General features: G+C 52.4%; 1 protein-coding gene and 1 long non-coding RNA gene across 3 annotated transcripts; one reads left to right on the top strand and one right to left on the bottom strand.

Moving 5' to 3' along the window:
* Window positions 1-17,566: 17,566 nt before the first annotated feature.
* Window positions 17,567-23,579, bottom strand: LOC133341641 (uncharacterized). The gene is made up of 3 exons (XR_009755051.1): window positions 23,474-23,579; window positions 22,455-22,794; window positions 17,567-19,093 (listed from the first exon to the last, which is right to left on the bottom strand). It is a non-coding gene; the product is annotated as an uncharacterized LOC133341641 (long non-coding RNA).
* Window positions 23,580-29,946: 6,367 nt separating this feature from the next.
* Window positions 29,947-68,924, top strand: LOC133341734 (netrin-G1-like). Of its 2 annotated transcripts, XM_061550390.1 has the most exons (11): window positions 29,947-30,368; window positions 35,815-36,045; window positions 38,862-39,277; window positions 45,282-45,454; window positions 46,069-46,095; window positions 47,187-47,276; window positions 50,729-50,857; window positions 55,102-55,170; window positions 57,236-57,403; window positions 60,837-60,971; window positions 64,047-68,924. In XM_061550390.1, exons 1-11 carry the CDS (start codon window positions 29,979-29,981, stop codon window positions 64,319-64,321), a joined length of 2,103 nt encoding a protein of 700 aa, XP_061406374.1. In that variant the 5' UTR covers window positions 29,947-29,978; the 3' UTR covers window positions 64,322-68,924. The 2 variants fall into 2 exon arrangements, with proteins under 2 accessions (XP_061406374.1, XP_061406375.1); XM_061550391.1 differs by lacking the exon at window positions 47,187-47,276.
* Window positions 68,925-71,936: the final 3,012 nt, after the last annotated feature.

Raw genomic sequence — 71,936 nt, 5'->3', positions numbered from 1 at the left:
TGCGTAAGAGGATTGTGACAATGGAGAATAACAATAATAACAACAACCGCGGAGCTGCGTGACTGTAAATAGATTGGGGCGTCCGCAAGTGAAGAGATGGGCGATTCAGGAGGGAACCGTTTGAGATTCTGCAGGAATCGAATGACATTTCTCAGAATGGGATCGCGTTCCTGGGATGGGGAACGTGTCAATGGACCCCGCTCTGGGGCGCACGGAGCACGCGACATCCAACAGCACACGGAAGCTGCCCGACGGGGCAGTGAAGAACGAACAAAGATTGATGATTAATTGGACCGGGGAAGAACAACGGCAGTGGGACCGAGGTTAGGGTTGGGGATAGACGAAGTGCCAGTAACCGGTTGGCCAGTTTGTTAGGGGTTTGAGCAGTGGCGTAGCTTATCAGCCCAGGGGGTGTGGCAAATCGGTCAGGTGGGGCCCCAACTTTGATTTGTCCGGCACGGTCGCAGACGGTCTGTTCTGTATCGCGGCTCCCCCCCGCCTGATCGCGTCCTCGTTACGCTCACGGTCTCGAACGTTTACCGCTGCAGGGACGCTCCGTCTTCGTAAAATAAGTGTTGTCGTTCTTTTACGCTGTTGTTGATAACAAATCTCATGGTAGTTGCCAAGGGGGCCCCAACTCGTAGCTTTAGCCACGGGGGTTGGGGGGTGGGGGTCCAGGGCACCTCCTGCCTGTCCCACGCTCGTGACGCTACTGGGTTTAGGGGTCGGGCTAAGATCTGCTTGGCTAATGTGGCTAGAGTAAGGTAGGAAGGGGTTCTCACTCGGGGCGGGATGTCCACTTTGTTCAAGGTCGGAGTAGGCCTAGGTTGTGGGTGGCCAGTGCGCTTCGGGTCAGGGGGTCAGGGGACGGGTCTTGTTCCTGGATTCGAACAGGGGCGTGGAGTCCGAAGCGTGGACGGCAGGGGAGGGGGGAAGCCAGAGAGTTCCAGACTCTGGGGGCCAGTAGAGGAGAACGAGTGACCTCCCCACGATGCCTGTCACCGTAACGTATGGCTTGAGTCACGATGGGCCAATTAATAAATTATTACGCAGCGGCCACACGATCGCGTGTTAGACGTTGCGTAAAAGCACTTTTTTTCGAGGAGTGTGATTGACAGTGGCAGGTTGATGCCTTGTGGCTTCCCCTATTGATGTCCCAGATTGTCCAGTCGATAGCCTTGAACATGATTGAGCACGTGATCGTTGTTAAAGGCAATTTGAAGACGCGCAGGAGTGGCGCTTGACGCGCGGCCGGCTTTGGTGAACGGCGCGCTCCTCCCAGGGCACAGAGCGCGCAGATGACTCTGAAGGGCAGCGCGACACGCAAAATAGATGATCTTGATGATGATGATGCTGATGATGATTTTTGTATTGTTTGCTCTTGTACTTTCTGACCCGCCCACTCTGGACATCTGTGAAAAAGGACTTCAAATCTCATCGGGTTTCCTCCAGTCTAAATTAACATTCTGATTCTGATAATATTACTCGTGTAATGCTGCTGCTGATGGTAATGATGAAAAGGAAGATATTAATGAAGATGGCGATTATGTTGCTGATAGTGAACACAATTATAATGCTGCTCTGATGATGTTGCTGCTGACGCTGCGGCTGCCGATGATGATGAAACCCACGCTGTTAATTATGCCAATGATGATTATGATAATGATGCGTCTGCCGCTGTTGCTGCTGCTAACGCTGATGCCACTACCGGTGATACCACCAATGGCGATGAAGAGTTGCTGACAAGATATCAACAATCGCACCCAATGCTGAATTAATATCATGCCAGCGTCACGCAGCCGCAGCAGCAGTGTCGGCAGTGGTCCCATCTGCTTCCGATAATCGCCCAAATTTATCGGCGCAGCGCAAATAACGACGCCGGTGCCTCCGCCGATGACATTTCAAAGCACGGCCCTGCGAGTTGTGTGTTTACCGCACATAAAAAATGCAGCACTCTATTAGAAGTGAGTGTGACGGGCGTGCGGGAGGGTGGGGGGTGGAGACGAGGACAGGGTGGGTGGTGGTGGTGGGGTGGATCAGGGGAGTGGACGAGCTTGCGGAGCGGATGATTGCTCACGGCCGAGGGGCGGACGCTCCATCGATCGCGAGCACATGAAAGGAGCCGCCGCGGACGACCGCCGCCTTTGATTTCGTTCACTCGCCCACCGAACCCCTCTCATCGTTCTCTGCCACGCCATGGAAGGCAGGTGGAGGGGCTGGAGGAAGGGATTAAGGTGGGTGAAGTTCGTGAGAATCGTGTATAGCCCAAACACACCCTAAACTCTAAACTAAACTACGTTTTATTTGACCAGGTAAAGCCAACTGAGCTATATAGCTCTATTTTTCAGAAGCGACCTGGCCTCAAATGATAGCTCAACGAAGTGGCTGCTTTTCATCACATGGAAATCTGTCGCGTGATGTCGATTCTAAATGTGGAGAGAAGCCCCGGAGGACCCGGAGAAAAACCCACGCGACCACGGTGAGAGAGACACGGAAACTCCAAATATACAGCAGCAGCAGCAGGCGTCAGGGTCGGGTTCGAACCCACAACCTCCTGCATACCAGGCGAGGGAGTTAACATCTCCTGGCTACCGTGGCACCTCCCCCATCCCCAGAGCGTGAGAGGTCTGGGCACCCGTACAAAGAAACATTTATCCGGCAATTCCATCTGTGCGTAAACGTCGTTCTGATAAAAATACAAAAAACTAAGTGGGCTGTTCCACGAAATCCCGCGTAGCGTACCAGGCGCTTTGGCAAACGAGCGCGATCGTTCAGTGCAATTGCGAAGTGGCTGCCTCATGTTTTAGTGGCCTAATTGGCCGTCGTACGTCGTACAATTAGGCCACTAATTCGAATGAAAGAGAGGGAATGAAAACGTGTCAACCATCCGCCGTCTCTATCCGGTGTCGGACGCACTCGGACGAAACTCGACTTCTTCCTCCGCGGCTGGGATGGCGATGGTGAATTCGATTTCGTCTAAGTGTCTAACCGCCGACTAATGTCATAAATAAGCCATTTGTTTCTCACAACTAAAGATAATCACCCACGTAACTATCCGTGATTAGGTTGACCGTGAATTTTTGACCACGCAATTCCCTAATTTGCGAAACTGGTCGTAGCTATCGAAGTCAGCTCAAGCCGCCTCTCATAGACCATGTGACTCCTGTGTGGCCACCCCCACTCCGAACCTCTCTCCCCGCCCCCAATGAAAACAGACGCCGCTCCGTCGTGCCGTATCAGCGTCGAGGCTCCGACGTAGCCTCTTCCTCCCTCTCCTCACCGCTCCTGAACCCTTTGGCTCCCATTACTCCATTCCTCTCCAATCTTTTTTTGCCTCTCATTCCCCATTCATTCTCTTCTCTCTCCCGTCCCTTCGCCTTGTTTTCCATTTCCGTGGTGTGCCACTGGGTAAAAGGAAAAAAAAGTTGCTCGTGGTTACCCAATCCCAAAATCCCCCAAGGTCCAACTTGACCGGGCTACAGGGCCACCAGATATTTCCCCAGTCAGCCGGTGCTGGTTTTTGATTCACCACTCAACCAAATCATCACCGGCTGATTGGAGTGGAATTTCAAGTTGGGCTGAGTGAGGGTGGATGACCCAACAACAGATTTAGCCCCCGAGGGGACAACCACCTCGCCACTCATTCCAAGCGTGCCTCCACAATTACTGGGCATTCCAGTTCAATTTTTATCCATTTACAAATAAGTGCCGTCAACTCAATTATAAACTGTTTGGAAACATCGATACGATAGATCAACAAGTTAAACGTCCTTCCAATGAAACAAAATGTGCATTCTAGGAAAGAAATTAACATCGTCATCAGCAGCAGCCAGGTTCGATCCACCGCTGCATGACGGCCTCAACCAGCCACCGCCCTCTCGTGAGCTTGGGATGTTAATAATCCGCGACATCGAAGACCACGGCCCTTCACGCGTTAACAGATTAATAAATGCGTTCGGGAAGCAGGGAATGCGTTAAACGTCCCCAGAAAGGAAGTGACGCGTGACCGTCACAATCAAGAGGCTGCTGTGGAAGACACGCGGTGGGCCATCGCTTCGCACGGTGCGAGCAGTCGCCCCGTGGAAGGGGAAGCAACTCCGATTTCGAAAATGCCAAAAAAAAAAAATTACTCTGCTCACGGGTGAAGGCGCTAGCCCTGCGATTGCCTGCTCGCGCCTCTGCTGCGGGATGATACCGGCACTAGCGGGAGCTCTAGAGAGCCCCCCCCCTCCATACAGGGTATGTTGGCCTACTCTTCCATGCTTAAACGCAATGGTAATGAATTACAGCAGCGCCTTTGCCCATACACTGGAGGAGGTGGGGAGTCCCCACACTTAATCCCAACACACACGCGCCCGGTCGAGCGACTGCCGTGTACTCATTTGTACCGATAGGTGAATAGAGGCGGTGGTGGTGGTTGTGGTGGTTGTGGTGTTGGTGGTGGTGGTTGTGGTGGGGATGGTGAAGCGGCGACCCTCTGCATGACAAGCCCAGCGTGCTCACCGCTCCAAGCCGCGGCGCGGCAGTGCGTCCTGTCACCATCGCAGAGACAAATCGCTCTCGATAGGGAGATTTATCCTCCCACCCGCATCTCCGATTAGCACGGTTGTCTATACCTACGGTGCGAAAGAAGTGCAATAGAACATGACATTAGGATAGGGCCGAGCCGAGTGATTCAATCAGCTCGTGAAGAGAACCACCGTGCGTGGCGCGCCACCTGTGCTGTGTTGTGATCTGTAAATGAGAGGCAATGGCAGATCCCTACACCCACCCGCTCCGATGCGACTGTCAACCCCGCCGCGGCCAGGAAGGAGGAAATGAAACAGTCGAGCGCCGTGTGAATTCTCACCTCCAGCCAGCTCCCCCCACAACCTCTCATTTCTCTCCCGCCTCTCACCAATACTCTCAAGCCAATGAATCCCTTGTGGGTGCGCGCGTGCGTGTCTGTGTGTGTGTAAACGTCGCCATTAGGGAGACAAAGGCGGCCGGGCGTTGTGTTGGCCACCCACCCCCTCGTGTGCCGTGCCGGCCTTCATTGGTGCTCGCTAACAGCACTTGCCCCGACAATCTGTTAAGTTTATACGGGGGATCTTTGTCTTTGTGTGTGTGCGCGCGTGAAGGGGTGGGGAGCGGTCGTGTAGTGGTTTTATCGCGCTGCGCTACGAACCCAGCGACACGAAGTCGATTGCCGCTCACGGCTAAAACCAGTGACGATTATCTGAACCGGTGCTGAGCTTTCCCCTGGGTCGACTCAGACTCAAATGAGCACCTGATGCGGTGTGTAAACATCAGAACTGGAAAGACCAAGGTGGTCGGGCGTGTTGGTGACCACCCATCTCCTCGTACGTTGTGCTACTCGCTAGCAGCACTTGCCCCAACAGTCTGCTACGCCTACACGGGGGATCTTTGTCTTTGCGTGGTGGTCCAGTGATTCGCGGACTATGCAACGAGGCTGACAACTCAATGTCGACAACCACCTGTGGCTAACATCGGTGGCGCTTGGTATGATGACCCAATCCTGGCCCTTCTCTCGGTGTCCTCAGCATTACTTGCGATGAACGAACGTAAATCGTGCGAAGCCAATGGCAAGGCCACGTGACCAATGGCAAGGCCACGTGACCAATGGCAAGGCCACGTTGGACTTGTTTCTCCAATTACAAAACGGCCCCATGCCATCATTAACCCAGACACAAATGAGCATTGTATGGTAGGTTCCGCAGAAGGGCCATCGCCCGAAACGTTGCCTGTTATGAATGTATTTTATGTTGACGTGGCAGTATTATTAACAGGGCACGTGTTGAGTTGTTATTGTAAGTTGTGATTGTTCATCAGTGCCAGCGTAGCAGAGGAAGCAGCATCGTCAAAGAAGCGTGCACGGTGTGAGCCATCACTACCACGAACACCACCAACACCACCACCAACTCCACCACTAACACCACCACCAACACCACCACTAACACCACCACCAACAACACCACCACCACCAACACCACCACCACTACCACCACCAACACCACCACTAACACCAACACCACATCTAACACCACCACCACATCTAACACCACCACCACCACCACTAACACCACCACCAACACCACCACCAACACCACCAGCACGGGTTGTGGAATTTTATGAATCGTTCAAGGCGGTGCATTCATGTTTATTACAGCCGACAGTTCCAAATGAGATACACAAAAAAAAGTTTCTATTATTGGGGCGGGGGATGATTAACGTTAATCGCCGTTTACCGCAGGCCACATTCATCATTTCCAATTCGCCCAACCGCTGCTCTCATTTCGGAGCCCTCGAGCAGAGCAGAGGAGAGAGAGAGAACACGCCACGTGGCTAAACGACGCCGTTGTTCAAACGATCGCGCGATCATCGTCGCGTAATGAACGACACGTGTCGATGGTGGTCACGTGTTTGTGTCAATTGCGGTGGCGCTTTGTGACGTAATAACGATGCAAGGAGCCCCCCCCCTCCCCCCCCCTATTGACGCAATAACGAGGTGCGGATCAACTCCCAATGCTCGGCGTGCCATACCGAAGGGAAACTACGACAAATACAAAGATCCCCCGTATAGCCTTAACAGGCTGCTGGGACAAGTGCTGTTAGCGTGCGCATGTTATTAACGCGGGTACAGCACACAGGGGGGGGGGGGGTGGCAAGCACGATGCCTTGCCGCCTTACACACCGTGCCAGGTACTCATTTGAGGCTTAGTCGACCTAGGGGAGGCCCAGCACCGGTTCAGATAATCGTCGACGGTGTTGACTGGAATCAAACTCGGGCCGCCGGGTCTGCGGTGCGCACACAACTCACCCACAACTTGATAAGCCACTTCGTTAAGCTACCACCTGTTGCCAGGTCGCTTCTGACAAAGAAGCTAATAGCTCAGTGGGCATTACCTGGTAAATAAAGTAATGTGTAGATACAGGGTGCTTCAATAAGATGTTCACACTCCCGAGAATTTGCAACAACAGCACAAGAAGTGCCTCTCCGGGCTCTGCACACCACCTGGAGACGATTCCAGGCAACGCGTTGTGGCAACGATGGCGAACGAGTGGAGACTCTTTGACATTTTGAAGCTATTACCATGCATTTGTTATCATGTCCATTACAAATGATAGTCCCATATAAGTGCTAAAACAATGTTGAAGCATCCTGTATTTAATAGCTTCGTTTACCTTTCTTATACTATGCACTGCTATCGTGTTTTTGTATTATTATTACTACGTGTTGAAACATTATGACCTGCTCCAACTGGACATATGTGGAAAAAAAGGGCTTTACAACTCGCCGGATTTGTCCAAGTTTAATTAAACATTTTGATGATTCTGACATTCCCACTTGGGCCGACGACGACGAGGGCAGTGGCCGTGGTTGGCATGAGCCGAGCGCGCGCGCGTGCAGCCCACAGCCCTCGCCGATTGTCGCCAGCGCTCATTAAGCCTCGCGTGGCGCTGTGCAAGGCGAGGTCACGGGCCAGACCCCGGGGCCAAAGGAATCAGGAACCGCACGGCGAAACAATTACTAATCCCACGGGCGGATGGGTCGGGCGGGGGAGGGAGGGGAGGGAGGGGAGGGAGGAGAGGGAGGGAGGGAGGGAAGGGAGGGGAGGGAGGGAGGGGAGAGAGGGATGGAGTGAGGGAGGGAAGGGGAGGGAGGGGAGGGGTGGGAGGGGGAGGGTTTGAATGCAAAAAGATTCAGAGCCAAGAGCGGCCCATTTAAGGTGGTAACGCCTCGATTCTGCCCCGTGCAAGAAGACCACACAGATTCTAACCACGTGCGTGTGTGTGTCCTTGCACGTACGCGCACGAGTGCAATAGTCACCCTCGGTAATGTTTATCGTTTCTGTAACTTCTTTGTGTAATTGTGGCTATGCTCGGTGCTATGATTAAAGCTGCGCCAGACGATTTGCGATTACTGGGGCACGCGGTCACGCACATGACCTGTGTGTGTGTGTGATATTTGCGTGTCTGTGTGTTTGTGTGTAAGTTTACACGCGCGGTGGGGAACGGTGGCGCAACGGTTAACGCACTGCGCTTAGAGCTGGTCGAATTTGAATCCCGCTTACGACCAATCACAATATTTGAGCCGGTCTTGGGCCTCCCCTAGGTCGACGCAGCCTCAAAAAGTTGTACCTGGTACGATGTGGTAAATATCGCCACTGGGGAGACAAAGGCGGCTGGGCATGGTGTTGGCCACCCACCCCGAAATTGTGCCGTGCCGACGTTCATGGGTGCTCGCTAACAGCACTAGCCCCGACAGTCTGTTGAGGCTTTACGGGGGATCTTTGTCTTTGTTTACACGTGCGTTACGTCGCGATTGTGTAGATGGCAGGAGAGAGAGAGAGTTTATCAGCGCTGCACGTGGGCTCGAAGGAGGATGCCGCTGAATGCTACCGTTTAGCAGCACGGGGTGTGACGGTGGAAGCAATAAGGGCAGAGTGACAGAGCGACGCAAGGAGAGGCAGGAGAGACATGGCAGTGCTGGATCACCAGTGCGATGAAACTTTCCATCGGCTTCCACAGAGCAGTTCCAGTGCCGTCTTAGACAGCACAACTGTCCTGCACCCGCCGCTCGCTGTTTGACTATGTAACTATCAACACCTGCGTCTTCGCCATACCGCTATTAACAAATCAAATGTTTCAACAAAAATACTCAACAGCATGTATTTGACCATACGTTACCACGCGCTGACCGGGCGTTTTGAAAGAGTTGGCAGTGCCCACACTTTACCTCCACCACGCACTCGACCTGCCGATCGGGTGGGAAGGAAGCTGGGAGATTTGAGGAACTCTCAAACTATTTCGATTAGCTGCCCCACCAGGAGATTGAACAGCACCAGCGAGCCGTGGATTGCAGTCCAGGGCGCCAACAAACCCTTCCATCACGGCCCAATTCCAAGCAGACGACAAGAGACGCATAAAACGAAAGAAACACTCTTGAACCTTTTTTTCCCCACCCATATTTTTCTAAATATGATTAACAATTCCCAGAACGGCTATTTCTCTTTCTCTCTCTCTCCCACTCTCTCTCCCTCTCTCTACGATCTTCGCCGGAAGTTCGTCCTTTCTGTGCGGCTGTCACTCAATTTCTCCCGCGTCTCATAAAACCCAAATCTCCAAAGACTCAAAACAAAAAGAAACACCCCACTATAACTGGCTGCGGCCGTTCCACTCCGAATGAGATTTCACGGACTCGCGTTGACAGTGGCATTTCATATGAAGCGCAAAGGGGCCTGAGAAAACGCCGCCTCTGCGAGTTGCAACCAAAGGCAGGGCCAGAAATACCCCGGCAAGGAGCGAGAGCGGATTCATTGTTTCCGTCCCAACGTCTTGCACCTTGCCAGGGGGATAGCGACGACGGGTTTAATGTGCACGCCTCCCTCCGCGCACGGGACCCCACGGATCCTTGCAAAGCCACGGGGCAATACAATACGCCCCACAAACCGCGAAAACTCATGCTGTGGTGTTTCCGTAGTAGCGATGATAAGAATACTAATAATACAATGAGGGATTATACGGCGGTAGAGAAGACATTTTTCGTAAAATTAAATAAATAAATATCTTTAATCACACGCCGTCTGCTTTCACAGTGGACGTTAAAAATAGTTGTTTTATTATCAGCGTGGTAACAACTTGGGGTTTTCGTGGTCGATGCCACCGTCCGTTGTTAGTTTTTGTTTCGTAACGAAGGGCGGTGACGCACGGGCATGCCATTGCGTGCCCGCGATACAGCTCCCAAATCTGACAATTGCCTGCAAGATAACTCAGTCATCACGCCTAACTGGCACACCCTGATTGCAGGCCCGGTGTTGAGTCAATCGCCGTGCGACACACAGGGACAGCTGCCACTGGTGGGGAGGGGTGCCCCTTACATGATGTAGGTTGCTTACCGCGAGCAAAGCACTCGAAGGACCCTACCGGCGTAAACATACATATGATTAGAAATGCGATAGAATGTTAAGATGCCATAGATAGAGCCAGTCAGTCATCCATTGGTCTCCATGTGAGTCTATGGGGTTCTATATCAGCCTATAAGATCCCTTTGTGGGTGTATGGCTTTAGACAAGTCTATGGGGTACAGGCGTCTCTGTGAGTCTCAGTCTATGTGCGAGTCGATAGTTGTCTGTGCGAGTCTACACGATAGAATGTTAATTTAAATGGCATCTAAATTTGGCCACATTTCAATACGCCATACAGATACAGTGGGAATATGGATTTGACACAGCACTCATAGGTCTCCATGCAAGTCGATGGGTCTCAATCCAATATACGGGTTTCTACATGAGTCTTTTGGTCCCAATATGTAAACAGACAAGGACGTATGATGTCAAATGCATATATTCATGTCCGTTTTCACTCACTCAGATGCCTGGCAGAGGCACCACCGGTGCTCCCAAGTCTACCACCCTCGCTGTGTTTTAGCCGCCCCGGTGCTCCGCTGGTTGTTGTGAGCGTCGCTCCTCCACCCATCCTCCACTCATCCTCTCGCAAAAAAAGCCTTCAAGACAAACGCTGTCGAAACGCGAAAGTAAATCGTCAAAGAGCCGACTCTAGAGGAATACATTAAATAAATATAAACACACAACGCCTTCGTAACTTCAGGGACACACCAGACAGGGTGCGGAATGGGATTCATTTTTCGCCTCTTTCCCCGCCCCAGATAAAAACCTAAAAATCTGGCGACAAAAAAAAATAGTGCCGCTGAACACGGACGCGGTGGGGTGCCGGGCGACTCGGGCTACGGCGGCAAACTAGCGAGGGTGAACGTGGAGTGATCTTAACATCGCCCCCCCCCGACCCCTACCACCCAACCACACACGATCCCACACGACCCCTCCCCTTGCCCCCTCCCCCCTTCCCCCCAATGCCATCGGCCCTGGTTGCTTGCACGGGAGACCTATGATCAACTCTGGTTCGCGAAAGGCAGAGCGGCACCTCGGCTACTCTCCGATATATTTTCATATTTTAGATATCTGTTTCGTGTTGTACAAATGTGATGTTCGGCACGAAGTACCGACGTTTCGCTTCATGTGCCGAGAGCTCTTACTTCGCCGGCACAGAGTCGACATTGCGCTCGGCAAGTTTGTGGAGCAAAAGAAAAAAAAATCGAGACGCGTGTGTGCACATATTATTATTATTATGTATTATAAATGGACTCGAGTGGCGTTAATATTAAACGGCTCATTTATTTCCAGATTTTTCAGATCTGTCAATCCAAACATTTGTCCTGGCGGTTTCACTGCAAGATTGAGTATGCTTGGCGACCGTGCATGTGGGGGGGGGGGGGGAAGCCGACGCCGCGGTGATGGTTAAACGTGCTTAAAACGTCGTTAGGCACACACGAAGCGCGGACAGAATTTCCGCTTAATCATGAAAAAACACCTCCGCCGTGAAATACTCATCTTGATGAGAACAGATCCCTCTATGTGTCGATCTCGCGTAATATTTATATCACTCACACACACACTCTCGTGCTCTATCTCTCTGGCTCTCTCTCTCTCTCGCTCTCTGTAGTCTTCGTGATTTAAAGAGGCTGTCGAGGTGTAAATGGTTCTCTCGATCGACTTGGAGATCCAGAGGTCGCCGCTTCCACGTCCCCAGACGGACTGTTGAAAGCTATCGGCAAGTTTCAAAAATCGCCACCGCCTCCGTCCATCCGGAGGCACCGATGGCCCAGGTCACGCGCGTGGGCCGGGTGGGGTAGAGTGTGGGTGAGTTCTACAGTAATTGATGAGCAGGTTTGAGGTCATCAATTTGCTTGGCTCGAGAACCCGGGTTGAAGCAACAACGGTATGGCCATAGTCTGGAGTCGAACCCAGGGTGTCTGCGGTGCGGCCCAATGCTTCTGACACAATATTAGAACCGCCCCAACCACCCGCTCCCCACCGAGCCACCGGGACACTTCAAAACACGAGTTATTTTATAGGTCAGATGTTGCCGCTACATCTCCTTACATTAACCGGTAGGAATGAATTGCAATGTCTACCTCTTAGCCTCTCGAGACACGCCATGTCAACATATTTCATTTACGACTTGTGTGACATTTAAAAGCCGATTTTTCATTTACAACTCACGCTGTGGCATTCTTGTCGCGTGGAACAGCATGCGAATGGACATGACGCATCTCGACCCCATGATTACACCGTTACATTCGTTCACAACCGTTTGTCAATTGACTGCTGGATAAAAGCCCCCTCCACAGTGTGGAATTGGTTACAGTTCGAGCTCTTTTCCCACTGGCACATCCGAGCTACGGCGGTGCCGTGCCGAGCCAGCACATCGTGGCTCACAAAGGCGCCAGGTTGATTGTTTCCACTGCAGAAGCAGAGCCGTGCCGCTCACGTTACACGCAAACGAACCAGCCGAGACGCGTGCAGATGATGTAGTAACGCCGCATCCTCACGACGTACTGACTGACATCGCATGCAATTGACGCATCATCAGCTCCACCTTTACGTCTGCTTGCCACCCTCCCCTGCCTCCACATGGCCAGATTCAAATGTATTTAGGATAGTGTATGACGGTTCGGTTCTGGCTCGTCACGGCAAAATAAAAAAACACCACGCAAACCGTGACAACCCCGTGCTGGCTCGGAAGTGCCAGTGGAAACGGGTTACGAGAGGACACGCGGACACACACAGACGAGGGCACAGCGTAGCCGGCACCATGCCGCCGTCCTGTCGCCTGACCGCGCGCTGCGGGTCCTCTTGAGAGGCGGCACCAGCACCGAGCGCACAAGACGACGAATTAAACGGCGCCTCGAGCGCGCATCCATCAGGGTCGAACGATGATTAAGAATTGAATGCGCCGGGATGGTCCGCCGCTGGCAGCCGCAGCGCTGCCGAATTTTAATCTGCACATTGAACGCCGTGGCCGCTGCATTCTAAATAACCCCCCCCCCCACCTCCAAATTCCCCCCCCCCCCACCCCAGCAAATTCGGCCCAAGGGAAAACTTATCGGTAAGTGATTAAGTCATTATTACCGCACGTCACGGGTGCTGCTGGTGGCAATCTATTACGGTGCGCGGCGAAGGGCGGGGCCGGGGGAGGTGGTGGAGGGTGACGGGAGGGGGTGGGGGGTTAAGAGGCACGCTCGGGAGAGGTGAGATCGACCCCTTACGAGCACCCCCGCGTGGAGGGTCAAGCGCGACGCGGGCGAGCGGGAGGGGAGGTGTTAGCGGCACGGTGCCTCTCGCGCTCCGGGCAACCCTGGCGGGCACGGCCGCTTCGCTCGGTGATGGAGCAACGAGCGTCACTAAAGTGGCCGAATCGGAGGGAGTGGAGGCAGGGGGGAGATATATTTCAGCTGCCCGACATTGGCAATCCAAAGAGCGAGAGGGGGGTGGGGGGGGGCGTGAGCAGATTCATTAATTCAGCACCGAATGATGTCGTGTCTCTGCTCAGACTCGGGCAGCTGCCGCTTGACCACTTAGTAGCCACACCGAACATAGCGAGGGGTATCCTGGATGTGGTGGGCCGGGTGCCGATATGAAACAGCTGCTGCGAGGTTGCGATTGGGCGTGCTGAACGACTCGCCTGCTGTCACCCCCCTCGCCCCATCCTCCCGTAAGATGGGGAACCACCCCACTGGTTCAAATTAAACAGAGTACAGCCAACGCATATCCGACCGTCACATATCCGCCCTGACCAATCGAATTCATCCACATCCCAGTGCGGCATTTGTACTCGGTGTTAACAGTTCTAACTACCTCGGCTTGGGGAAGCCTTCATCCAGCAGTGGATAGTTCATGGCTGCCGATGATAATGGTGGTGGTGAAACATGCCGGGATTCATATTGTCCAAGCAGCGTGTAGTTCAGTAGCTCACGAAATTCAAACCGCCGGACATGCAAGAAATTCCTTCCGAAATAAACATTTATGTTGAACTTCTTTCGCACCGTACGTAGCCAACCGTGCTAAAATACAAAGCAGATGCAGCTCACAAGGCATGGCAGCACAGCAGAGCGCCATCGCCATCCTCATTCAAATCACCACCACTATCATCATCACCGCCACCATCATCACCATAAATAACACTGGTCAACAAACAAACAAATTTCTGGTCTGGACTTTTGCAGCTGTTTCAGACTCATTTCAGGGTGCTGATTCAAAATCTGATCTCAGATTTGCTCTATCACATCTCATTTTTATGCTATCGGCATACCCCATTTTCATTGATTCTACCCGAAATTAACTCTGTCACTTATGATTGCAAGGTTTTTCGAGTCAGTGACTGCTTTAGTGTTAAAATATGGTTCTGTATTTTTAGGATAGTGTGTTTATAATATCATTTTATGTAGATATCCACATTTATTTAATATTTTTCTTTTATTGAAAATGCAATATTTGAGATCTCAAAAACCTGATGGGATAGACAAAAACTGATGCCAGATTTGGAATCCGCACCCCAAAATTACCTTAAAATTGTTGGAATACCTTGTGCCAGAAAAAGGTGTGTTGACCAGTGAATCATTTCAGCGATGGTCAATCCACCGCCGGATTGAGGCCACCTCCGTAAGTCGCCGATGCCTCACCCCCCTCCCGTCGCGAATTAAACCCGTGCCACAAAAATGCTGATGAACACAGCCGGGAGTCGTAATAAAAAAATAGGGAGGGGGGGGTCGATATGTACTTCACCCCCCCCCCCCCAGTCCGCCCGGCACCTCCCTGCACCCCCCCCCCCTCCACTAATTGGCAAGCTCAGAAAGTGATTGACCCGAACCTGCGCTGGCACAGCGAGCAGTCACCGGCTCGCCTGCACAGAAGAGGCCCCAGCGGTACCGGGAAATACAGGCAGGCCATCCGTGTGCACGTGTGTGTGTACTTGCGCATGTGTGCGTGTGTGTCTGTGTGTGCGTGTGTGTGCGTGGGGAGCCGTAGTGTAGCGGTTAGCGCGCTGCACTACGGACTTGGCGACCCGGGTTCGATTCCTGCTCACGGCAAACACCAGTGACGATTATCTGAACCGGTCCTGGGCCTTCCCTGGGTCAACTCAGCCTCAAATGAGTACCTGGTGCGGTGTGTAAACATCACCACTGGGAAGACAAAGGCGGCTGGACGTGGTGCTGGTCACCCACATCTGCCGGCCTTGATAGGTGGTGCTGGAAATATTGTGGTTTTGGTAGTGGTGGTGCGAGTGGTAATGATGATAGTGGTGGTGGCGTTGGTGGTAATGATGATAGTTCTGGTGGTGGCAGTGGAACTGTATGTATCTTTCCCAAAGCAGTTTTGGAATCGGCATCTCACCTTGGTAGGGTTTGCAGGTTTTGTTCGGCTGAATTGTGCAAATTCCCAGCACCGGCAGCTTGACAAGGCATTACACGTAAAGGTTTCTATGCAAGTGAATATTATAATCGGGTATTTTGACAAGGGTGTGACATCAGAAAACTAAGCTCATGATCCACGCAGTCGTCTTCAGCTGGCATTGAAAGAAAACATAACAAATATGTCAGTGACTTTAATATTTCAATGTGAATTCTCATTTACATACAGCGGAGAACAAGATAAATCCACATAGGATTGTCAACCTACTAAGTCATTACGATGTGAACTATATATTCACGACGCAAATCCCCAATGCAGTTCCCAAGTGCTGGAAATGAACATTCGTAATTGAAGAAGCACAGGGTATCAACACGCATTGAAACCAACCGTAAATGGTAGTAAATAAACAGACTTGATTGAAACTTGTCTTGAACGTGTACGATACTGACGGGTGTATGTGCACGTGCGTTGACGCTGCTGTTCTTGAGACGTGGATTAGCGATGGCGGAGAGGAGAGAGACGGTGATGAGAGAGTGGTGAGAGGAGAAGAAATGTCCGACGTTTCGCTCCACGTTCAGGAACTCAGGCGACATCCACCAATCACCAGACACTCTCACTAGATACTCAAAATCACCAGACACTCAACTCACCATTCGGTCACCGCTTCGCAAACACTGACACTCACCACTCAGCAGGCATTCACAGCACCACTCACCAGACACTGGGACACACAAGACACAACTCACCACACTTTTCAGTTTTTTTTCAGTTTTCATTTATTTGGTATGTGAGCCATTCGGCTCTTGAATCGGGTGCAACCGCAACAAACAAAAAACAAAAACATGAACAAGAAAACATCTTAAAGTGACTATGCGCAAACAAAAACACAGTTCCTACAGTGAGTCCATGGGTCTCTATGTGACCCTGTGTGTTTATATGCAAACCTACGAATCTCTATGTTACCCTGTGTGTTTCTATGCAAACCTATGGGTCTCTATGTGACTCTGTGTGTTTCTATGCAAACCTATGGGTCTCTATGTGACTCTGTGTGTTTCTATGCAAACCCTATGGGTCTCTATGTGACCCCCTGTGTGTTTCTATGCAAACCTATGGGTCTCTATGTGACCCTGTGTGTTTATATGCAAACCTATGGGTCTCTATGTGACCCTGTGTGTTTCTATGCAAACTCTATGGGTCTCTGTGTGACTCTGTGTGTTTCTATGCAAACCTATGGGTCTCTATGTGACCCTGTGTGTTTATATGCACGCCTATGGGTCTCTATGTGACTCTGTGTGTGTCTATGCAAACCTATGGGTCTCTATGTGACCCTGTGTGTTTATATGCACGCCTATGGGTCTCTATATGACCCTGTGTGTTGCTATGCACGCCTATGGGTCTCTATGTGACTCTGTGTGTGTCTATGCATGTCTATGGGTCTCTATGTGACTCTGTGTGTGTCTATGCAAACCTATGAGTCTCTATGTGACCCCTTGTGTGTTTCTATGCAAACCTATGGGTCTCTATGTGACCCCTTGTGTGTTTCTATGCAAACCTATTGGTCTCCGTGTGACTCTGTATGTTTCTATGCACGTCTATGGTGTCTATGTGACCTGTGTGTGTCTATGCAAAGCTACGGGTCTCTATGTGACTCTGTCTGTTTCTATGCAAACCTATGGGTCTCGGTGTGAGCCCGTGGCTCTCTCTTTCTGTTTGTCGCTGGTAACCAGGTTGCGACCATCAACTCTGCCTGTCACATGGTCCACCCAATTTTAATATTCACATTCAAGGAATGTATGTATATTAAAACTCTTTCGCACCGTACGTAGCCAACCGTGCTAATAAGAATTCATTTCCTGAAGAAGCTCCTCACCCAGCACGTGCAGCAAAACGTCGAACATCGTGCCGCACAACACACGGGTAACAACCCGAGCTCACACACACACACCACACACAGGGGAGACGTTATTATTAATAATATTACTATTTCTGTCCCGTGTTTTATCATCTCCGGCGCCGTGGTCGTTTGCTGCTCACAGGGGCCAAACCGGCGCAGAAGGCTTGTGCCATTTAAAACTTAAGTTATGGACGAGGCACTTCACATTGATCTCGATGGGAGTTACGCACCCGCTGTAATACATATTGTAAATTACCCCCAAGTCATTTCCAGGCCATAAAAAGTATTTTTCCTGTAGCCACTCAGCCCCCCTGTATCGCCCCCCCCCGCTTCCCCCCCCCCACCACTCCCCCACCTCCCCGCCCATCGCCACTCCTGTAAAGTGAGATATGTATTCCAATATGCGACCGTAATTAATTTAGTTACTGGCCAGAAGAGAGAAAAAAGGCAAAGAATTTCATTTGGTCCGCGTGAGTTATGGGTCGGAACAGAGCCGCGCGTGAGGCCTGTGCGTGTGTGCGTGTGTATGTGTGTATGTATGTGTGCCGGGGGGATAGCACTTGCCCTGGCAGCCTGTTCAATGGCTATGTGGGGCATCTTTGTCTTTGTGGACATTATTGTGCTTTTGGGCAGCGGTATTGTAGTGGTTAGCGGAAATGCGCTATGAACCTGGCCACCCGAGTTCGATTCACGCTCACGACCAATAAACAGTGGCGAATATCTGAACCGGTTCTGGGCCTCCGATAGGTTGACTTATCACCACCACTTCTACCGTCACCACCATCACCCATCAGAGTGCAGACCTTCATGTTCAACAATAGCCCACGGAAGCGGATGTCAGAGAACCACATCAGAGATAATGTTACCTGACTTCTAATCCACGAACTAGGGGACAACGCTTTCTCGAAATAATGTTCATCGCATGACGGTCAAATCAAATTTATTTTTTTATTCTCACAGCTGAAATGTTGCCAAATTTAGGTGCAGAACCAAATTTCATATGATGGGGGTGGTTATCCAGCCAGCTAGTCATTGGTGACATGGCGGAGACCATCAAGCCGCTATGCATCTTGAGGGTCCCGTGAACTCACGGTGGGCTGAAACCTGGATTCGAACTCGGGTTCTCAGCACGCGCCAGCTCAGCGCTCCAACTCTGCGGCGATGCCGAGTTCGGGCTGTTGCTGTCGCGCCAACAATTTTGCATCGCATTAAACACCTGCTGGGTTAAGATTTCAAATCAGTCGTGGGATGCAAACGACTGTGGCACGAATGTGACTCAGGTCCTGTGGGACCAGCCGAGTACACATTTCCCTGGCAGTCAATCACAAAAAAATAATAAATATATTTTTTACTCCAATTCAAATGTTAATAACGCAGCGCATATTTTACAAACAAAGTGATGTACGCACGGATAGACGGAATGGGATTGCGGGGATGCGTGTGTTTATCTATATGTATAGTGCGTATCGCCCGCTGTGACATGTGGTTCGACAAACACGGTGGGACATTGACAGCAAACATTGGAACAGAAAAGCTGAAAAGTGCGTAAAAGAAGCGCGGAGCGAGGGTGCAGGCACGGAGCAGTGCAGCGAGAGACTTGAAAGAGAGAGAGAGAGGCCGTCGGGTAGAAGACGTCCAGAGGCTGGTGGGAAGAGCGAGCGAGCTTGGCAAATGACGCCTCGTTGGAGAGACGAACGAGGCGTAGCTGTTGACGTTCAGCACCGTGGAGACGGAGCGATACGATCAGTGCGGGGAGCGGCGTGAATTGCCATCCGTCTACGGAATCTTCTCTTTTAATCTAAATTCCTTTTCAAATTGTATTATCGACCTCTTGATTGCAACGGGACAAAGAAATTATTCGCGAGTCTCGCAGTGAGCAGCGAGAACCCGGATTGGAACCCAGGCGCTCTCTCACCGGTAATCAAATCTGTGAATGACATCACACCAGAGCAATTGTGCGGGCCGGAAGACATAAAAAAATAATAACAACAACCCTCATAGGTTTAACACAAGAGACACGGACACGTCGTGTACAAAAATCACTCGGCCTTTTGCAGAGTATGCGACAACAACAAAAAACATTGGCAGTTCCCGAAGAATTGCGTTGTGGTCATCTTTTCTTATAGGTGGTCACCATCACACTAGATATTCTTGGGTCTTTCGGTAAAGTCACGTAGATAGGTTAAAAGAAAATAAAAAATATGAAAAAAACGACAACGTTTCGATCGCAACACAAGCGGTCGTCTTCAGGAAAAGGGGGGTGAGCTGCCAAGGCAAACTGTTTGTAAAGGAGTTTGAAATCGGCGTAGCCCAAATGTCAGCAGCCAATGACAATGCGAGTGGTGGGCAATCAAAGGGCTGCCAGGTGAAAATTAGCATGTTAATAGGAAATTAGCATGTTAATGGGGGGGTTAGCATGTTAATGGGGGGTTAGCATATTAATGGGGGGTTAGCATGTTAATGGGGGTTAGCATGTTAATGGGGGGTTAGCATGTTAATGGGGTTAGCATGTTAATGGGGGTTAGCATGTTAATGGGGGGTTAGCATGTTAATGTGGAGTTAGCATGTTAATGGAGGGTTAGCATGTTAATGGGTGGTTACCATGTTAATGGGGGGTTAGCATGTTAATGGGGGTTAGCATGTTAATGGGGGGTTAGCATGTTAATGGGGTTAGCATGTTAATGGGGGGTTAGCATGTTAATGGGGGGTTAGCATGTTAATGTGGAGTTAGCATGTTAATGGAGGGTTAGCATGTTAATGGGGGGTTACCATGTTAATGGGGGGTTAGCATGTTAATGGGGGGTTACCATGTTAATGGGGGGTTAGCATGTTAATGGGGGTTAGCATGTTAATGGGGGTTAGCATGTTAATGTGGAGTTAGCATGTTAATGGAGGGTTAGCATGTTAATGGGGGGTTACCATGTTAATGGGGGGTTAGCATGTTAATGGGGGTTAGCATGTTAATGGGGGGTTAGCATGTTAATGGGGTTAGCATGTTAATGGGGGGTTAGCATGTTAATGTGGAGTTAGCATGTTAATGGAGGGTTAGCATGTTAATGGGGGGTTAGCATGTTAATGGGGGGTTAGCATGTTAATGGGGGGTTAGCATGTTAATGGGGGGTTAGCATGTTAATGAGGGTTAGCATGTTAATGGGGGTTTAGCATGTTAATGGGGGGTTAGCATGTTAATGGGGGGTTAGCATGTTAATGGGGGTTAGCATGTTAATGGGGGGTTAGCATGTTAATGGGGGGTTAGCATGTTAATGGGGGGTTACCATGTTAATGGGGGGTTACCATGTTAATGGTGGGTTAGCATGTTAATGGGGGGTTAGCATATTAATGGGGGGTTAGCATGTTAATGTGGGGTTAGCATGTTAATGGGGGGTTACCATGTTAATGGGGGGTTAGCATGTTAATGGGGGGTTATCATGTTAATGGGGGGTTAGCATGTTAATGAGGGTTAGCATGTTAATGGGGGTTTAGCATGTTAATGGGGGGTTAGCATGTTAATGGGGGGTTAGCATGTTAATGGGGGTTAGCATGTTAATGGGGGTTAGCATGTTAATGGGGGTTAGCATGTTAATGGGGGGTTAGCATGTTAATGGGGGGTTAGCATGTTAATGGGGGTTACCATGTTAATGGGGGGTTAGCATGTTAATGGTGGGTTAGCATGTTAATGGGGGGTTAGCATATTAATGGGGGGTTAGCATGTTAATGTGGGGTTAGCATGTTAATGGTGGGTTAGCATGTTAATGGGGGGTTAGCATGTTAATGGGGGGTTAGCATGTTAATGGAAGGTCGCAGAGCCGCAACGCACGAAGTGGCTGTGTGAGCGTGAACCCTGTGGAAGTGCAAGTTTGAAATGGACGCAAAGCACAACTCACATCCGAAGGTTGTAGGATGGGAACATCACAGCCAGTTATGACTTCAGACTGGTTGATAATATCCTTCCAATGACTGCTCAGTTTGTACCCATCTTCTCGGTTCAAATTGTGTCTGCGTCTATATATGTGTGTGGCTTCATGAACGAATCTTTGTTGATAGCCAGTGGGCTTGCAAAGTACCTTCGTCTTAAAGAAATCAATTTCAATAGATTTGAGACAATGTCACCAATCTACAGGCAGCAGTGACGGAGAGACAGGCAACTGCGGACAGGTTTGATCTTTAACTAGGAATCATCAACACGGCGTAGTCACCTGATACTCGCTGCTGCCGAGTCTGCATCTGAGAATCACAGATACATGGTGGAGTTCCCACCATGTATCTGCGGGGGACCGCATTTGCTTGGCTGACACCAGCACTGATCACATCTGTAAACATCCGTAACGTCTCTCAGCGCTGCTGTGGACCTCTGAGTCATTCGGCCACCTCCGTCTTTGAGTCCCGTGACAAGCGGTCAAGGAGGTCTTGACGCGAGCGGCCAAGCAAGGCGAATGAACGAGACGCCTCAGCTGATGAAACACGAAACGCGAGATCGATTTAGTTTTTTTGTTAAAGCTGATTTAATGGCAATTAGCCGGGCGTGACGACGACACACGCCTGTGATCCAGCGTTTCCGAGACAAGGAAGGGTTGGTGGCTCACGTAGAGATCTGAGTATTGATCCTCCTCTTGGTAAATGTGCATTGGGGCGCCACGGTGGCGAGATGTTAATTACCTCGCCTGGTATGCAGGAGGTCGTGGGTTCGATTCCGACCCTGACACCTGCGTATTTGGATTTTGCGTGTCTCTCTTTTTCCAGAAACACGCGTTCGGAGTTATTTGGCTGTTTTCCTTTTCCACACGATAAGCCACTCCGTTGAGCTATCATTTGTGGCCAGGTGGCTTCTGAAAAAGTGGGGCCTTACCTGGTCAAATAAAACGAAATATATTAAATAGTTTAAGCAACAGGGACATTCCGCCTCCACCTGCCCCCCCTCCCCGCCTCGTGCGTTCCCACGGCACCCGTGCGTCTCGCCATCACCGTCTTTACCGGATTCTAAGGGCGCGTGTTTTCCTTCCGCTGCATTTCCAAAGCAAAACCTTTGGAGGTGCGCCCGGTACGCATGGTAGTCGCGTGTCAGTGAACGTGTGACCAAATTTGCGTAACTTTATTGACGCACGTGCACGTGCGCGTGTGCTTTGGGTGATCAGATTTGTATAACTTTATTAGGTGTGCGTCTTATCATCCGAGACGCGTGCTTGTGCCTCTGCTCTGGGTGTGTGACATCAGCTTTGTAGAACTTTACTCACACCAAGTCACACGTTGCGTGGGTGCGACGCGGGGGGGGGGGGGGGGGTGCGTCTTACTTTCCGGAGCGCGTTATTAATCCAGAAACTGCGGTGGTCGCTTCAAAACCCGGGGCGGCGGGCGGGCTGGTGTGCGGTTGATGTGAATCGATCCGCGGGATGGGATGGAGGTGTATTGATCATCCGTCAAAGCGCGCCGCTATGATCGCCTCGCTCGATAGTTGCCCCCCCCCCCCAACCCATCCTCCCACTCTCCTCCCCCTCCCTCCTCCTCCTCTTATCTCGCCCGTCCTCATGTCGCGTGTCTTCGCCAACGGAAGAGACAACTTCGCAGACGCGTCCCAGCCCGCAGGGTCCCCCACGTGTGTCCTCGCTTCGCCGCCTCGGATTGAAGTCACTCCTGCCGTGCGCATTGATTCGGCATCAACAGCAGCAGCAGCAGTAGCGACGGCAGTGGCAGCAGCGGTAGTATAATCAGTAGTAGGAGTAGAAGCAGCAGTAGTATCAACCTGCAGTTGCAGGAGCCGTAGTAGCAACAGGAACATTAGTAGTTGTAGCAGCAACAGCAGTGGCAACAGCAGCAGTAGCAACAGTAGTAGCAGCAGCAACAGCAGTAGTGGTAGCAGTAGAAACAAAAGCATCAGTTTCAGCAGCAGGAGAAGCAGCAGTTGTAGCAGCAGGCGCATGTTGTGTTTATGAGGATGCATAAACAACACAACTCCATACGAGACGGACAAAACACGAAACAATAGAAACGAGACGGACAAAACACGAAACAATAGAAACGAGACGAACAAAACAAGAAACAATAGAAACGAGACGGACAACTCAAGAAACAATAGAAACGAGACGAACAAAACAAGAAACAATAGAAACGAGACGGACAAAACACGAAACAATAGAAACGAGACGAACAAAACAAGAAACAATAGAAACGAGACGAACAAAACAAGAAACAATAGAAACGAGACGAACAAAACAAGAAACAATAGAAACGAGACGAACAAAACAAGAAACAATAGAAACGAGACGGACGATTAAAGCAACAATAGAAACGAGACGAGTAACGCGGAGCTCACATTTTAGTTTTCGTGACAGTTATTCCAACAATCGCCACCGCGGTAACATTTCGCTCCACGCCTGCCGCGTGCTGTCTGTTGAACCTCGCTGCTCAACGAGGTAACGTGCAAACCGCCTGCCGCGTGCTGTCTGTTGAACCTCGCTGCTCAGCAGCAACGAGGTAACGTGCAAACCGCCTGCCAAAGGCGTCGGTCATATTGCTGAGTGAGACCAGGCAGGAGGTGGTGGAGTGGTGTTACGCTAATTAATCAGCCTTGGTGGGTATAAGGGCGACTCGCCACACCACCCATTCGGGCCTTTTGACAGGTGCACTCAGACAACAATAACCGCAATTCGCCTCTAAGTGGCGGTGACGTCCCCACGACGCTTGTGCCAGGCCATGTGCACCTTGAGGCCACGTGAAGTGTCGAACGTCCACTGGCAGGAGGTTACGGGGCAGACCCAGATGCCACGGGTCGACTGACTGAGACGACTGGCTGATGCACCACCTGTTACATGGCCCAGCCAACACAGCCTTGCCTGCCGGAGGAGCTCACCGATGATATTTTGTTAGATCTTTGCACCCAGACACACACACACACCCGTACACGCACTAAGACAAAGATCCCCGTACAGCCTTACACAGGCTGTTGGGGCAAGTGCTTGTGAGAGCACTTACGAAGGCCGGCACGGCACACGCGCGGGTGGGTGGGTTGCCAGCGCCACGCCCGACCGCCGTTGACTCCCGAGTAGCGATGTTTACGCATCGCACCAGGTACCCATTGAAGGCTGAGTCAACCTAGGGGAGACTCAGGATAATCGTCACTGGTGTTGGTCGTGAGCGGGAATCGAACTCGGGAAAGGCGGGTTCGTAGCGCACTGCGATATACACTACACTACCGCTTCGCACACACACGCACGCGAACACACAAATACGAAGATCCCTGATGTGATCTTTAACAGACTGCCGCACCTATGAAAGCCGGCACGGCACACTGTGGGGTAGGTGGCCAGCATCGGGCTCGGCCGCCTTTGTCTCCCCAATGCTTATCTTTACACGCACATAACACAACGCCATTCACGGTGACGTCACCACGGCGCCTGTGCCAGGTTAGGTGCACGTTGAGGCCACGTTAACACACACACATATCCACAGAGACACACACGCACGCGCGCGCGCCCCAGGGAGTATCGTCTGTGTGGACGAATGCGGAGAGGCGAACACTCTTTGGGCAATGACTCCCATGACGGGTTAAAGATTTCTGCTCAGCGCACCTGCGCGCAGAGAGAGACCCACAGCGGAGATGGAGGGGATAAAGTGAGGATGTATCCACAAACACACGCACACATATACTCTCTTACACTTACGCATGAAATAAAGGCAACGATCCCCTGCAGTAGCCTCAACACGCTTTTGGAGCAAGTGCTGTTCGTGAGTAGAAGCTTTGAAGGGCGATACAGGCACGCGGCAGCGTCACGTCCGGCTGCCTTTGTCTCCTCAGCGGTGATGTTTCCACACTGCACCAGGTACTAATTTAAGGTTAAGTCGACCGGTTGAGTCGACCGCTTCACATATTCTCCACCGTCATTGGTTCGTAGCGCAGCGCGCTAGCCACTCAACTACTGCTCCCCAACGAACACAAAGACAAAGACCCCCCCCCCCCGTGTAGCCTTAACAGACTGTTGGGGCAAGTGCTGTTAGCGAGCACCTCTAAAGGCCGGCACGGCACACGAGGGGGTGGTGTGGCCAGCACCACGCCCGGCCGCCTTTGTCTCCCTAGTGGCGAAGTTTACACACCGCACTAGACACACGCACACGCACACACACCAACAAACACACACCACGCACACATTTGTAATATCCGTACACATAACGTAAAAACACCGTCGACTCTCCCCTATCACCCCGCGTAATTCACACTCACACCACACCACACACTGCATTATTCTCCTCCTCGCTGCTGCCCCCCCCCCCCCCGCTACGGCTCCCTCGCGCGGGGAGTAATCACAGAGGAGGAGCGAGCGAGCGGCTGCGCGCTCGGATTTGTATTAGCGGAGTCGAGGGATTATCCTGAGCGGCGGGGGAGGGCAGGGGAGCTTATCCCGCCGCGAGGGGAGCATGGGAGGGTTAGGGGTAGGGGCTGAGAGGTAGGCACGGCCAGGCGATGGCGCTCCAGGGAACGCGCGCGGCCGCTCCACCACCATCGCTTACGATCCGTCACGACACCGTGAGTAACCGACACGCGCATCATCATCATCATCACCACCACCACCATATCATCATCATCATCATCATCATCTACTACAAAAGCAACGCAACAGCGTAGCGATAGCGAGACGGAGAGCACGCAAAAAGTCGAGATCGTCACTCGCTTGTGGTTTAATGAACACGGTGCATAGCCTGGAGCAGCATCATCATCAGCATCATCATCGTCAGCATCATCATTGTCATCGTCGTCTATCAAGCAGAGCGATCATGAGAGAGACGGCGCACGGGAAAAGTCGAGCTTCGAACATCGCTCGCTCGTGACTTCAGGACGAGTGTGTGCCGAGTGAGAGGCGCTGCGCGATTTGTGCATCGGCCTCCGCTCGCAGTCCCCGCTGCTCGCGTCCTCGAATCCTCCTCTCGAGCTTCGCTCCTTTCCCGTCAGCCCCCCGGGCGGCAACTCGTCCCTCTGACACCCAGAGGCTCGTCGCGCGCGCGCATAGCGGAGGCATCACAGCGATGCTCCGCTACTGCTCCCTGGCTCGACGCCTGAATGTGAGATTGTGGTCGTAGCTCTGCGTCTACGTCAGCCGTACGAAATAAGAAAGACGTTCTTTTTCGATTTAAAGCTTTCGTGACTGCAGGGATTCATCTTCTTGGTTCTTTCGGTAAAGTCACGTAGAATGGAAATAATAAAATTATAAAAATTAAACATAATAAATAATTCTCACGACGTTTCGGCCAAAACGCAAGCAGCCGTCCTCAGGTGAAGAAAAGGTCTGTCGAGAAGACAGACCTGTGAGAATTATTTTATTATGTTTTATTTTTATTATTTTATTATTTCAATTCTACGTGACTTTGCCGAAAGAACCAAGAAGAAAGACGTTCTTCACAGAAGAAGCTCACGAGGAAGATCGACCACAGGAGAGTTGCCGAGCTGAACCTCGCACACTCATCGCGGTGCCGAGGGCGGCTCGGCACTGTTGAGCTCTGCGCGAGCGTCTCCCTCTCTCCTACTCAGTCCGGTCACTTGGCCTTTCTAGGCCCTGGAGGGCATGACCGCTCTGTCGACGCCTCCACGTCCGTCGCTGTGACTCTTCAACCGAGAGGGGCCGCAGTGGCTACATGCCCGTATCGTGTCGACTGTCCTGCTATGCGCTTCGTCGCCTGCTCAGTCGGACGATAACTCGAGCGTCAAGCTCGCCAGCCGCGCAGTCCGCGCACGCTGCGACCATCGAAAGTAGCGCCCCCCGCCTTGCTGAGCAAACATCGCAGCGATCTGCGTGTCCCCGTGGTGTTCCAACACAACGCGCGCGCTAAACAAAACAACGAATCGCAAGATAAAGACAAAGATCCCCCGTCTAGTCACGCAGGCTGGTGAGACAAGGGCTGTTCGAGGGGGAAATTCATCCAGGGGGTTGGTGTCGCCAGAAACGAGGCTCACACGCGGCACCAGGTCGTCTAGTCACTTAGCCGGAGGAACCATGATCGGTTCACGTCTTCGTAACTGACGGATGGTTCGCCGTGAGCGTGAATCGAACCCGGTTGTTGGGTGGGTCCGCAGCACTGCGCTATGGCGCTCCACGATTCAGGCACACTCCACAACACCGCGCGGGCACGCCCCTCGTCTCAGCCTCTGTGGGTTCCCTTTCGCTTTACGTTACAAGATCTCGGAACCACGAGGTTCGCGTGCACGGGTGGTGGTGGTGTCGCGGGACGTTAAAGACTCGCACAGCATCCGAGTGCGGCATCGGCGCAATAATCTGTCACGTGAATGCGTAAAGAGCGCGACGGGGAGTGAACGCTCGTTCGTGGATCCAACACGGTCCCACCCGGGACAGACGACAGTCCGACAGACAGACAGGCAGAACAACAGCCCGCTAGACCGTCAGGCAGACAGACCTCCAGACCGACAGACAGACCCACAGCCCGCTAGACCGTCAGGCAGACAGACCGATAGACAGACCACCAGACCGACAGACAGACCCACAGACTGACAGACAGACCCACAGCCCGCTAGACCGTCAGGCAGACAGACCGACAGACCGATAGACAGACCACCAGACCGACAGACAGACCCACAGACCGACAAACAGAGAGAAAGAACGACCGACCGAGTCGCCTGGGTTAATGTTGGAGGTGTGAAGACGTTTGAACGAGTTGCGAAACTGCGTGCCTCTTATTCACGCATGGAGCATTCTAATTAAACCGAATTCATTACGAGCCGGCCGTGTGGGGGCCACATTTGAATGCAGACACGAAACTCAATTGGTGGAAGGGGGAGGGGGGTGAGTTTTAACCGTGAATACTAAAGGACTTCGCGAGATGACTCGATTCGTGGTGTCGAGGTGTTGCCAACCCTAGGGATTCATTTCTCACGCGGAATTTTCTGGAATGCTGCAACATTTGGTGGCTGGCAGCATCATCATCATCATCGACACGGACACGATCAGCACCATCATCGCCATCATCGAGAAGGACAGCACCATCATAACCGCATCATTGTGACCACCTCATCATCTTCATCGTCACAACAACCTCATCATCCATCATTTACTACAACAGCGTATCGATAGCGGTGAAGAGAGCACGCAAAATTCATCGTGGGGCGTTTAAAAAACCCAGCAACAACGGCTGTGGGGTTAATGCTGTGGGCCACTCCGTAAGGGTGGTAGCTGAGTGGAGCAGTCCACTCGTTACACCAGAGTGCACGTGGTTGTATTGGGGTAGCTGAGTGGGGTAGTCCGCTAGTTCCACCAGAGTACACGTGGTTGTATTGGGGTAGCTGAGTGGGGTAGTCCGCTAGTTCCACCAGAGTACACGTGGTTGTATTGGGGTAGCTGAGTGGGGTAGTCCGCTAGTTCCACCAGAGTACACGTGGTTGTATTGGGGTAGCTGAGTGGGGTAGTCCACTCGTTACACCAGAGTACAGGTGGTTGTATTGGGGTAGCTGAGTGGAGCAGTCCACTCGTTCCACCAGAGTGCACGTGGTTGTGTTGGGGTAGCTGAGTGGGGTAGTCTACTAGTTCCACCAGAGTGCACGTGGTTGTATTGGGGTAGCTGAGTGGGGTAGTCCGCTAGTTCCACCAGACTGCACGTGGTTGTATTGGGGTAGCTGAGTGGGGTAGTCCACTCGTTACACCAGAGTACAGGTGGTTGTATTGGGGTAGCTGAGTGGAGCAGTCCACTCGTTCCACCAGGGTACGCGTGGTTGTATTGGGGTAGCTGAGTTCGTTCAATCAGAATGAGTGTATTTCAGTATCGGGGAGCGGTAGCGCTGTGGTTAACGCATTACGCATCACGCGCTAAGCACGGCTAACATCAGTGGCGAGTGATATTTAAAAAAATGCGGTCCCGTGTCTCCTCTAGGTCAATTCAACCTTGAGCGCGTACCCCAATTCAACTGCGTGCACCACTCCACCCATGACACGTGCTCACTAACAGCCCCCCAAACTAATGAGTGATGTCCGAACCGGTCCTGGGCACCCACGTGCGTGGTAAAGTATGGTCATGCAGCCCCACCCCCACCCCACGACTCACAGACGAGGGAGCCCTTCTGCACACTTGAGCACGGCGCATTTATAACGGGGGCGTGCATTGTTACAGCATCGTCAACTTTAGCCATGGTCAATCCGCTGCTGGATGAAGGCCTCCCCAAGCCGCCGTCACCTCTCGCGATCCTGCGACGTGATGTCATTAAATGATATCTGTAAAGGCGCAGCGCTGCAATTAGCTCGCTCAAGCCACTGCTGGCGGAAGAGCCCTCACTAGAGACAGAGCGGGGGGGGTGTAAGAAACGTGCTTATTGCTGCTACTCGAATCTAACCGGGTGCCGTCTGGATTGCAAGTCCGATGTGCTAACCACGACACCCACTTGGCCACCTCAATTGTATTCATCATATTGTACAAGCCCTGTATAAAAACAAATTTTAACCACGTTATTCACCACCCCATCACCACCATGTCCCGTCTGCTCTCTACCAGATCGTAGACAAGTCGCACGCGTCCATGGCTGACCTGGCGGAGACTGAAGACGATCAACTCACGACACGGGAGCCACTTGCCACCTGAATCTGTGCCGGCGACTCCAGCGGCCGGGACTAACCCTGGACACTGACGGACAGCTCCCTCCGCCGGGCTGCATCTCCACTCCTCCGTCGACTCGCAGCAGCCGCTGTTTGGTGGTGAGAGGATTTGGGGCAGGGGGAGCGGGGGTGGGGGTGGGGTGGTCGGAAGAGGCGGGGGGGAGGTGGTGGCGGTGGATACAAAAAAAAACTTCCCCCCCCCACCCCCTCCGCTATGGCCGTGATGTCGAGAGGATGCGTCGACACCAGCGGACGCCACCGATGAACGCACGAGTCCGCCGGAGACCCCAAGAATTCCTCCTCCTACCCACGAGGGGGTCGCCGCAAATGACGGCCCGACGTGGGGTGCGAGTCCCTGTGCGGGTCGCTGTGGCTTGGCCCACGCTGCCGCTGCTGCCGCTGCTGCTGCTGCTGCTGGGTCTGTGTCTGTGCGGCCCCCGCCGGGCGTTGGCGCAGTACGACGTCTGCAAGAGCACCGTCAGCTGGGACTCGAAGCTGCTGGCGCCCGCCTGGGAGTACTCGGCGTGCCAGCCGCCCACCGCCGACCTGGGCCGCTTCGTGCGCGTCAGCCTCGAGCCGCCCGACATCACGTGCGGGGACCCTCCCGAGCGCTTCTGCACCCTGGTGAGGGGGGCGGGGGAGAGGGGGGGCTGGGAGAGGCGGGGGGGAGGCTGGAAGATGCGGGGGGGGCTGGGAGAGGCGGGGGGGGGGGATGCTGAGAGAGGCGTGGGGGGGGGGGCTGGGAGAGGCGGGTGGGGGGGGGGCTGGGAGAGCGGGGGGGCTGAGAGAGGCGGGGGGGGCTGGGAGAGGCGTGGGGGGGGGGGGCACTTGAGATAAAGGTAGGGGAGACTTGGGAGAGAGAGAAGTGGGAGGGGGGGACCTTGAAGAGAGGGGGGCGGGGGGCTGCAGGGAAGAACCGCCTGAGCACTTCTCTACCCTAGTGGGAGGGGGGGGGATGGCGGGTGGGGGGGACTGAGAGGGAGGGGGGTAACTGGATGACAGAGAGAGAGGGGGGGGGGGTCCTGGGGGAGAGAGAGGAACCTGGTTGGAAGAGGAGAAGTGGAGACCTGGGAATGAGAGAGATCTTTTTTATTCAATCCACTGCTGGATGAGGGCCTCCCCACGCCGTGCAAGTCGTGGCGACGTTCCTGTGACTTTATAATATCGGAGTGAAGAGCGTTCCAGACGGCCGCAGAAGCGCATAGGAAAGCGCGTTTGCGGTCACCGTTTTTGTTCGATGGCTAGCGAACGATCACGTTTCAGTAACGGGTGGTTTGAGCCAGATAATGACGATGCAGCCTTCGTATTCGCGAATCGGTTATCGGGGCTCGTCCTGATAGTTCCTTGTTTCTGTGCTGGATTGATCACACCATGGGTATGTCGTCTCGGCATGCCTACAGCGCGCTTGCTTCGTGGGTGCGTGGGATTCCTACGATGTCTTCATGTTGACCTCAGCTTAAATAACGCCACCACGTTTCGCTCGGGAGACTGCCCGCGGACACCATATGTGCATTGGATCCATGGGGGAGCAGTCTTGCTGGGTCTACTGAGGCAAGGACCGCGCACTTTCCTCCTCCTCCCCCCCCCCCCCCCATTTGGTAATGAATGGAGCGAGGGCCCTGCCCGCTAACATTTTATTGCGGCACAAATTGACGTCTTCAGTTGCTGTGGTCCCATGGATTGTCCTCGCCCCTGCCATGGGAACGTGGAATTTCCACAACCGCTTGCTCGGGGGCTGTGGATTAGAAATATGAGGAAGTGTAGGTTGTGTTGTTCGTGTACTGTTTGTCTGTATGTTTAACTTATTTTGCACCGTACGTATTCAACCGTGCTAACTGGAGGTGCGGGGGAAGGACAACACACACAAAAAAGCACTTCTAGAAGAAGCGAGTTTTGAATTTTTAAATGTCCGTGTACAGGAGAGAAGCTGCCGGGGCGTTATGGTCATCAAACTGAGCCCTGTAATCCAGAGGTCGCAGGTTCGATTCCACCTCCCTGCTCACGCAGCTGATGCAATGCGGCAAGGTTCTTCAACTCTCCCACCTCTGCAGAGTCAGCTGCGCAGTGAACGTGCGAACGTTGGAACCTCAGCGTTGGGCCATCGTTGTGGTCCAACGTTGGTGACTCAGCGTTGTTTACTGACAGGATAACTTGGGCAATTGCAGGGCTGCGCATTACCTCTTTGCATACGCAAACACATGCGTTTATGGCTGGAGGAATCCGATAAGCTATAGAGCTCTTTATCACAGATGTCCAGTAGGGGCACAGGGTCAGAACGTTACAACAACAAACAGTACACAAACACGATCGGAGTGCAAAGTAAAGGAAATGTAAACAAATCACTTAAAAAAATATACAAATGAAACTAAACTATTGTTTTATCTTGCCAAGTGAAGCTCACTGAGCTCTTAACTTATTTCTGAGCAGCGACCTAGCCACAAACGATAGCTCAACAAAAGTGGCTTATTCACGTGCAAATTAAAATCGGCAAAATAATCTAAACAACAATGTGACCCAGTCACCCGCAATGCACGCGATCTGCTAAGCGAGGCCGTGCATACCAGGTGCTATAGGCTGCGAGTCGCATTCCCGGGTGCGTGATCTCGTCGCGGCAACTTGCAATGCTGCCCTCTTCGCAGATCACGCGAGCGCGAGGCTCGTCCTAAGTTAACCTTGGGGCCGAGACGAGCGTTTACAGGGGATCAGATAGCAGCACCGAGACCCCTAATGAAGCGATACTCAGACTTCGCTCCACTTAAACCACCACACCCCCCCCCAACTAGCCCCCCGCTCCCCCCCCCCCCACCTTAGCCCCCCACCGCCCACACTTTAATCCGCTCCATCTGCAAGTGCCGAGCGCCCTGTTGGGCATCTCTCGCTTCAACCCGAACGCCCTAGCAGGGGAATTCAGTTAAACGGACGGAGCGGAACGGGCAATCAAACGCACCCCCCCTCTCTCCCTACCATCACCCCCCCCCCCCGGTCAACACCGGAGACCGATACCAAACAACCACATAAAGAGACGATTGCGATAATAAATTATAATAGTTTAAACACTTTGTTCTCGCTCCCAAAGACGAGTGGAGAGGGGCCAGCAGCCAGACAGTGAGCCGACGCGACCAATACTCGCCCCAGCTCTGCGGTCCTCTATATATTAAGATATTCCCGGCCAACTAATGAGGGGTGTTTACACGTGGGTATGAAACTCAAGCACCCGGGAGAATGCCCCGCGGGTGCGAGGGGAGAAACACTCAATCCCGTACTGATGGGCTGCACAGTTTGCTGTACCGTCTTCTGGCGAGCCGGGGTACGGCTCCTCCTGGACCCCCCAACGGGAAGGGAGTCTCACGACACCTGTGCGGAGATTCACCAACCCTCGCCTTCACAGTCGCTGGATCGCTGGCCAACGAGCGCGTCCACCGCTCCCCGATCCATCACTCCCTTCGGAGGCAGTGCAAGGGCTGGTGGATCACGTGAAGGGCCGTCCATGAGTGACGTCACGCAACTAGGGGGGGTTGGGGGGGGTCAGACATTTGTAACGATGTGTGACGAGGGGAGGGGGGGTTTGAGAAATGTGACGTCGCATCAAAATGCGCAACTTTAAATAAATATAGGCAACACGTTCTACTTAATTAAATAGACTTTTAATAAATGTTTTCTCCTACATCGGAGTGCAGCGCCACATTAAAGACGCACTACAATGACAATAGGTTAAAGCGATTTGAAGCATGTTTTATATTTTTCGGGGGGATGGGTGGCAGAGCTTTGTGACGTCATATTTGAGGGGGGGGTCTGACTTTTTGTGACGCCATGTGACGAGGGGGGGGGTCAAAAATCGCTTGCGGAGTGGATGGGCCAGGAGACGGCAGTACAGCAAGTGGGGGTGGGGGGGGGTCGTGAGTCTGTGTTGCCGTGACGTAGTGCGAGCGTCATCTCCTCGTGTGCGCAGTGCGCGTGGCGGGCCACGCGGGTGATAACCCAAGGCCCTCCAAATTTCTTCCCAACACGAAAACCAAACGACGCGGTCCACAAGTCGCTACGCAAACATGCCGACGCACGTGTGCATGTACCGCATGTTGAACTGCTTTCGCACCGTACGTAGCCATCCGTGCTATTCGGAGGTGCGTGGATGGCGTAGTGCTGTCCAACATGCGTCTGGCCCTCGTAAGTGTTTAATCGGCAGCCTGGATGAGAACGTGGCAGTGCTGTAGATATGAGCAACAACAAAAACAACAACAAGCGGTAGCCGCTGGGTGGGGGGACACGTGATCAGGGTGGGGGAGGGTGGTGCCCGTGACTGTGACGGGCAGTGGAGTGGTGTCCACGTGCCCGGCGACCAATGGGAAGAGCTATGGCCAAGATGACGCGGTGCTCTTCGGGACGAGCTATGCGTCTCCGTGTGAGTCTACGTGTCTCTGTGTGTTTATTATGAGTCGCTATACAAGTCTATCTAACAGCAGATGGTGAGATACCATCAGGGCAGATCTATTGAGCTATTTGTGAATGTATGCATCTCTGTATGGACCTATAGTTCTGTGTGTGAATCCATACGTCTATGTGCGACTCTCCATAAGAGCAGATGGTGGGATACTGTCAGGGCAGATCTTGAAGGTTGCGATGTGTTAGTATATGCGTCTCTATGTGAACAAGCGCGTCTCTGTGTGAATCAACGTGTCTCTGTATGAATCCATAGGTCTTTGCGTGAATCTAAAGGTCTCTGTGTGAGTCTGTCTCAGAGCAGATGGTGGGACACTGTCAGGGGCGATCTTGCAGTTTGTGATGTGTCTGCTGTGCAGCAGCTGTTGGACCTGGTGGAGTGTAAACGCGTTGGTGAGATGAGGTGTGATGATGGCATGAACGCCTGTGGCCACGGTGACATCTTGATCTTGATGCGAGCCAACATGAATTTGGGCGAGAGAGGGGGGGGGAGGAAACATTTTCTCTCGTGTGTGGTTTCCACTTTTTTACACCACCCTATAATCGATGTGACTGCTTTTGTCTCAGGGGAAGTCCCTAAAATAGCAGCACAACTTCGCGCGACAGTTTCATCCGCATTGGATCATGGTCAGAGTGGCCTCTGATTGACCTGTTACAGACAGACGGACGGAGCCCATCGGTCGGGGCGATCAGTGGACACTTCCCCCACCGGCCCGGTGGCTCCACGCTACAGCGAGCGGCTCGCAATCGGAAGGTCACGAGTTCAAATCCTGGATGGGGGCGGTTGACTCGGCCCCATCATCCTTTCAGGGTCGATACGATGCAATGACTTTCGCTTTGTGGGAGAAGTCAACAAGTAGCTGGCTGTCCTGTGGATGGTGTAAATTCCCGCCATAGAAATGTGGAATGTCCACCACTGGCTCTCCAGGGCTGTAAACAGGAGATGAGCGCCAATGCCTGATTGTTCATTTGAGCATGGAAATTCACTTTGACTTGGCACCTGAAGCAGACGCCCCCCCTCCGACATCACCTGGCCGCCCAGGTGAGCCGCAGGTGTGCGCATGATTCCCAGCTCCGCCTGATGGTTACACGCGCGACTCAAGCGCTCGCGTGCACCTGGCCCCGTCGATCTTGTTAATGAATCGAGATGATTGCGATCGAGGTCAGTAAGAGGGTTTGGGCGGTCTATTCTCAGAGCGCATAAAGCCAGATTAGCGTCGTGTCGCAATGCATCGTGCCCGGTGGTCTCGCAGAAAGCAAACACGAAAACAAACATTAACGCGCTACCATCACCACAATCACCACCGCCACCACCAACGCCACCACTGCCGCCACGACCGATAACAGTGGCTAATATCTGGACCGGTACTGGGCCTCGACTTTATCTAACTTGCTGACCCGCCCCTACTGGGCATCTGTGAAACGGAGCTTCATAGCTTCATCGGATTTCCTCCAGCACTGGAGAGACAAAGGCGGCCGGGGGCATCGAGTTGACCGACCTACCCTTGGCCTTCGCTGGCGCTACTGCTCGCTGGCGGCACTTGCTCCAACAGTCCGTCAAGGGCGAGGCGGGGAGGTGGGCGATGGGGACGATATCTGTCTGTGTCTCTGGCTTGCCTTGTGCGCTGGGCAGGAGAACCCGTACATGTGCAACAGCGAGTGCGACGCGGCCACGCCCGACCTTGCGCACCCCCCGTCGCTGATGTTCGACCTCGAGGGCCGCTCGCCGTCCACGTACTGGCAGAGCGCGTCGTGGCGCCGACGCTTCCCCGAGCCGCTGCAGGCCAACCTCACGCTGTCGTGGAACAAGAGCGTGGAGCTCACCGAGGACGTGGTGGTCACGTTCGCGTCGGCGAGGCCCGAGGTGAGCCGGCCGGGAGCCGTGTGGCTCATTCCCATCTCTCACCCCCCCCCCCCCGGCCTCCCACCCACGCACCACCGATCAGCTACGTAGGCTACGAAAGAGGTTCAACATGCATGACATACTTTTGTGTAGAAATAATTATTGTTATTATAATTTAGAACACCTGCTAATTTGCGCCACCCTTATAGCGCGATGCTGTCCCGAAACGAAGACGCTTTTCTTCACGGATGGATGTTTGACTAACTATTTAACTCTTTAAAATGTTTCAGTTCAGGCCCACTGAGCTGTGTAGCTCTTTTTCTGAAGCGACCTGGCCACAAGTGATAGCTCAACAAAGTGTCTCATCGCGTGGAAATGTAAAGCAACCAAATATTCTAAAGGAATGTTCCTGAATGTGGGGTGAAAAATAGGAGGACCCGGAGAAACATGCGAACTTCAAATATACAGCAGGCGTCAGGGTCGGGATCGAACCCATGACCCTGTACACCACGTGGTTAACATCTCGCCACCAGAGACTAATGACACCGCAGAGGCCAAGGGAAGGAATGGGCTCACGTGCAGGCGCTAGATAGACCGTCGCGTCGCACGAACCTCTCATTAGCGGGGTTGGCTGCGTACGATGCGAAATGAGTTCAACATACATACGTGACATACGGTGGCGATTTAGGGAGGCCTTCATCCAGCAGTGGACAGATCGTGGCGTGCCACAGCCGTATTGTTCGTCCTTCACGTTGGACACAAAGGCACAGATGCTTCCATCCCAAGGCAGCGCGATAGTTATTTTACAATTAAGGTTTTTTTATATTTTAAAAATAAAAACAAAGCACAGAACCGCGAGAGAGAGAGAGGGAGAGCGAGCAAGAGAGGGAGAGATTATTTTTAATTGTGTTGCAAGGTTGAACGAAAATTTAATTCTCGAAAAGCCCGGGTGAGTGTCGATTGTTTACGTATATATGGTCCCAGCATGGACATTGACACAAAAATAAAACACGTACACAGACGCGCGCACGCGCGCATCTTAGGACTCATTAACGTTTGAGAGCAGAGGCCGTAAACAAGCCGAACAATGGGAGACACTCGGCGTGAACCGAACCGATAGCCGTGAGCATTTACAGCCCCACATCACGAATTTGTGCTCCCAAGGATTCAAAGCAATTTCGGGAGAGAGAGAGAAACAATAAAAAGAGAGATAATTTTTTTTAATGACCAACAAATCTGATTGCAAGGACAAACGTACGGGGGGAATGCGCATACAGACGCACACCACAAGACACGCACACACACATTTTAACTGCTTCGCGTATGGAAATGAAAGTGATATTTTTGTTGGGTTGGGGCGGGCGGGGGAGAGCTTGGGAAGTGGGTGGGGGGGGGGGCACAGAGGGGGGGGTGGCAGTAATATGGAAGGTGGGTGGGGGGGATAGGGGAGGGAGGGATAGATATTTTTTGCCGTATTTTCCAGATGAGGGCCCACTTTGTTCACCCACCTCCTGCATTTGAAAGCACGACTAGCGAGGGGAGAGTCTGGCAACCATCGGGAGAATACGGCAATGCGGCACAACTATGAACGGGGCCCGGGCAGAAGATGAGTGGAATTCGTGGACTGGACGGGGCTCGTATTGGGGTCAAAGGGCGGATCATCGCGACCGCAGCTTCGAATGTTGACCCAACTCGCGCTGAAGATTTCATCAGCCGAGAGACGTCTGCTTGGAAATAAATATTATTTTTTCAAGTTTTTTTTACCGCAAGCAGTGATATGTCGTTAATGCCGACTTGATGATGATGTCTATTTGGTATTTGAACATGTTAACACCTCCTGTATTCTTGCCAGGAAGTGAAAAGTCTCTTCTTTTATTCTCACCATCTTGATACGGGGGAAAAAAATGCGTCCCATATGTGTATTGTATTTTTAGTTTGACCGACGATTGTTTAATCGTGCCCTGACGTCACCCTGCGTGTCGTTTGATTTCAGTCCCCTTTCTTTTTTAAACGATGTGGTTCGTATTGGTCTTGAGCCTTGAAATAAATTACTCTCTTCATCTCTCTATTTTTCTTGTTGGAATTTGTTCGCACGGAAGAATGCAATTTTAAACGGAGACATTTTGAAAGTAAAATAGCAAAACGTGTTGTTAGAACAGTCGCAAAATCCCACGCTGTTAGATTTATACACACGTGTACGTCACATCGATTAGAGTCAAGAACGTCTGCTGTGCTCAGCCGACCGTAGCAGTTCCTCGAGACCATTTCACATTGCTTAGGCAATGGTGTAAATTCCACATTACTATGGCAGAATCCACTTTAGATTATTGCAAACACTCTTAATTTTCACTTAAATAATGACTATCTCTGAGAAAACGTTTTCCCCTTTTTTCTGGCAACAAAACAGGTGTTCAGATGTTAAAACACCAAACTGAAACCTTTTGCAAGGAATCATGTCTGCATTAACCACAATGCATATATTATCAGAGTATGTTTTTTGTTTGCATTCTGACCACAAGTAACATCTCAACACCTGTTTTGTTTAAATTTCGATTTAAAGCTTTCATGACTGCAGGGATTCATCTAAGTGGTTCTTTCGGTAAAGTCACGTAGAAGGGAAGTAATAAAATAATAAAAATAAAACATAATAAAATAATTCTCACGACGTTTCGGCCACCTGTTTTGTTGCCAGAAAAAAATCGGAAAACCTATTCTCATATTTTAGGTACTGGCAAAGGACTGTCCCATGAAATGACTATCTTTATAAAAAAAAAACATATTGTGAAACCCTTGACCCTCACCCTCTCCCCGCCCGCCCCCTGCGCGTCTCGCCAAAGGTAATGGTGCTGGAGAAGTCTCTGGACTACGGGCGCACGTGGCAGCCGTACCAGTACTACGCCGACGACTGCGTCGACGCGTTCGGCATGGAGGCGCAAAACAGCCGCGAGCTGCCGCGCTCCGCCGCCCAGCGCGTCATCTGCACGGAGGAGTACTCGCGCGCGTACGTGTGGGAGGACGCCAAGACGGTGCGCTTCGAGGTGACGGACCGCTACGCGCTGTACGCGGGCGCCGACATGCAGAACCTGGCGTCGCTCTACGGACGCCTGGACACCAACCGCGGCCTGCGCGACTTCTTCACGCTCACCGACCTGCGCCTGCGGCTGCTGCGCCCGGCGACGGGCGGCGTGGCGGTCGACGCGGCCAACCTCAGCAAGTACTTCTACGCCGTGGCCAACATCTACGTGCGCGGCAGGTGCGTTCGCCCGGCGGTCCGGCGGAACGGCGGCATCGCGGTTGAGCTCGAGGTCCCTGCACGGGTGTGGTTGTGGCCGTGGCCGTGGCAATGTATGTGTCTGTATGTATGTCGAGTTTATTTCACACCGTACGTAGCCAACCATGCTATGTATGCATGTTTAAACTTATTTTGCACCGTACGTAGTCAAGCCTTCTATGTTTTATCTTGAACTTCTTTCGCACCGTATGTAGCCAACCGTGCTAATCGGAGGTGCGGGGTGAAAGACAACAACACTAAACACTTAAAAACCAGCTCTAAAGAAATACGTTTTCAATATAGATTATTTAAAAGTGCATAGCTCTCATTGGCTTCCTAACATCGGAAAGGAAGAGCGTTCCAGACGGCCGCAGAAGCGGGACTAAACAGGTGGCGGCAGCCACCCTCTCATGTCCAGGGTGATTCGACCCTCGATAGAGGAGACCACCAGCATCCTATCTCGCTCGACCCGGCAGGAGCACGCGTATATTTGTCCTTGCTGTAGTTCCCGATCATCCTCGGGTTAAATTTGATTTTTATTTTTATATAACAACTCCGAGCCAATGCATCTGTGACGCACGGCCACTTACCCACTCGAGCGTTCACGACGCCGACCTCTGCTTTGTGATGGACAGCGCTGCTGTGTCGGTGCCGGGATGTTAACGACCTCGCCTGTTAGGCAAGAGGTCGTGGATTCGATCGCGACCCTGACGGCTGTATATTTGGAGTTTGCATGTTTTTCCCGTGGTCGCGTAGAATTTTCTCCGGGTCCTCCTGTTGATCCCTCCACATTTAGAATGAACGTGTGTTTAGAGTATTTGGCTGCTATACATTGCCGCGTGATAAGCCACTTCGTTGGGCTATCATTTGTGGCCAGGTCGCTTCTGAAAATAAGCTACGTAGCTCAGTAGGTCTTACCTGGTGAACTAATGATTGTAGTAAACATAACGGTATCACTCGATGTGGTGTGCCGGTTACAGACATATTTTATGGATCACCCAGGAGAGAACAGACTTAAATAATAATAGTTAACTGTGTTGTTGAGCACTTACACGTGTACGATCCACATCATTTCCTTTTCAGATGACATTTCTACGTGATAAGCCACTTCGTTGAGTTATCACATGTAGACAGGTTGCGTCTGATAGCGAGCCATACAGCCCCTACCTGGTAAAATATAAAAAAGTGTATTTTAGTTTAGAGTGGATGGCCAGGCTCGTTCTGATGGTCGAGGTCGAGTAAGGTGACAGTCGACGCCGTTGGGAACAGCCCTAGGTAATGTCGGCTGGCTTAGCGCGCCCGCTCACTTGTGCCCGCTGGTCACGGTTTTACTTAAAATGACCCTACGGTCACTGCGACTTAGCGACGTCACCCTCCACTGCAGCTCACGGTAGAACTCCACGCAGTGACGCTGCTCACAACCTCCCCCAACCTCCTCCTCCTCGTCTCTACGCCGAGGCAGCGGCACCGCGGTCACGGCCGGGCGTCGTTTCTCGGCGGCAGCCTCCGACGTCTGGAACGCGGCCATCGTCGTATCCAGCAGCGGTCACTCTGACTTCTAAAAGTCGCTGACTTGTAAAAGTCGCTGACTTCTCAGATTCGCTGACTTCTAAGATTTTGACTTAAAACTTTCGTGACTGCAGGAATTCATATTCTTGGTTCTTTCGGTAAAGTCACGCAGATAGAAAATAAAAATGAAATTTTATTTAAAATACATTAAAAAATAATCAAAGCAAAAAAACACGACGTTTCGACCGCTTGTGTTGCTTTTGTTATTTTTTTATTTATTTTTTTTACTAAATTTTTTTTTATTTTCAATCTACGTGACTTGACCGAAAGAACCAAGAATATGACTTCTAAAAGTCGCTGACTTCTAAGACTCACTTCAAGGCCCCACCTCCTTCGCCCGGCTTTCGAGCGACCACTGAACTTGGCTCCACTCCTCAGTCACGGCCACTTACGTCTTTAAGTAAATAAAAATACTCATCATCATTGTTATTGTTGTTGGTGTCGTTACAAGCAGCAGCAAAAAAACCGAAGTGTGCTCATCAGACAAAAACATCGCAACTAAGAATCAACCTTCAAAGTTGTCGCTTGGGGGGAGTCGGGTCGGGCAGTGGGGGTGATGGGGGGGCTAAAGTGGGGGGAGGGTTGGGAGATTGGGGTGGGGGGGGACGATGCCAGTAGTAGCCGCATCACCCTCGGGTTCTCGGGAAAAGGCAGCCGACTAAATGGTCCAAAAAGTTGATATTCAGCGGGCGGCTCAAACAACAATTACAGCACGGGGTGACGTGCCCCGGCCTTCGAGCCAAAGGCCGGCTCCAGGGAGACTCCGAGATTTCCACGGAGGGTTGCCGGCCAGGACCGTAATGGATCAGCGGCTGATGTAGGCAAACATCTGTAATGGGATTAGCCCCAGAGACAAATGAGTGTGGGACGGGGCGAGAGATGTGAGCGATAATGGCCGTAGCATTGCTTCTCTCGCAAAGAATAGCCCGCGCGAGTGGCGAATGCGGCGTTTGTGTTGTGCTCGTTGGAGGCAATCGCCCCCGACAACAACAACAACTGGGGGCGGAGGAGGGACGCTCACAACAACGAGCGGAGCGCCGGACGGATAAAATTCAGCGAGTTGGCACAGCGGGGGGCACAGGTGGTGCATCGGCCAGTCATCTGAGTCAGTCGACCCAGGACACCTGGGGGCTGTCCCGTGACCTGCTGTCAGCGAGCCTTCGACACTTCACGTGGCCTCGGAGTGCACCTGACCTGGCACCAGCGCCGTGGTGACGTCACCGCCACTTAGTGTTGTTGCGTCGTGCGTGTGCGTGTTGTGTATATTGTTGTTGTGTGTGTTGTTGTTGTGTGTGTGTTGTGTGTGTGATATGTGTGTGCGTGTTGTGTACATTGTTGTTGTTGTGTGTGTGTTTTGTGTGTGAATTGTGTGTGTGTGCGTGTTGTGTATATTGTTGTTGGTGTGTGTGTTGTGTGTATTGTCGGTGTGTTGTGTGTGTTGTGTGTATTGTCGGTGTGTTGTGTGTGTTGTGTGTGCTGTATTTCTATTGTGCATGTTGCGTTTGGGTTGTGCGTGTGTGTTGTGCGTGTTGTGTGTGTTGTGTGTGTTTTGTGTGTGAATTGTGTGTGTGTGTGTGTTGTGTATATTGTTGGTGTGTGTGTTGTGTGTATTGTCGGTGTGTTGTGTGTGTTGTGTGTGCTGTATTTGTATTGTGCATGTTGCGTGTGTGTTGTGCGTGTTGTGTGGCAGTGTTTGTGACAAAGGCGGCCCCTTCTACTCGCGTGGTGGCACCGACCCCCCCGGCCTCCGAACGTAAAACTTTTTTTCGAGTCACCAGAGACTGCACCCGCGATTCCCAAACGGGGGTGTGCGATGGCTCTCTTGATGGATATTGAATGTGAAGTGGCTTCGTTGCTGCCACCGCTTCTGCTGCCGCTGCTGCTGCTGCACGCGAAGCGATCAACCGGGCGTCTCTTAGCGGCAGGATGGGTAAATGACTGCGTGACCCTGAGACCCAGGAAGGTGCACGCGAGTCGGCATGAAGTCCCCATCACGGGTGGTTGAACGTTTCAAAAAGTTGCTTTGCGTTTTGGTTGTTGCGGATTTTGTTTGTGTTAGCGTTCTGAACTGCAGCGCGCATCGGTTTATTTCTTGAACTGAAAACGTTGGTGCTTTGTAGGTGAATCGTAGATGTTTCGTAGTCGATGCAATGGGTCCGCGTGTGTTTATTTGTTTGTTTTGAGTCCGGCCACTCCGGTGGTAGTTTTATAGGCCACATTCTCGTCAATAACCCTCCACCACCCGACGAGGTTGTCACGATTACACGGGCGTTGTTTTTCATTATTATCGATACGTGCCAATGAATCGATCAATACGTTGGCGCGTATTAATGACAAGTGAATAAAAGTGGTCATCTTGTCACGTGGTGGAGGGGTTAACGACAATACTTTTGGTTTAAAAGCCACGACAAACGCGAAAACAACCGTGGATCATCTTCCATTCACTTCTGGTTTTGTGGAGGGCCGTAGAATCGCCACATGCGCGCTGCCGCTGCAATGCGTGTGAAATGCCCACATGGGGACGGAGCTTCTGAAGGCAAGGGTTGATGGATAGCATCGAGACTTGTGGGACGCTGAAGCTCGCTGTTGCTGTGAGGTGGTGGCCAGGCGATGGCAAGACAGCGAGTGTGGCTCACGAGCCTTGAGTGCGTTCCCCTTGTGTGCTTGGTGACTTTTCTCCGGGCACTGCCGTTGCCTCGTTAACGCAAGGCCCATCTTTTACCGGGTCCGTCGAGAAATCTTGAGATTCGCGCTGCCGGGCGTGTTGAATGCCTCGCTCTGCGTTGACGGAAACCAGCCACAGAGATGCCGCATCGCCACTTCTATTCAACCAAATCGATTGCACGGGGGTCTCCTCTATTTACGTACTCATGAAACCAATTCTAGATTTGAAGCTTTCGTGACTGCAAGGATTCATACTCTTAGTTTTTTTCGGTAAAGTCACGTAGGTATTTTTTTATAGAAATAAAATAATAATAAATGAAAATAAATCAATTAAATCACGACGTTTCGGAGGCAACACAAGTCTCAGTGTTGCCTCCGAAACGTCGTGATTTAATTGATTTATTTTCATTTATTTTCATTTATTCATGAAACCTCCTCACTTTACGATGCTCCATCGACCACGGCTTCCTATCGAAGCCCCCCCCCCCCCCCCGCGTGGCTCAGCGGGAGGTCGCTCGCTCTCCTCTGGCATCCCCCTTCCCCAGAAGTCGGTGCCGTCTACTCGCTGCCCCTGATCGAGCCCAGGATGAGCAGAGCAAACGTGAGCGCCGGCGGAAGCCAGCAGCTAATTAGCAACAGTGACTGACAAAACCTCGACGCGGAGGGAGGCTGAGAATAACTCGCGTCTTGGCAACCCCCCCCCAGCCTCCCCCACCTCCTTCACTTCCTTCCCTCCCACCTCGCTCAACTGCAAGGGGTCTGTCTACCAGTCCACAGTGGGGGAAGAGGTCGAGGGGGGGGGGGGGCGAGGAGTCCCATGCGATATTCAACTCGATAATGAATTCTCCCGGCGACGATGGGAAAGGAGACGATGGGAAGGCATTGGAAGGTTGAGCCAATTCGGACCGAAGTGGTAAACTCTGCGGGCGGATCGCCGGCCTTGCGGGTTCACCTTTGGCTGCCACTCCATTCTTTGTTTCAACCGCGGGGCATCATGGGAGAAGGGTGCCTGTGAATATTCGTCGAGGCAACACTTTCTTTCATCGTTGTACTAAATTCCACGCGTTGGCTTCTCGCGACCGCTGTCGTTATACGAATCGTGATTGACATTTGCTGATTGGTAATTGATACTTCCCGTCACATTTTAAAGAAGGCCCATGAACGGAGGACCTTTGAGGGGGGTAGCGAGGAGGCTCCCCAGGGGACCTGGTGTGTCTGTGTGTGTGTCTGTGTCTGTGTGTGTCTGTGTGTATCTGTGTGTGTCTGAGTGTCTGTGTGTGTGTCTGTGTGTCTGTGTGTGTCTGAGTGTCTGTGTGTGTCTGTGTGTGTCTGTGTGTGTGTCCGTGTGTGTCTGTGTGTGTCTGAGTGTCTATGTGTGTCTGTGTGTGTCTGTGTGTTTGTCTGTGTGTGTCTGTGTGTGTCTGTGCCCGCAGTGCGAGCGGTTGGGTAGCGGTTAGCGCGCTGCGCTACGAACCCCGCGACCCGAGTATGATTCCCGCTCGCGGCCAACATCGGTGATGATTATCTGAAATGTTCTTGGACCTCCCCTAGGTCGACTCAGCCTCAATTGAGTACATGGTGTGGTGTGCAAATATCGCCATTGGGAAGAAAAAGGCAGCCGGGGGCGGTGTTGCCCATCTCGTGTGCCGTGCCGGCCTTCATAGGCGCTGCTCGCTAGCAGCGCTTGCCCCAACGCTCTGTCGAAGGCTACCACGTGGGTGCGTGGGGGATCTTCTTTGTCGTTTGCGCGCAGGTGCAAGTGCAACCTGCACGCCAACACGTGCCTCTTCAACGACGGGCGCCTCGCGTGCGACTGCGAGCACAACACCATGGGCACCGACTGCAGCCGCTGCAAGAAGGGATTCCGCGGCGGCGCGTGGAGGCCGGGCTCCTACCTGCCCTACCCGTCGGGCACCGCCAACCCGTGTGGGTGCCCGCACGGCGCGCCGCGCGCGCTGCCCACAGCAGCCTCGACGGATTGTTGAGGCTGCGCGGGACACGCCGGTGCAAACACACACGCACACACGTGGGTACACTGCTTATATATATAAAACATCAGAGTGCAGCGCCACATTAAATACGCACTACAATGACAATAGTTTAAAGCGATTTGAAGCATGTTTTATTTTCTAAATAAAAATATGGTTTTGGGGGGGGGGGGGTGGGGGCGGAGGTTTGTGACGTCATTTTTTAGGGGGGGGGTCTGACTTTTTGTGACGCCGTGTGACGAGGAGGGGGGGGTTAAAAATCGTCCAAAATTGCGTGACGTCATTTATGGACGGCCCCTTACGCACCGCATCAGGCACTAATTTGAGGCTGGGTTAACCTATGGGAGGCCCGGAATCTGCTAAAATATTTGCCACTGTTGTTTTTCGTGAGCGGGAATCCAACTCGGGTGTCTGCCGGTGGTTAACACATCACACCGCTCACTCACAAACAGATGTCCCTGTGCGGCGTCCATGCCACCATGTAAACATTCAAACTCATGCCCCCATCTGCTCCCCTCCCGCCTCTCTCCGCCCGTGTCGCTTTCTCTGCAGGCACCGCTTCCGTGTCCAGCCCCGCGAGTGAGTACGCTCCGACGGAACACGGGGGGGTAGCGGCGGGGGGGGGGCACGTAAGACGTTCGATTCATGACTTTCACATTTCCGACACCGCAGATAGACGACGTCGACATGACGGCGCGCTCACGTGGTCTGAGCTCACTGACGACGGCTGCCATTGTGACGAGCGCGATGGTCATGTGACCGCCCGTCATTCGCCACAGACCACGCTTGAGATTCATATTTGAGATCTTAATTGCAATAATATCTGAGAGAATGACTGTAATAATTCGCATTTTTCATTGCTATTGATGCCCGTTTCATGTTAGATGCATTTCTTAATGGATGTGTGAACAAAAAATATTCTGTGATGCTGCCACTGCTGCTACAACTGTTGTGTTTAGGTGTGGTGCACAATCACAGCCAATAACAACAACAACAACGACTCAACTCGTTTCGCGTCAATAGCACTGCCCTAACATTCTAGACGGACACAAATGCTGGCAGGATAATGTTGGTCTGGAAAGCCAAGAGGCCAATGGGCTGAATAAAAGGTTCGTTTAATTTTGCGGAAATTCACGGAGCTGCTGCACGTGAGCTGATTTCATTGCTCCGAGCCTGCAATGGACGTCCTCTCGGCCGTTTTTGTCTCCTTTGAATGCCACTCCGTCGCTAGTCTTGACCACAGGCCATAGTCCCTTTGTAGCCGTGACGTATTCAACATAGGAGCACTCTTTTTTTAATATAACAGTATGAATGGTGTCTTCATAATAATTTCTAACAAATGCTGGCTCAATTATATTTATCTGGAAAGCCAATAGGTCCAAGGACAAAATGAAATAAATGTGTACGTGGAGGTCTGCTTATTTGAAACATGATAATTTTAATGGGACCTTTTTTTGCGAGAATCAAAGTATGCAAAATAAAAATAGGTTTTACCCTTTCTGGCAATACAACGGGAGATGTTTAGATGTTCAAACACCAAATAGATACCTTCTTGCAAGGAATCAAGTCTGCATTAACCACACGTACTTGTGGTGAGCATGCTTAACGCAACGATTGCATAAATGTGTTACTGTGTCGCCAACGCTGCTGCTGCTGCTGCTAACTCCCAGCTGTGCCGAAGCCGGTCAAAGCTTCGGCAGCAGAGGTCACCAAAGTCGTCGCTAAAAACACTTCAAAGCCCCCGCCAAAAACCACGCCAGGTACCCCACGGGCACAGAGCCACGGAGATTGACTCGCTCCTCGGCCACGTTGCCCACAGTCGTGGCGAAACGGCCGAATCGCATCGCACCACACATCAGGTTGCCACCTCTGAGATCCACGTAACATGGGGGGGGGGGGAGAAATAGAATAATAACTCGCAATATGGTGGGATATGGTGGGATTGTCCTGAGTGGCGTTGCAGTGTTGTTGTTGTTATTATGACACAACTGACAAAAAAACGTGTGTACTGCTGCTGCACTGGCAGTGAAGCGCAATTAACCAGACCACTCAGCACGCTCGTCAAAAACACTGTGACCTTCGAGTAAATAAATAATATAGAATCTGTGTTGTTTTGGGACAATGGCTCTTCTGGATAGCACACAGACAATGTGCCGAGTTTTTTTTTCTTTTTAAACCGGGACTGTTCTTAATATTCCGAGAGAGACAGATTCTCCCTGGACGGCAGCTACCCTCTCAAATGTGCATTACCTGTGGAAGAGAAAATTATTCTGGGTAGAGAAAAAAAAATCTCAGCACAGGTGGCAACCCGAATATCATCACCGCATCGGCGGTGCTGATGACGGTGATGACTGTGATGATGATGGAGATATCGGAACGATTTTGTCCAAAGAAAATACGCAAATGAACATTTGCCAAAATGTTCATTTTGGCAAATGAACATTTGCCAAAATGTGAATTGCTCTCTTGCTCACGTCTAGAACCTGCCAGCTTCATGGACTATGAATGATAGTGGCACCCCCCCCCCACCCCGTGTGAGGGAGATAGTTTGCTCCACACCTGTGCCACCGTTTATTCTTGAAGCTCTCAGAGTTTGGAGCAAACCACATCTTTTATCGGAGAGGGGGAGGGGGGAGTTTGAAATCTATTCAACGTTAATGCTGTCCTGTAGGGCTGGCGGGTGTAGTGTGGCATCGTAGACATGTGCGCGGCGCATCAAGATTCAACGGAAGCGCCACCTTTCGTTGGATAATTGTGATTGCGTCTGCTTTTATCTGTGTTGTCGTATAGAGTTCTTCAATTATAATTAAAAGTGGTGACCGGGTAGCTTCGAGGTCATAAAGTTAGCTGAGCTGGCACCACTGAGACACTTGGTTCGAATCCAAGCAGCCGTCTGTGATTAAACCGGGTGCTCCGGTGTGTAGGGTTGATGGCATCAGCCCCGGTCACGCATCACATTAACATTTGTTCTGCAGTTAATTTGGCTAAATTACTGCTCTAAGAATTAAAAATGTCAGATTTACTGTCACGCAAAGAAACCTACTCTCATATGCACAACGAATGGGAAGTGCTGCCCACTGCTCCGTGAACCAGGCGCTACTCGAAGGAATCTCTGTTGTAGCTCAGTGATGTCCACTTCCGTGGGCTGTTCGCGAACGTGAAGAGACGCACTGCGCTGCGAGAGATCCGAATCGACTCTTCGCCTCGTGACGCGACGCAGATTTCGCGATCGGAATAACATTGGGGGACAGGACAAGCATCAATTAAGGTTAAAATAAAATGCCAAAAATAACAAGGCTGGTCTCGCTCTAAACTTATGAACACAAGGTCGCGGACTCTAATTTTGGTCAAGATTAACTCGGCCCGATCGATGGGCATGCTCCCTAAAAAAGAGCATCGTATGTCAAGGCTTCACTCCCAGGGGGCACATCAGCAGTGATCGTACTGGTCCTTGTCCTCGGAATATGGAAGCGATACATGAACCTGCACGTGATGTGTGGGTCACAAAATTAAATTGCCAAAAACAAATAGAGACGTACAGCGGATGAAGCAAAGATAAGTCAGAACAGAAGCAACCGTGCAATCACGAGAAATCGAAAATAGTGCACGAATATAATTCAACGTTAAATAACGCAATTCATATTCTTGGTTCTTTCGGTAAAGTCACGTAGAAGGGAAATAATAAAATAATATAAATATAAAACAATAAAAATTATCACGACATTTCGACTGCAACACAAGCAATCACCATCAGGTGTGAAATCCACAGAAAGAAAATTTGAAAATAAAATAATATAAAGAAAATTTGAAAAAAATTGAAAAATGTTCTTTGTATATTATTTTATTATTTCCCTTCTACGTGACTTTACCGAAAGAACCAAGAATATGAATCCCTGCAGTCATGAAAGCTTTAAATCGAAATTTAACGCAATTCATGTTGCGTGTGTCGACCTGGGCAGATTATTTCGTAGACTAAGCAGAGTACGATTCTACAATCCAGTTCCATAAACATTAAATAGAGAGAGGAGGGGGGGGGTTGCTATTACACTGATATGTAAAGAGACGAGGATGCACAAGTCGAATGCAATTGCACGTGGTCACAGGGGTGGTAGATCTGCGGATTGCTCGCGGCGGGGGGAGATTGACGGGTTACAATAATTCTGGGCCCGAAGCTGAGTGGCCTGTGCATTGAGACCCAGCCCTGGGCTAATCGCCGTCTTCGTGGTTTGTTTTCGTATCGATGTTGTTTGTTATTTTTTTTGTTGTAGAATTCCAGGATCGGTAGATTGGCCACCAGCGACTCGCAGAGATCTTGGAAATAAATATCGAGGTGCACTTCACGACATGGCCTGGATATTGGGTTTTGCGGTCTTACCATCCTAGATTCTGTAAGAGAGACAGCGTTTGTAGAATTGCGTAACAATTTGGCTTCATAATAATATCTGCATTTAGCTGACTTTGCTGAGACCCCGAGTTCAAATGTGAGTTTTAACCGCCTCTAATGAAGCAAATCATTGTTCTCAAGCCTCGCGAATTGATTATGTCAAACAGGACACCAATGACTGCTATAATAACAAACACCGAATCAGATAAAATTTGACAAATTTTAGGGAAGCCATCACAACTGCGGTGGCGGTTTCTTGAAGTATGTATGCATGTTGAACTCCTTTCGCACCGTGTGTAGCCCATCGTGATAGTTGTCGGTGCGGGAGAAGGACTCATCGTAGCGGATTTTGGCTCGCAATCAAATAAAGTCGGTGGTCACCGCATCGCGCGCTTTCAGATGCGCTTCTGCGGCCGTCTGGAACGTTCTCCCTTCCGATATTAGGAAGCCATTGGGAGCTGGGCACTGTTAAATGTAGATGGAAAACTAAATTCTTTAGAACTGCATTTTGTGTTCAGTTTGTTATCCTTCCTCCGCACCTCCGAGTAGCACGCTTGGCTACGTACGGTGCGAAAACAGTTCAACAGACATACACGCAAGGGCGGAAGTCAATTTTGAGCTGAAGCTCTCGAGGTTTGGGGCCGGCGGGACTTTGTCGATCTCGCGCTCGGCGCACTCGGCCGCCTGTTGAGCCGCGGCCTCGCCCGTCGTGGTTCGGGCACTGTTGTCACCGCACGCTTTCTCTGTCTCTCTCTCCCGCACCCCTCTCTCTGTGTCTCTCTCTCTCCCGCACCCCACCTCCCCCCGCCTCCCGTCGGCGGCTCGTAGTGGCCCCCAAGGCCGACCGCGTGTCGGCGATCCAGCCGGATCCGGCACCTGCGCCGCCACCGCCGCCACCTCCGGCCGCGGCGCAACCTGCACCACCCGCTCCAGCCCCCAAGCCAAAACCCCCGCCAGGTACGGGCTGGGAGAGAGAGAGAGAGGCGTGGCGCGTCACCTGGTGTGCCGGCAGGGGGATGTATTCTAACCCGTGTTACTCTCTGGTTCTTTCGGTAAAGTCACGTCGATAAAAAAAATAACCTGATGACGGACGCTTGTGTTGCGACCGAAACGTCGTGTTCTTTTATTGTGTTTTTTTTTATCCACGTGACTTTACCGAAAGAACTTCGAGATAATTGTTTTTTTACCCACTTATCTGACAACAAAACTGAAACCTTTTTTAAAAGGAGTCATATTTGCATTGACCACAATACCTGCGTTCCGACCGCGTTCCGACCGCAGGTATTGTGGTCAATGTAAACATGACTCAGTTTTGTTGCCAGATAAAAGGGTAACAAAACAATTATCATATTTTGCTACTGGCAAAGGAGGTTCCAATGGTGTAAATAACTTAGAAAGTATGAACTCCTGCAGTTACGAAAGCTTCAGATCTAGAACTAACCTCTGGTGTTCATCGCAAGGCCCCCATAGGTCACTGGGGGCCCCCGGTGGCCCCTGAGGCGTGCACCCCCCTCACCCCCCCCCCCCCCCCCGTCGTAATGGTAAAGAGGGACCTCGGAGGTAGTTCTGTGGTGTTCCCTTCTGCGGCCCGTTCCCTCTTCTAACACGGAGGATTGCGCTGTTGTGCGAGATTCCTGAACTGATTCCAAATGGAGAAAACACCCCCAATCATTATCGTGCAGTTGTCAAACCCCCAATGGTTTCAAATGTGTGGCGGCCCTCACACTGATGATGTCTTATTGGCGACAGTCCCCCCCTCACCCCCCCCCCCCCCCTCTGAGAATGAGTGAAGAACGCTGGGATAGCGCATTGAGAGTGTGCGAAGGGCGGGAATGAACAATTAGCGAATACATTAACTGAAATCATGAAAAAAAACATTTAAAAAAAACATGCCGAAGAAGTCGAGCGATAAAACAAGTAGACAGAGATCCTGCGCAGTTATGTTATTCTTCTCATTAAAATAATGCAACAATATACTTGTATTATTAGTAGCAAATACACACAGGCGTCACAGCCTTGTCGCTGGTGGGCGAGCGGATAGCGCGAGGGCGCCTCCCAGTGGTGGCGCGGCCGCCGCTTCCTGCCGGCGGCGGCGGTTCTCGGTTCGAATCGAGCGGCCGCCCCGGTGCAATAGCGTGGCGGTTGTGCCATGGTATACCGCGTGCTGTCCGCGTCACAGCAAACGTGCGTTATCCCGGGGAGGTCGTTCACACGAGTAGGCCATTGTGGGATTATGTCACGGCCAACATTTGATAAACGAATCACGGATTAATTTATTAATTTGGTATGACGCATGAGCAATCATCCTCCCGCCCCCCCCCCCCCCCCCCATATTGCGTCAACAAAACGTGAACACGGAGATTAGCGCACGGATTGCTCGCCATCAGCTTCCGGTCCAGATTTTCTGTAATCCGTTAATTTCAGTGAAAAATATATTGCCCAGCTTAATTCGCGATAACACTGTGTTTTTTTTCAGCGGTTGTGCTAGATTGCTGTTTAGATGTGAATTGTACAGCGCGTGAATTGAGTGCTCACTTCTTGAAGAAGCTCCCGGCACGTGGTTCGAAACGTTGTACATGGCGGTACAACCCCGAAAACGTGGCGGAGAGCTAATTGAACCGCGTGTGGATGTGTTTGTTTATTTTATTTTCATCCCGACCGCCGCTGTGCAATGAACATCACACGAATAACCAAGCGTTGTCTGCACTCGTACAAAAATGTCAATCCTAATTAATTCATTGCTTAATTATATTTTTTAATGAGTGCAATGTTTTCTCTCTTCGGGTGGAGAGGGGGGGGGGTGGTCGCGCTGTCAAACCGCGTCGCGCTTATCGACGGCGCGCTCAATGTCAGGCCGCCCCTGAGATCGGGCGCTTTCATTCGAGCTGTGTCCTGACCCCGTGGGGGAGGGGGGGGGTAATGGTGGGGGGGGTGCAATGGTAGGGGGGGGGGGTGTAATGGTGGGGGGGGGTGTATTGGTGGGGGGGGGGGGTTATGAGAGGAAGGGAGCCGAGAAGAGTAAAACTGTCTTAGCAAAGCACGACCCGGGTCAGGCTAATGAGAGTGAGAGGGGGGTCACAGGTCAATGATATTCGTGGGCCCTCTGTAATCCCCGCACTTCGCACCGTAGTAATAATAATAATAGTTACCCATTCATAAGGCACATTATCATGCGTAGATACCATTGTGCCGTGTATGTAAATCAGGAAATAAACACAACCTGTGGGGTAAATGGCCAGCACTCGGGAGTGAAGGCCAATTTACAGAAGTGAGTTTTCAAGACAGATTTCAACATAGCTAACAACTATGATTGTCCTACTTATGAAGGCGAAGCGGTGCAAAGCTTAAGAGCGGCACTGGAAAAAAAACACCGATCACCCCTGCAGGAAGATCTCGTGGACCTCGTTTAGTGTATAAAGATGCAGTCGGTTCCTGTAAATATTGCGGGGGGGGGGGGGTTACGCCGTATTCTACCCATGACAAAACCGTCCCGTAAATTGTTTGCAACGCGGCGAGGGACGGGACGCTGCCGAGTGAAGTGTCCTTCTCTCGGGCCTCGGTCTCGATCGGCCTGCCGGGACTGCCGGCCACCGGCGTCGCGATTTTCCGGGCGACGTTTCGGAAGCTGTCGGTCACGGGCAACGAGTCGCTAATTGTGAGCAGAGAGCGCGCCTCTTGTCTCTCCATGGGACGGGGCTCGAGGTGGCTGGGAGACTTCGTGGAGTGTTTCACGGTTGCGTGCGGACACCACCGGTGTGCGTGTCTGTGCGCGTGTCTGTGTGCGTGTCTGTGTGTGTGCGCGTGTCTGTGTGCGTATCTGTGTGCGTGCCTGTGTCTGTGTGCGTGCGCGTATCTGTGTGCGTGTCTGTGTGCGTGTGCACGTCCGTGTGCTTACGCGCGCCTCGCTGGCGCTGCGCTACGAACACGGCGACCCGAGTTCGATTCCCGCCCGCGGCTAACACCAGTGACGATTATATGAACCGGTCCCAGGCCTCTCCAAAGTCCACTCAGCCTCAATTGAGGACCTAACGTGATGTGTAAACAACGGCGGTTGGGCAGACAGACACTGGCCAGGCTCGGCTCTGGCCACGCTCTCCATCACGTGCACCGTTTCGGCCTCCATAGGTGCTCGCCAACAACGCTGGCTCTATGGGGGGGGGGGGGGGGGGTCACCTTTGTCTTTGCGTGCTCGGGGCGGTGAGGCGAGTTGGTGTGGGCGGGTGAGCGAGCGAGCGAGCGAGGCAGCGTCCGACCCGCGTAAGACGCGCGCGTGCGAGCGGGCGAGCAAGAGCCGAGTGTTTTGTGAGGCCAAGTGTGAAATGAATGGAGGGCCGATTGAAAGTGACGGCCTAACAGAGATGAGTGGACTCTACCGTAACCCAGATTACACCGCCAGGGCTGCGGGAGGGAGGTGGAGAGGAGGGGGAAGGTAGCCACCCCAACACACACACACGCGGCCCTTGCGTTGTTGTCTCGATATACACACACACGCGCGCAGACTTTTTTCGTAATGGTAAAGGGACCTCGGAGGTAGTTCTGTGGTGTTCCCTTCTGCGGCCCTTTCCCTCTAACACGGAGGATTGCACTGTTGTGCGAGATTCCTGAACTGATTCTTGAACTGATTCTTCATCTCGCGAGCTGACCTCGCCGATGGTGGCGCCGTCGGGATAGAATCCCGGGAGCGAGATGAAACAGATCACACTTGTGCATTGAAGATGACACAGATCACACTTGTGCATTGAAAATGGCACATAAACAATTCTCAACAATCAGTGCCGAATGTAATTAGGCAGTAATTAGGCAGTATAGCAGGACATGACATTTCCCGCACCGCCGATTATCACGGATGGCTACGTACGGTGTGAAAGAAGTTCAACACACGTACGTACAACAAATTAAAGAGGAAAAAATACCTTGTAAAATAGAGATCGGGCAGCTGTTTGATGGCTGTTGGTATTGTTGTTGTTGATCAGTGTTTAAGTTGTTTGTTGTTGTGTTTTTTTTTGGTTGCCATTGTTATTTGATGACGTCATGTGTCGCTATTTTCGCTTCTTCTGGTATGTATCCTGAACCTCTTTCGCACCGTACGTAGCCAACCGCTCTTGTTGTTAATATCGTCACCGTTGGTGGTGTCGATTGTTGTTGTTGTTATCAATGGTATTGCGTCATGGCTGTTTGTTGTTGTTATTGTTGTTATTTAGCTGCCCCAAAGGCGGACACCCCACGGCCACCCAGCATCCTGGCGGAGGAGATGTACGATGACAACCCAGGTAATTCGCGCCGTCCCCACAACAACAACAACCGCCATTCGCCACTAAGTGGCGGTGACGTCACCACGACGCACACACACGGAGACACAAGCTCCCCCGCCTGTAGCCTGTTAACAGACTGTAGGGGCAGGTGCCGGGAGCGATTGGGGGCCGTCCATAAATGACGTCACGCACATTGGGGGGGGGGTCAGACATTTGTGACGATGTGTGACGAGGGCGGGGGGGGGTGAGAAATGTGACGTCACATCAAATGCGCAACTTTAAATAAATATAGGCAACACGTTCTACTTAATAACTGTTTTCTCCTACAACATCAGAGTGTAGCGGCACATTAAATACGCACTACAATGACTAGTTTAAAGCGATTTGAAGGATGTTTTATTTGGGGGGGGGGGCAGAGCTTTGTGACGTCATATTTGAGAAGGGATCTGACTTTTTGTGACGCCATGTGACGAGGGGGGGGGGGTAAAAAATCGTCTAAAATCGCGTGACGTCATTTATGGACGGCCCCTTGCACCTATGAGGTCCGGCTTGGCACACGAGGGTGGATGGGTGGCCAGCACCACGCCCGGTCGCCTTTGTCTCCCTGCACACTACACGAGGTCAACCTGAAAACAAAGGCCATTCAGTATCGCTCATCGTCAGCGGTGTTGGCCGTGAGCGCGAATCGAACTCGGGTGGCCGGGTTGGCAGCACAGCGCGCTAACCGCTGCACCACCGCTCCGACGCGGACAGAGGCACAGGCGATTGACGATGGTGAGGTCAGTGAGGCGAGGGTCAGGTTTAGTTTGTTAGAGTTAGGGGTAGGGCTAGTACGAGTGGCTGGTTGGGGGTGAAGGGGGGGGGGGATGGTCCAGAAATGTCAAGCTTTTTAAACAGGGCTCACCATGAATACTATTTAAATATAATCAACGTAATTTATCTCGGCTACATATCAATAAAATACTTAATGTTCGACGTGCATGTCACCTAAGCGGCGCGGCACGGCTCCGTTCCCGCAGTGGAAAAACAAACTTGGCGCCATCGGAGCCGCGCCTGGCCGGATCGGCACGGCCCCCCCCCCGCCCCGATCCAACCCGATAGCGCATCGCGCCCCCCTCCCCCTAGCCCCTTCCTCTCGGATCTTCCGCACGGCTCGGGATAATTCCACACGTCGGCCGTGGCCATTAGAGCTAATTGACGGGGTAATTAATTACGCTTCGTTCAAATTCGCGTTAAGCCGCGCGGAGGCGCGGGAGACGTTCCCGCGGGGTTGCTGCCGTCACGATTTCCCGTGATTAAGGAGCGGCTCCGTCTGCTTGCAAGGAACGTGACCGCGCCCCTTCAAACAACGTTACAGTGTCCGCGATTAATTGGGTGTGAGACATTAATTGCCCGATGGCCAACACCTGTTCATTACGGGGAATGTGCCATGCTCGTTGTGTTCACGTTACGGAATGCACCATGTCAGAGTGTGAGGCTAATTGAGGTGGTGGTGGTGACACCAGCGGTGTGGGTTTGTAATCCAGAAGATGTCCGGCGTTTGGGCAGATCACGGCTCATGAGGATGCTATAGGTCAGGTCACAGAGGTCAGCTGGCATAGATGAGAGAGTTCAGGTTGCAGTGAGTGGTTAGCGCACTCCGCTAGGAACCCGGCGACGCGAGTTTGATTCCGGGCCACGGCTGACATGAGTGGCGATTGGCGTTTGAAGCGGTCGAGGGCAACTCGCAACATTTCATGAACCGCGCCACTAACTAGGCCGATTCCGTGTGATGAAACAACCCACAAATACGAACGCTGCCGAGGAGGGGGGGGGGGGGTTAATCTAGCAGTGAATTGAGATAGTGATGCGAATTACAATCTGCGTCGCCTAGCGCAGTTGCACCGTCTACACACTTGACAGCCGCGCAACTTTCAGCCGTAGGCGGAACGGTTCGGCTTGTGCAGTGGAAAAAAAACCCAACAACGGAGATGCGCGAGCTGAATTTGCGTGACCAAACTAAACCGATTTCCTTCCGGTCCTCCCCGTTTACCCCCCGCGCGTCACGCCGCCGCACGCACCCCCGCCGACGGCGCTGCGACAGAGTGCCAGTGCTACGGCCACTCGAACCGCTGCAGCTTCATCGAGCTGCTGAGCGCGGTGACGTGCGTGAGCTGCAAGCACAACACGCGGGGCCAGCGCTGCCAGTACTGCCGCCCGGGGCACTACCGCAACGCGTCGCTCCCGCTCAGCGACGAGAACGTGTGCATCGGTCAGTGAACCCCACACACACCACACCACACAACCCCTTCCTCCACCCCCACGGGTTCGTGGACTCTCTTTATCCGCTACCTGCGCAACCGGGTTCGTGCCCAGCCAGCCCGGCGTGGCTCTGGTGGCACCCGGTGTGTTTTTCCACTGCAGACGCCGAGCCGTGTCGTGCTGCTCACGTTACACGCAACGAAGAGAGTTGAAACGCGTGCAGTCGACGTGGCGACGCTTTGTCCTTTACAGAGTTATCTGGCTTTGACCACCTGAATGTTAAATTGTAGTTCGTGCTCTGCATCTGCATCAGCCACACTAGCGTCGTGCGCAATTACTTTGTGATTTGCCCAACTCCCTGGCCCTGCTTGGCCCCGAGCCGTAATTAGATGTCTTCGAATGCCAGCATATCACAGTTTGGTTTCCATCTCAGCTCTGCAGATAGGCAGTGGAAGAACCACGCGTTCCGTCAGCGCCCCATGCTCCTGTAGCTCCGTGTTCCCCTCCCAGCAGTGCTCATCTTGCAAGGTGGGCTGGGTGGGTCAGAAGTCGGGCACACTGAGCTGGTGTGACAGGGGTTTGTCTGTTACTCAATAACTACTGGTCATCATCCGAACATATTTTTTTATGTAATTTTAATCGGGCTTAAATCTTGTATCCTATTTAAGTGCGATGAAGAAGGGCCATTACCCGAAACGTCCAAATCCGGGTTTCATCAACCCGTGATTAAACCGGATTATCCAGATCGTGAGTTGATGGAATCACACACACAACAACAACAACAACCGCCATTCGCCACTAAGAGGCTGTGACGTCACCACGACGCTTGTGCCAGGCCAAGTGCACCTTGAGGCCACGTGAAGTGTCGAACGCCCGCTGGCAGGAGGTCACGGGGCAGACCCAGCAGGTGCCACGGGTCGATTGACCGAGATGACTGGCTGATGCACCACCTGTGCCCCCTACTGTGCCAACTTGCTGTGCTTTAGCCACCCGGCTCTCCACTCGTTGTTGTCACACACACAGACACACACACACAGACACACATACAGACAGACACACACACAAAGGAAACCCATCTACACGCATTTGTTTTTCCACTCTCTGACTTCGGATAACGGTGCAAGCTGTCGCGGGATTTCAAACCGCGATGTGATTGACGCCGCGTGGTGGCGAACGCTCCTTTGAAGGGCGCTCGAAGTTCGCTGCCCACACAGCCCCCCCCACCCCCTCGTGTGGACCGGACAGTTCCATTGAAGCGACTTCACAAGTCGCTCGGCTTCATCTCCCAGCGCCCATCGCTGCCAGCCTCGACAGTTCGCCGCTGACGACTGTGAAGTCCCCCATGGGGGGGGGGGGGGGGCATATCTCTTCATCGTGTTGACGCAGCGCCGCTAGATTGCTTAATTGGAATTCAATCGCAGAAATAGGCAACTAGATAAATACATCAATCGTCAGTTCTCGTCCTCAATAGCTAGCCTCGCCCTTCTCGCTCGAGCCAGACACTCTTTTAACAATGTCAGCGGTTTTTGGTATTGTTTTAAGCTCCAAAGTCATTTTTGATTCTCTGCGGCTAACAGGAACCCCGGGGAATAACGAGTGTGTGAGTGTGTGGGTGCTGCAGGTCATTGTAACATGTAAGGGGGAGCGGTGGCGCAGTGGTTTGCGCACTGCGCTACGAACCCGGCGACCCGAGTTTGATTCCCGCTCACGGCTAAACACCGTTGACGATTATCTGAACCGGTCCTGGGCCATCCCCTAGGTCGACTCAGCCTCAAATCAGTTCCTGGTGCGGTATGTAAAAAAAACATAGCCACTGGGGAGACAAAGGACGCCGGGCGTGGCACTGGCCACGCCCGCTCGTGTGCCGTGCCGGGCATCGTAGGTGCAACTCGCTCACAGCACTCGCCCCGGCACTCTGTTGAGGAGGCTACACGGGGGATCTTTGCCTTTGCGAGGTCAGTGTAACCTGTTCTCAACCGGACAGGTGGCGGCCCAATAAACGATCAGCAAGCAGCAGAGCCACGTCGAGAGGGAGGGAGGGGGGGCTGCCGGATTTCCATCCCCCAAACAAAAGCCTCTCTTCAAATAAGAACGAATTGTTACGCGGTGATCCCCACTGGCACGCGGCGGCACTCCAAGTCAAGCAGTAATAACAATCATAACGAGGCATGCTCAGTTCTAAGCATGCGATGATGCGTCTGAGCGCAGAATAAAATCGCCCTCTCCGATTTGCGTCGTTGGCCGCTTGCCTTTGCGGGTGGCATGGGCGTCTGGAGCAGCGCCGGTTGATTTTGATACCCGGGCATGGGGAGCGGTGGTGTAGCGGTTAGCGCGCTGCGCTCACGGCCAATACCAGTGACGATTATCTACAACCGGTTCTGGGCCCCTCCCCTAGGTCGACTCAGCCTCAAATGAGTACCTGGGGAGACGAAGGCGGCCGGGCGTGGTGTTGGCCACCGACCCCCTCGCTAACAGCACTTGCCCCTACAGTATGTTAAGGCTATACGGGCGATCTTTGTCTTCGTCGACAAGGCAAGAGGTTTCACGGTTGGCGAGATGTGAACTCCCTCGCCAGGTATGAAGGAGGTGGTGGGATTGATCTCGACCCCACTGCTGACCCCTGCTACATATTTAGAGTTTGCGTGTCTCTCTCCGGGTCCTCCGGTTTTTCCCTCCACATTTGAAAGCATGAATATTTACAATCTCTGGAAAAGAGCCACATAGTTTAAATAGCGAATCGCTGTGGAGCCAAAGCCTTGCCCTATCCCGGCTTAGCCCGGCTCACAAACTCAACAATCGATCGGAGTGAGCCGAGTTGTTTCCTTAACTCCTTAAAGGAAACCCAGTGCGCGAAAATCACACGTATAAGTGCCGTGCTAAGCTCCAGTGAGACAATCTGACTATACAGACGAGAGCATTTTAGAATTCCTGACATGAGAGGCACCAGCAAGAGGAGAAACAGCCGCCAACGCCACAGACTCACAGCTGCCAACCCATACGGGTTACCGTGCATTCTTGTCGAGGGATATTGAGTTTTCAGGTCAATATGGTTATTTGTTTGTGTTTCTTCTTTGTGATGGGACTTTGTGGGATGAACGTTGAGACTCATAAGGGCACGGGGTGACCAATGCGGTGTGAATTTGTCCGTAATAAGGTAGGGCACTGATAAGGGAGTGACAGGCATGCAGACTCGTCGCTGGAGTAGAGGGCATGAATCAGAGAGGAGGGTGAGATGGGGCGCTGCTACGCTAACCGGGCGAATAACGTCAGCCTCGCATGCACGGTTGCGAGAGAAGTTCTAATGTCCCCAGCACTAGACCTGCCTCGCCTGGTTTGCCTACCCGGGCCCCCGCACCTTCCCGGGCAAGGGATTCTAGACGAGAAGGCGCAAGGCACAAGTCGTTCAACATCATCATCATCACTGCTTCCTTCCCACGTTGCAGCGTGCGAGTGCAACCCGTTCGGCTCGGCGAGCGATCGCTGCAACGGCACGGGGCAGTGCGAGTGCAAGGAAGGCGCGAGCGGCCTCAAGTGCGGCGAGTGTCTGGCCGGCTACTACTGGAACCGCGGCTGCCAGCGTGAGTCTCTCCCCCATCGCACCGCACCGCACGGCACCGCACGGCACCACCGCACCGCCGCATCACCGCACGGCACCACCGCACGGAACCATCGCACCGCATCACCGCACCGCATCACCGTACGGAACCACCGCAGGGCATCACCGCACGGCATCACTGCACCGCACCACCGCATCACCGTACGGAACCACCGCAGGGCATCACCGCACCGCACCGCACCACCGCATCACCGCACGGAACCACCGCACAGCACCACTGCACGGCATCACTTGCACTGCACCACCGCATCACCGTACGGAACCACCGCAGGGCATCACCGCACGACATCACCGCACGGCATCACCGCATCACCACACGGCACCACCGCACGGCATCACTGCACCGCACCACCGCACCGCTCCACTCATTGCCGAGCCCGCCGGTTTGCAACAGATCTGTGGGCAGCGCAAAGCTCCGCAGTGATGTTGCGACGTTTTGCCCGAGTCCACGGGCTTTCAAGAATGAAGCGTCAGAATGTTGCTTTGTAATCGAGGAATCCAATGAGCTATGAAGCTCTTTTTTTCACAGATGTCCAGTAAGGGGGCACGGGGTCATAACGTTACAACAACAAGAAGCTATAAAAAAAACACGATAGGAGTGAAAAGTATAGCAAAGGTAAACAAATAATTTCAAAATATACAAATAAAACGAAACTTTGTTTTTTAGCAGGTAAAGCACACTGAGCTATTAGCTTCTTTTTCAATAAACGACCTCTTTACAAATGATAGCTCAACGAAGTGGCTTATCAAGTGGAAATGTATGGCAGCAAAACTATCTAAAAAGTCTAAACGCATGTTTATCAATTTGGAGGGAAAAACCGGAGGACCCGGAGAAAAAAATCCAGGCATCACGGATATGATATCCCATATTCGATATCTGAATCCGGGTTGCAGCCACTGAGCCGTGATCAAACCGGGCTCTGGAGTGTGGTGAGTGCATGGTCTCAACCTGGTCGCCAATGAGTGCACAAAGGCCTCCCCCACATCACATTGGATGTGGGGGGGCGGTGTGTGATCATACTTCACCATGCTAATCAGTGGCAGGCTGACAAAGGAGAGACCCAGGACCGGTTGAGATATCACTGTCGATAGCTGTGGACCAGTCATTGACCACCGGTCGCCAGGTTCATCGCAAAAATTCAGCAATAAAACAAAAAATCTGCGCCTCCGTTATGGTTGCCACATCCCAAAAATAGTATTAATCGGTGACGTTTCGGGCAATCGCCCTTCTTCATGACACCGATGAGACCGATGTGCTGGTTGTGGCATGCAGAAGGGCCACCGCCCAAAACGTCGCCTATTACACACGTTACTGCCGAACGTGTTGAGTTTGTTTGTTAATTGTGCCTGTGCGCCGCTGCTAACGAAGCAACAGCAGCAGCAGCAGCTTCATCGCCAACTAATCTTTGTTTGATATCAAAAAGAGGACAATTAGTCCGGGCGATCCAGCACAGGTGACAACCCCCGCTATGCAGCCCATCTCTGCACGTCACCTGATGAACTAAAGCGATGTATTAGTCGTGCAGCGTACATCCCTCCGTGAAGTCTGGCAATTCATTAATTTCCAGGTGATTGCGTTAATATAATGAAGAACGCCCGGGCTATATAGGCAGCGGTTGTCGCTAGGGAAATATGGAGGCCCAAGCAGATGCGGAACCTCAGAGTCGGTTTTGCCACGTGAGCCCTTTGCTGGCTTACGGGGTAATTAAATGCAATAATATGAGGGGATTAAGCCTGCGATTTTCAAAAGCTGGAGATGCCCCCCTCCCCAGGCACAGGGGATTAGACAAATGCAGTGGCCGTGATTGCGTGAGTTGCGGTGAAATAAATAACGCGCAATCGCAAATGGCAGTGGGGCTTGACTCGTGTTGTTTGCATGATTATTTACTTCTGCGACAAGACCAAAGTGAACATCTTAAAAACATGCGTGTTCAGTGCAGCTTCGTTTGCCAACGACGATGCACTTCTATGGGACGATCTGGACGATCCTGAATGACGCGATGACGATAACGCCCTCGTCTGCCTCATCTCCCTCTCTCGTGACGCCCCCCCCCCTCATCTCCCTCTCTGCCTCTCTCGTCACCCTCCTTCCTCATCTCCCTCCCTCCCTTGTCACCCTCCCCACCCCCTCATCTCCCTCCCTCGTGACCCTCCTCACCTCATCTCCCTCCCTCCCTCGTCACCCTCCCCCCCCCTCATCTCCCTCCCTCCCTCGTCACCCTCCCCCCCCCTCATCTCCCTCCCTCATGACCCTCCCCACCTCATCTCCCTCCCTCCCTCGTGACCCTCCCCCCCTCATCTCCCTCCCTCCCTCATCACCCTCCCCCCCCCTCATCTCCCTCCCTCGTGACCCTCCCCACCTCATCTCCCTCCCTCGTGACCCTCCCCACCTCATCTCCCTCGATCCCTCGTCACCCTCCCCACCTCATCTCCCTCCCTCCCTCATCACCCTCCCCCCCCCATCTCCCTCCCTCGTGACCCTCCCCACCTCATCTCCCTCCCTCCCTCGTCACCCCCCCCCCATCTCCCTCCCTCGTGACCCTCCCCACCTCATCTCCCTCCCTCCCTCGTGACCCTCTCCACCTCATCTCCCTCCCTCCCTCGTCACCCTCCCCCCCCTCATCTCCCTCCCTCCCTCATCACCCTCCCCCCCCCTCATCTCCCTCCCTCGTGACCCTCCCCACCTCATCTCCCTCCCTCGTGACCCTCCCCACCTCATCTCCCTCCCTCCCTCGTCACCCTCCCCCCCCTCATCTCCCTCCCTCCCTCATCACCCTCCCCCCCCCTCATCTCCCTCCCTCGTGACCCTCCCCACCTCATCTCCCTCCCTCCCTCGTCACCCTCCCCCCCTTCATCTCCCTCCCTCGTGACCCTCCCCCCCTCATCTCCCTCCCTCGTCACCCTCCTTCCTCGTCTCCATCCTTCCCCTCCCTCGTCACCCTCCCTCTCTCGTCACCCTCCCCCCCCCTCATCTCCCTCTCTCGTCACCCTCCTCCCCCGTCTCCCTCCCTCGTCTCCCTCCCCTCCCTCCCTCTAGAGAACGCGTGCGACGAGGAGCTGCTGCGCTGCCAGAACGGCGGCGAGTGCCGCGACCGGCAGCGCTGCGCGTGCGCGCCCGGCTACTCGGGCGCGCTCTGCGAGGAGCGCAGCAGCAGCTGCCGCGGCGGCGGCGCCGCTGGCTGCGGCTCGGGAACGACGCCGCGCCCGGACCCCCGCGGGCTCCTGCTAACGCTGCTGCTGGCGACGCTGCTGTTGGTGGTGGTGCGGCCGCTCGAGACGACCCAGGAGCTCGGCCTCTCGCCCGCCGTGTGAGCGTGCGGGATGAGCCGGCGGCCGGGATACAGAGTAGAGTCTCCACCGCGAGGGAGAGCCGTGGGTCGGCCGACGGCCTCCGCTGCGCGCGGGAGGCGGCGCGCGTCCTCTGCCGGCCCCGGGGGCCACTCCCGAGGGCCCGCGGGGCGGAATTCTGCAAGTGGTGCCGAGGTGCTGTGGCCACGACTCGCGATGAATATCACGATGATGACGATGATAACAACATCGATGGATAAGACAGAGTCTACAGTAATGGAGGTGATGTCACCAATGACGATGAAACAGTTGAATCTATGGCTATGGTGATGATGATGATAAGGGCGTTCATGGTGATAATGAAGGAGATACAATATCACGATGATGATGACAGTGATGATAATGCTGATAACAACATTGATGAAAAAGGCAGAGTCTACAGTAATGGAGGTGATGTCACCAATGATGATGAAACAGTTGAATCTATGGCCATGGTGATGGAGATGATAATGGTGTTGATGGTAATGATGAAGGGGATGGTCCAAGCGCAGTCAAAATTACTTTAATGAACAAGAGATGGGGTTCCTCTCCATTTAAAGCCCCGAGCTCAGCCAAAGAGCACAGAGTCATGGTACAGCTGTGAATGTGAACATGTGCGATGATGATGGTGATCGCAGCGGTGATAAGACTAATGAGTCACAAAGCCTGTTCATTCATTGACCAAAAATGTTTTCCAAAAAGTTTCTCAAACGCTGCCACTCCGGATAAAACGTCTGCTCTCCTCAACCTGCAGGTCCACGCAATGAATGTTGGGTACACGGCACCACTTCCTGACATATCTTCTCTCGTTTCAACTCTTCATCCCATCGCAGAGCGAAGTAGCAGGATGCTCACCACAGTCAAACAACAACTCACGCGTCGTACCAAACGGCAAATGAATCACGAGAACAAACAAACAAACAAAACACCCCGAACAATTACGATCGTTTCAATGCCTTCGCAGCTATCAATTTGTTTGTGCGCGTGGTACCCACAGCAGCAATTGTCCCCTACGTGAGTGGGAGCCGCGCCCTGCCCGTGTAAATATCTGTACATCGACCGCGAAACACCGACCAATGATGAACTGTCGAGGGCCGCGCGTGCGCTCACGAGCCGCTCCCAGCGTGCCGCACGCGGCGGCCTGGCTTGGAATCCCTCGAACGCTCCAAAGTCGGCGAGCGATGCGCTCGATAAATCGGCGACGATGCAACGACGAGGGCCTGCGCTCTGCCCAGCGGCGTGACTTTGGTCGTTGAACGCGCGGTTGGCATCGACCCTGGTGGAAGGAATTAAATGGGGGGGGGAGCGGTGGGGGTGGGGTGCCCCCTCCCTGTCTTAATGTTCTTCCCGCCCCCCCTCTGGGTTCCTCTGGCTTGTCCGGGAGTCCCGGTGCAGTTGCAGGGCCTGCACACTTGCTGGCTGTGCCGCTGGTTTCACGTCGGCGATGCAAGAGGAACCGTTCCCTCTGCAAATGTGTTCCCCCATTCATGTTCGTGCCCCCGAGGATCCAGTATTTGGGAAGCGGGGAATGTTGGTTCCCCCTTTGAATATATTTACCCCGTAAATTTGTTGTAATGAATGTTTAATTGCATTTGCGATTACAAACTAAACTTTTAAGACGATGTTTTCGAACTTTTTCGCGAAACTAGTTGCCTAACTCTAAACCCTAAACCCTCACCTTTAACACTCATTCATAACCCTAACCCCTAACTTTGACCCCTTACCCATAGCTCTTAACCCTTACCCCTAACCTTTAACCTTATCCTCAACCCTGTCCCTAACACTCTAAACCCTAATTCTTGAACACTTATCTGTAACCATAACCTCAATCCCATAACTCCTAACTCCAAGCCCTAACCATCGAATCTTAAACCATTGGCCCGATTCCAGAGTTACAAATAAGTATGGCAGAACTAACGTTCGCTGGTGGGAACACAGTTTGTTGCCATGGAACTACAAAATATCGCGAAATAGTTGCATGGTTCATTTCTTCAGTAAACTATTTCACCTTGAGGATGGAACGTCTCGTCAGCCCGGGGGTCCGATGAGCACGGCTGGCTACGTACGGTGCGATAGAAGTTCAAAGACAAAGATCACCCGTATAGCCTACACGGGCTGTCCAGGTATGTCAAGTACCAAGAGCAGACACTGAAAAGACCCGCGCGCGCACACATAGCCTGGTGAAGCGTAAACCTTCGGGGGAGCCAATAAACAGGTCATTCAGACGGCGATACCTAAGTGCGCGTCCCTCTTGCGGAGTGTTCCATGTGCAATGCTGGTGGCCAGTAGCGCAACGAGCGTGGGGGTGCCTTGCCCCCCCCCCCCCCTTTGCGGCCAAAGCTACGAGTTTGGGCCCTCTTGCCAACCACGATGAGATTTGTTTTCAACAGTTTTCGGGGCCCCATCCGTCCGGTTTCCACGCCCTCTGAGCTGTTAATGTTGCGACGACGCCACTTCTGGTGGTGGCTCACGACTGCAGGTGCGGAAGGCTACAAAAATCCACCTCGAGTGGGGGGTCGATCCGGGTCTGCGTTAAGAGTGAGTTGTAGATTCTACCCACGCATTGAGTGATCACGGACGCCATCCTCCGGCGGACATGTGGCGATCTTAGAGGGCCTGCCGTGCGTGCAGCTCACGCGGCTTGCCAGGGGAACTGGTGGAGTGGGATTGCAGCACCGGTGCATCATCATCATCATCACGACCATATTCGTCACGATCATCATGATTATTATCATCACCATCATAGCCATCATCACCACCACTATCATCATTACCCCCATCGCCATCATCAACACCGTCACGATCATAACCAGCATCATCGCCATCATTTTCATCACCGCCATCATCACCATCATTACCAATTTTTGTTCCATCACCGCCACAAGCTGCCTTCCCGTTCTACACATCACCTCGCCCAACCTGGACGCATCACCTCCGCCACTGAGAGACCCCGATTAGTCGCAGGGCTGCCACCACATCTCGCACCACCCCCCACTCCGCCCAACATTGACGCACTCCTCGCCTCCCCGTTCAGCCCCTGCGACGCGTTTCCTCCGGGTCGTGCCCCCGTCGTGGTGTCGATTGTGGTTGTTCGGCTGCGACGTCCGACGTTCCATTTTCGCGGCCGCGCGCAGGAAGCATCTTTGAGGTTTTTTTCTCTACCGAAGAGCAGCAAAGCCCGGAACGAAGACTCAGCGAAGAGCAAACAAGGCAACTGCACGCCGTGGCTTTGTCGCTCAATCGGCCCCAGGGCTCCCCCCCCCCCCTTCAACGCCGCAAGTGGCCACACATTCTAGAACGTCTGAGACACTTGGTGCATCGGTGCAGAGGAATGGGCTCACTCGCGACAATTAATCGCCTGTTTATTTATTTATTTTATTTTCATGTTAACGACGCAAGAAGGAGCCGTGCCAATTTACAATGACCGAGCGGGTGTGTACAAGTGTATCATGTTAATCATATTGATTACTGTTGTAACTGTGCAAAGTACAAATGAGCTCATTAATCAGGGGGGTTGGGAGCAGAAGGGAGGCGGTAAGTTGCGTGCGTAAGGAAAAACAAAGAAACATTAAAGAGCGCATGGAAGAACACGCAAGTATTTGTAGGCGACCATGTAGGAAGGTCGCGCGCGGTGGAGTCAAGTGTGGATGGTCCCAGTGCTGTCAAGGACCGTCTGGCCGAGCGTGGAAGAGTAGGCCCAGCATGGCCTCTTCGATTAACTTCCTCTACAGCTCAATCGATAGTCGAAGACCCTTCTGCCGGCGGACAATCGGCACGGCTGCGCCCCCCTTACCTCCAACGACTCGCGTTGAGAAACGATCAGTGTCCACGCAGCCTTTGCCGTGTAAATAAAATAAAACACGCGACTTTTTGCCCGGCCTTTTATCGAGCCGCGAATTGAAATCGTTACTGCCGACGCCGGAGTTTTACGACTCCAGGCTTTCATCCAACCTCTTTGGGGATTCGCAAAACGAGCGCGAGCGTCGTTGAGTTGCGATCGAGAGCGTGCGGGCGAGCGGGTCGGCGAGCGGGTCGGCGAGCGTCGTGAAATCCCCACGCGGAGCTGCGATCAGTTCTCGCGCAGAATCTCAACGTTGCTGCGTCTCACGACAGCTCGTTACAATTCACGAGCCCGAAGGGCCAAATGACCACTTTGACGACGGTTCAATGTTTTACCACGTTCTGTTTTTTTTATATATAAGTGCCCTCATCCAGCAGTGGATTGACAGCGGGGCTTGCACGTGGATGTGTGAGTTACCGACATGGGGGAGGGGATCACAACAACGAATGTGTCTGGGAAATTTTGTCCGGATGGAAATCTGATCCCAAAGTGGTCTCATTCGTCAAAGGGGGACGGACATTGAACGTAACTTATCTCTGCTGCTGATGAATATTCCACATTCCTATGTGGGACGCAAGTTTATCCATGGGACTTTCCACAATGCGGTACCTGTTTTATCCACCCACGAGAATGACGGGCCGCGTTGACTTGCAGCCAGGATTTTGAACTCGCACAAAGCTTCTGGTTATTTTTCTCGTCTACAATTAGCCTCATCATAATTAAATTTTCGTCTCCTGTTTGACCAAACCTCGATTTCTCGATTCCTATTCATTTGCGCGAGGGCTATCTCAAGTACCCTCCGACAGCGGCCAGCGGTCGAGACTAACTATGGAGTGGCAGCAGAAGGAGGAAAAGAAGGCCGTCAGAAGGACATCCACTGTGGAAGTGGGTCAACGAAATGGGCCCGTGCACTGGCACTAAGATGGATTGTCACATCGCTGGACCGCGAGAGATGACGACGGTGTTGGGGGGGTCGACTTGTATCCATCCCGAGATTTATCATGGCTTACGATGATTACGATAATGACAATGGTTGATCTATGTACCAGCTGTTGCCGGCGGTGAATCCTCACCTCGACTCTAGACCTCGCATAATTCTGCTCTCAAAAATAAAAAAAAAATTCAGGAGACAATCGCTGCCGTTTATGATTAACTCACGAAAACAGCTGTTGTCTGCATCGCTGCCGGTGAAATTACCACCGTAAATCACAACAACAGCGGAGCGCCGGGCGGATAAAACGCAGCGAGTCTGCACAGTGAGAGCACAGTTGGTGATCTGCCAGTCATCTCAGTCAGTCAACCTCATGGAACATGGGTCTCTGTCCCGTGACCTCCTGCCAGCAGAGAGCCTTCGAAACTTCACGCGGCCTCAACGTGCACCTAGCCTGGCACAATCGCCGAGGCAAATGGCAGGTATTGTAATGGGACCTCCCTTGCCAATACCCAAAACATAGGAATAGGTTTTACCATATTTTTTTTGCATGCTCACCACAAGTATGTGTGGTTAATGCAGCCATTATTGCTTGCAAAAAAAGGTTTCGGTTTGGTGTTTTAACACCTTAACACCACAGTTGTGTTGCCAGAAAGGGTAAAAGCTATTCGTATAGGCACAGGCATTGTTGTTCGCTTTTGTCTAGATGTCCTTGGAAGACGCGTTGGCGTGCGGTGGAGTATGTCAGCGCACCGTTCCGTGTGCCCGATCGTCGCTACATTTGGCCAGAACGCGAAGGGATTCGAAGTGAATTCGGTGGCCACGAGTTGAAATTAAACGGTGCCGCGTTAGGCCGCCACCAGCCACTCGCTGTGTTTGTGGGCTCTTTGGAGGCCGGCTCTTTGGCGGGTCAGGGAATTTACAAATACGAATTGAGGGTTATGACGAAGGAAGGTTGCGATGTTTCACACAGTCTGCAGTCATTTCACAGTCGGGGGGAGGGGTGACAGGGAGTGATGTTGCTGTGAAATCGAGTCATGTACGAGTAATTTGTCAACAATGTGGATAGACCGCACCACCGGCACACGATTGCCCTTTACCGTGCTCTACTGTGCAGCAGGCGACACGCGCATCGTTTCATGCGTGGTTAATAATAATAATGGACCCCGCGGTATTAACCAGGGCGACCTGTCGGATTCGAACCGCGAGGCTCCCGCGGCAAGCGGCGGCACGCGCAGCCGTCGGGCTGCCACTAGCTCACCGTGGAAGGTCTCTGAAGCTCCCACACTCGCTCGATTGAGAGGTGGGCCATGAGATTTGATCCACAGCAATAGGAGATACAAGTTGAATTAATGTTGCATACAGCACGCCAAGACTCAGTCAATAAACGGTGGGTGTACATATACACACACGTCACTTAGAGAGTAAGAGACAGTCGGTCATAGGGAAGAATCAGAAAATGTAATTATACTGGAGGAATCCGATGAGCTATAAAGCGTTTTTCTTCACAGATGTCCAGTCGGGGCACGTAGGTCTTGAACCCGACTTGAACAGGGGCGGCGAGTTAATAGCACGGACGACCCCGGGAGAGGAGCGATGAGTTCCAGACTAAGAGGGCAGCAGTGGAGAAGGAGCGACCGCCCACCTCGCGAGTAGATTCGTGAATCGGTCTGTGTGGCGCTTTAAGCGTCATCTCCTGCTTATCCGTGGAGGTTCTCCGCGTATCCCGCGGGTATTCTTACAAAATGCAACAAATAACGACTCCGTAAAATATATATAATTGGCCAAACATCGCAATGCAGGACCCTCCTGAAAGCGAGTCTTGAGACTTTGTGAGGTTTTTCAATCAATCGATCAATATGTATAGAATGCACTTCACTTAAATACAAGTTACCTTGAGTGCTTTGCGTAAACTACATCTATATGAATGCCGCAGCACTTGGAATATATTGAATACAAGACATTCCATATGTTAATCAAGGGCAGTACTGCTATACTCTTTGGTTCTTTCGGAAAAGTCACGTAGGTAGAAAAATTAAACAAAATAAAAAATAACATATCACGACGTTTCGATCGCGACACAAGCGGTCGTCCTCAGGCAGTGGAGCTGCTGAACGAGCGAGAGAGCTGTTACAACAAACAACAAACAACATTCTCTCGCTGCTTCAGCAGTGGAACAGCTGAACCAGCTGAACCAGCTCCACTGCTGGATGATTTTATCCGCCTGAGGACGACCGCTTGTGTTGCGATCGAAACGTCGTGATTTATTATTTGTTTTCTTGTTCGACCTACGTGACTTTACCAAAGTACCAAAGAGTATGGATTCCTGCAGGCACGAAGGCTTCAAATCAAGGGCAGTACTGCTATTATCATTCGTATTATTTTACCAAATTGCCAGCGTGTGTGGACCTACGTCTCTATAAAGCCACGTCCAGTAACCGCTTGCGACTCTGAGACCTGAAAAACAACTCAACTTCAAATCTGAACGCGCTTTAATCAGCTTTAGCTCTTTTACATACTACGGGCATCGTGGAACTGAACAAAAAATAATAAACCAGAGCAGCTGACAACAATATTACTAAACACATGATATTAAGAATACATTTGAGTTGATAAGCCTGTGTGAGCGATGCATTTGTAATCCTTGGCGGGTGATAATTAATACGATTTAAATGGCACAGCTGGTGATTGGGAAATGTTGCGAGCGTGCTCGGAGCACAGTAAATCCCTGGTGCTCCGTGCAGTGTCCTGGCATCGGTTCGCCTCCATCCGCCTGTCTCTCTGCCCTGCTCCGCGTCGTGTGGACACGGGCACCAGAGGTCAGGTGG

The sequence above is a fragment of the Lethenteron reissneri genome, chromosome 12 (assembly GCF_015708825.2).
Source record: "Lethenteron reissneri isolate LAM-NWPU_2019-01 chromosome 12, ASM1570882v1, whole genome shotgun sequence".
NCBI classification, from domain to species: Eukaryota; Metazoa; Chordata; class Hyperoartia; order Petromyzontiformes; family Petromyzontidae; genus Lethenteron; species Lethenteron reissneri.
This window is presented reverse-complemented; position numbering and strand designations above follow the sequence as displayed.

What these genes read in the sequence shown, in the direction of transcription:
- LOC133341734 (XM_061550390.1), top strand. Translation starts at nt 29,979, where the DNA reads ATGCGTCGACACCAGCGGACGCCACCGATGAACGCACGAGTCCGCCGG. An exon ending in CCCGCCAAAAACCACGCCAG is followed by an intron (nt 47,277 to 50,728) that starts GTACCCCACGGG and finishes GGCGGCTCGTAG; the next exon opens with TGGCCCCCAAGGCCGACCGC. An exon ending in CTGGAACCGCGGCTGCCAGC is followed by an intron (nt 60,972 to 64,046) that starts GTGAGTCTCTCC and finishes CCCTCCCTCTAG; the next exon opens with AGAACGCGTGCGACGAGGAG.